Here is a 70,269-nt window from a genome sequence, read left to right on the forward strand (position 1 = left end):
ACATAGATTGTATATGGGTGAAATCGAACCCACGGGATGCCTCAGTTTTCAATGAAGTAAACGGAGCAAGAGACGTGACCGCAAGGAACCGGAATCGAGGCAAGGAGCCCTCGAGTCGGGATCTGGGCAAAACGCCTGCCCTCGGAAGCATCGGGACCACGACCCCAGGTTCGATTCGAATCCCAAAAAACTTCGGAGAGCATTACCAGATAATTGAGCACGACTAACAAAGGACCGTGATATCCGTGACCAGCCGGATGTCACGACGTGAATCTTAACACGTATCGGCAGAAAATCGATGATTAGTAAAATAATTTTTTTTTACCTTTTATGGAATTGTACTTAGGGTAAAACTCCCCTACATATAGAGGGGGTATGATTATTCATTAGCCACATTGTAACACGCATATCAAGGCAATATACTCTTATTTTCTCTGTTATTCAAAGTTCTTACTTTTTGTTCATCATTAACGTGAGCCCGGGATCGAAGGCAGTCATTTCATTAAAGCTGTTACTGAGTCCGGGATCACTTCTCTTAATTGATTTGACAATTTATTACGTCCTTTATCCGTTTAATCTAACGCAATTAATCATTTGTATTGAATAAATTCGCGTATCCTAAAAATTATTTATAAATTTATTTGTTATCCGTTTTTAGGATAAACATATAAAACCTAATTCCAGTAAATTTGGCACTAAAAAGGTAGGAATGTATTACATGCAGACGAGGACAGATAAGCGCGGAGTTGGGATGGAAAGCAAAGTTAGAATAAATATATTCGCACTCGAAATTTATGCTAAATCATTAATTTGATCTTAATAGTTAAAAATTACAGTAAGAATATAGATATGTAAACATATATTTTACATTTATGAATTCAGTAAGGGGAGTTATAATCCGGTCAAAAGTAATTACATCCGCTATACTGATTATGTATAAAAGCGACTATACTATGAAGTGTTTCCTAATTCAATAACCATCGAGTACAGTGGCGGATCCACCCCTTTAAGAAGGGGTGACATGACACCCGCTAAGATGATAAATTTTTTGTATACTTATGTTTAAATTTTCTTAAACTAGGTTAAATATCTGATTCTGTGACCCACAACCGTAAACTAGACAAAGGTGTCATGACTGGTAGATCTTTTTGAAAGATTATCTCGTGTGTAAAATTCAAGTTGGAATTTATCTTGAACCTTGTCCGACTTTCCCGTTTCATTATGCTTTTTATTTTCTTTTGCCCAGTGATTTTCCTCTTCGGTTATTCCCCCAAATTTTATATTTGTCGTTTTATTATTTTTTATATTTTTTTCTCCATTCTATTATTTTATATGTAGTTTCTAACAAGAACACTCAAAAAAGAGATTCCAAAACTTTAAAATTATTAAATAAGCATTCCTCTTAATGTTAAATTTATGAGTTTTCTTCTTTCAAATCCGAAAAACTTGAATTTTAATGGGAATTTTGAATTGAGATAATTTTTTTTAATCCTTTTTATTATATCATAAAGATTTGTGTTATTCTATGGTTATTAAATAAAATAAAAATCTCTTAACTATTAAATTATGACAAAAATTTCGTAAGCATTGCTTAAAAAAATATGAGATTTGTGTTATTGATTTTTGGGGACTTGTAGTTAATTTAATTTTATACTCATGGGGTATAATTAATCTATTGAAGATACTTTTAAATTTTCTTATTCTGATTGATGTTATTCCCTTATTGAAGATGTTATCTTACTTGTGTAAATTTATTTTTAATATACAGAAAAAGATATGATTTCCTAGTAAAAATATTAATTTTACTTATGTTGTTATAATAAAGGTGTGATTCCTTATTTAAAATGCTAATTATGTTTGTTTTTTTATATCCGATATGCAATTTTTATATTTACAAATAAAAAATACCTATTAGGTTGACCCAAATAAACTATATATAAAAAAAGAATAAATATTCCTAACAAATTACATATTAATCATTATAAGGTATACATTAAAGAAAATTATGACACCTGCCATTTTCAAATCCTAAATTCGCCTCTAATCGAGTACTAGTACATTTTTATCGGAGCTTGGTGGCTTTCCTAGGTTAGTTAAATCCTAAAATAAGTGTTTTTTTTTTTTTTTTTTTAAATAAGCATTTTGATCTTTGGCCAAACAGGCTATTTCAGGAATTTTGGCACTAAAAGATTAGATATGGATTACATGCAGGGGGGGACAGGTAAGCAATGATGTGAAGTTGTAAAGACAGGGAATCACAGATTATGGTCCCATTAGAGGAGTTACTTACTCCCTGGGATTTCCTAACAAATCAGCAAATTAATTGCGCAACGGAAATTCAAGGTGCAAAATGACGAAAATAGACACATGATACGTTTTATTCCTCCTTTCAACAAAAAATTTGGTCGAATCAATCAAACCGGACGATCCACGTCACAGTCCCCCCCCCCCCTCCTTGCTCCCCACGCGGCGTTCCCTCCTCTTCTTCAAGCCGTCAACCCAAAACTCAACACTTTTACCAGTACTGTTCATCTGTTTGAACATTTCTCAGTTAGAGCGAGAAAGTTTTCTCTCTAGAGAGAGAGAGAGAGAGAGAGAGAAAGAGTTCGCTTTGATTTCAATCATTTCTTCTTTTTCTATCACATTGACGATTGTGTTTTAGTTGATACCTGAGGTTTTACGGCGTGATCTTATGCGAATGTGAATGTGAATGTCCGCTGATTTGTTTGCTGTTTTAATTGATGAGAATTGAGAAATTCAGGACTTTAATTTGCTCGAGTTGTGTTTCTGGTGAATCAGCGTGAAGCATTTGATTTGGAGGAGGTCACGACATGAGCAACCAACGGCAGGCGGTGACGGTTCGGGACCTCATCGAAGAAGCTAAAAAGCGGATTGTAATCTTGCTCCTATGTGTCATTGGACTGTCCTATATGATGTCTCGTGAGTGTCCACTTTTTTTTTCCCCAGTTTTCTCTGATGATGATGATGGTGATGAATTTAATTTCGCTCCTACTTGTTTTGATTAGCTCTAAATTAAAGGTTTGTGATGTGCTTTTTGCTGCACGGAATGTATTTTTATTGAGACGTTGATTGAATTTAATAGTAGGTAACAACCATCCCTAGTTCACGAATTTAGCATTTTAAATAGATATGGTTCAGGAATAAATCCAAGAGGAGCACAAGGCTTCCCGTGGTTTATCACTTGTTGTGACCAATGGTGGAGGTAGGAATTTCATCAAGGGGGTAAGGTATGTGTACACACTACCCTCCTCATACCCCACTTATGGGATTATAGTGGGTTTGTTGTTGTTGTTGTATTCAAAAAACTACTCTCTCGTGTTTAGGATTGTTGTGACCAATGGCGGAGGTAGGAATTTCATCAAGGGGGTAAGGTATGCGTACACACTACCTCCTCATACCCCACTTATGGGATTATAGTGGGTTTGTTGTTGTTGTTCTATTCAAAAAACTACTCTCTCGTGTTTAGGATTAACAAAATATAGCGCATAAAAAGGTTATTCACCTATATCCTACAATTCTCCAGCGAAGGAGATTCAGTTGAATCCCCGTCAATAAACATGGTTCTGCCACTGGTTGTGACATTGGTGAACATTTGTCGGGATGGTAATAGACGTCGAGTATGTTACTGCTTACTCTCTGTATGTTGAACCATGCCTCATGTGTTGCTAACAAGTTCTTTCCTTTGCATTCAACCAATTTCTCTGATTCAAGCCACCAAAGGTGCTGCAGGACTTTGAATTCACTTCTGCCTGTCAAGGGTGGTGGTGGGGGTCATATAAGATGTTCAACCTGAGTTCCTTAAGTAGTATCTCTCTACTTTTAAAGAAGCATGTTACGCGTGTGCATAGTTGAAGTCATCTGGCGCTATGAGGTTTCTCAACATACTAGATTCCCAAAATATTTTTTTTCCATTTGACAGTGTTTAGGAATGTGGTTGTTTGCTAGGTGACTCATTGAAAATCACCAAGTGTATGTAAGTATGTACAAGTTGAATGTGAGTGGGATTTGCTGCCTGCATATCATAGATATTTATTCATCTAAAATATCATTCATCTTTCCATATCTATTAATACTAGGAAAACGCCAAAATAAATGCAAGAGGTTCCATATGTTTAACGGTTCTGCCAGAGGATTAAAGTACTTGAGCAGAAGGTTAGGTCCCATATGTAATTCCCTTATAAATTAACTATAATGTCGGAGCTTGAATAGTTATGCGTTTATGATGCAAGGAGGTATCATAGTATCTACATGAATGGAAGCAAGTTTTGACTTTATTTCTCTGCTTCTCTCCCTCTTGTGCTGTGTTTCTCCACTGATAATATTTGAGGTCATTTGGGGAATATGTTCATTGAACAAAACATTCACTTAGAATATAGGTTGTTCGTAGAGAGGAAATTTGCTTCTCTCTCTCTCTCTCTCTCATACGTGTTTCTTTCTTGTCTTGCGCTAGAATCACATAGGTGCTGTGGTTATCATCATATCTTCTTTGTTCAGTACTCCTACCATGAAATTTATTTCCTCTTTGGTGAGAAAGCAGAGATTGAGGGGGAAAAGGATTCAGTAGGACAGGGGAGTGCTTTTGTCGAGACTATGTCAAATGATTATGAATAATATGAACCATATTTCCTTTAAATATTCACTTGAATTCTTGGAGATGCTAGATATTGACTTGTCACTTGATAAAGTAGTGAAACAATTGAAGACATAACAAATATAATAGGTAACCAGTTTGGTTTTATCAGTACTTTCTACCTGTATGGCTCGTAACTTTGAGTTCTTATGTCCATGTCGAAAATTTAGACATAACACAATTAGATTGCCAAATGTTAGTTTGCAAACCCTTGGAATAACTTAAAGCAATGTTGTCCAGTCATTACTTATCAAAAAAAAGAAAATAGAGATGAAGCAAAGTTGTCCAGTCAGGATTTGACTTGAATGAAGTGGATAATTATTTTGGAGAATTGCAAAAAAGATTTAGCAAGGAAGACTAACTATTCAAGTTCTGATCGCATGTGAAAGTGTGTCGTAAGCTACTATTCCAAACTTTAGAAGCTCATTTAGTTACTGAAACCGCTCTCAAACAAACGCGCAAGAAGCTTTAAACTACAGGAGACCTGTGCAAGAATTTAGAAACTTAATGTTGGACTGTTGTTTCCTCTCCATGTATAACCAAGATTAATGAGTTTGAGGGAAAATGAACTCTCCTTGCATTTTTCACATTATTCAATATGCCACTTTATGATGAAGCTCTCCAGAAGTGATCATCAGCATAAGAGGCTGGAGATAGAGGGGGTGAAAGTTCACGAAGTCGGACCACAATGAAAATAGCTTCCGTAGCTTGTTCTAGACAAAAATCCACATGGGCAAACAAAAGAAGTGGAGACAATTACACTATCAGGAACAAATTCCTAATGACTGGAAATTAATTGCATGAGTGACGTTATTCGATGATGCATACGTACTTTTTGTTCTTGTTTTTCCTTTTAGTTTGCATGGTTGGTTACCAGTGGATTTGAAATCTTAAAATTTTGTTACAAACGGAACCAGTAGAGAAGTCAGATGTTTGCCGAGACTACATAAAAAATTATCTTCATGGCGTTTTGAGAAACAATTCTTAAAGAGATCCAAGTTGAGAATTATGTGCATGGAACTGAAAGAGATGAAAAGAAAGTGCAATTTTCTTCATCGATTTGTGAGTTACAATAAATTACTTGATAACATCTCTTTCTACACCATGTAACTTACATATGTGTCACCGATATGGATTTCCTTGTCCTCATGAACTGTGTGCCCCATTTGGAAGCAATCTATTTCAATGGAAATTTAATCAAAGGCTATTATGGGAGGTTTATAAATGGAATGATCCTTTTAAATGCAACCAGAGAAACTATAATCTTTTACTGTTGCTCAAGCATTTCAGTTGACATGTTAGAGGGGATAGGAGGACCTTGACGATGATCTTCTTCTAAATGGTGCTGTTGAATGGTTATTAATACAACTTCCATAAGTATATGCTTGAGTTTCACATAAGGTTGTAGCCGTCGATAAAGTTGTAATAAAGATCTTGAGATATCAAGGTTTGAATCCACAACTACTAAAAAGTTACTTAATTGATTTCGCTTTGGTTGGAGTCCCACATCGGTTGTGGGATGGGTAATTGGTCTTCTTACATGGTCTTGGATAATACTCTCCTCATCAGCTAGCTTTGGGGTTGAGTTAGGCCCAAGGTCCATTTTTTCACATCATCTGCTTAAGTCTTGCTGGACAAAGTTACCAGACTTATAGTGGTGAGAATACCAATACCTGGTAGAATAATTGAAATGTGTGCAAGTTGTCCAAGCACCAGTATTAAAAATAGCATGAGCCTGTAATATTGCTAGACCTGATTCAAGTCGGGCTAATGCAAGAACTGTATATAAACGTCCAAGATTCCCTACGAAATATAAAGGTTCATATATTGCATAGCAAAGCCCCATTATTAAATTTCGCGATTCTTATTAGTTATGTCAATGTTTGCTTTCTTAGAAGCTTCCAGCTTTATCTAAGAGTTAAGTCTTACAGCCTTCCTTTTGCATGCCTATCATGACAAACCTTATTTTATTTTAGAAAGCACAAAACTTTTTGGTTTTGCACAAATCTTTGTTAATGAGTACCTGATAAAAAAAAGAACATCTTATTAATGAGTCTTGCATGTATCTCGACGGAGATTCTCTGTTCAGAATTTATTCTTACAAGAGTTCTCAGCTTCACTGGGAGCCTGGTTTTTGTAGTTTCTGTTGAGTGTCATTTTCTCATTAATTACATGTTAACTTTATTGTCTTTGACATTTCCGCTTACGGCTTACTATATATCTTGGCCGATGTCTATATGCCATTTTCTGTTTCCTTTCTCACCTTTGACATTTTTCAATGTACTTTCCACTTGCAGTAACAAGCTCTTCAGTTTTTGTCAACTTGCCTGCTGCTGCTCTCCTAATTGTTATCCTTCGCTATCTATCGCTGGACTTTGATGCACGAATAAAAGCTGTTACATACAAAAGCAAGTCATCCTCATCAAATGGTACTATTCAGAAGAAACAATTAGAGGATCCAAAAGCAGTTAATGAGACTTCTGATTGGAGGAAGAAAGTAGATTCACCTATTGTGGAAGATGCAATAGACCATTTCACCAGACATATAGTCTCTGAGTGGGTGACAGATCTCTGGTACTCCCGGATAACTTCCGATAGACAGGGTCCAGAGGAACTTGTGCAGATCATTAATGGCGTCCTAGGGGAAATTTCATATAGGATGAGATCTATTAATCTTATAGATCTTTTAACAAGGTTTCAAAGTTGTACTTACAGGATGCTACTGACATATTTCCTCTTTAGCTTATGTTATTCTATTTCTTCAAGGAAGTCATTCATTTGGATCATGCAGGGATGTTGTCAATCTGATATGCACTCATTTGGAACTGTTCCGTACAAGCAAAATTAGGATTGAGAAAAAACATTCAAGATCATTGACTATAGAAGAGCGAGATCTGGAACTTAAACTGGTGCTGGCTGCAGATGACAAGTTACATCCGGCTTTGTTTTCTCCAGAAGCTGAACACAAGGTAATCTCATTCTTCGTTCTTATAAGGTAATATCATTCTTTTTCCTGATAAAAACCAATAATCAATTGTTCCATTGGAGAACTATTAATTTAGGATGGCTTTATTTCACGTACACCATTTTCTTCTCTATCTGCAGGTTCTCCAACATCTCATGGATGGTCTCATTTCATTCACGTTTAAGTCAGAGGACTTGCAATGCTCTTTATTCCGCTACATTGTGAGGGAGCTTCTTGCTTGTGTTGTGATACGGCCAGTACTGAATTTAGCTAACCCTAGGTAACTATTCCTTGGGTCTTGCTTCCTGTAGCCATATGACTCTTGCTGCTGTTCTTTATTTTATCACCCAAATTTTCTCAGGTTCATTAATGAGAGGATTGAATCTCTAGTTATTTCATTAAAAAAGGCTGATAAAGGACCTACGGCAGCGGAAACAGAACACCAATCAAGTCCGAGTGCATCTGCAAAGGTATCCGCAGATCATTTTTCTCGGGTGTTGGATCCTTCTGCGAAGGGTGTTGAACTTGTTCAGTTAAAAAGGGACCAAACTAACGATACCAAGGATAATCATGCGATGGACAACGGGAATGGAACTGATTTGTCAAAGGATCCTTTGCTCTCGATTGATACACGGTCTACTCGTTCTTGGAGTTCTTTGCCATCACAAACCAACGCAGATGATGGGGGAGGTATCCAGAGACACCGTTCTGGAGGAGAGTGGGGTGAAATGCTAGATTTGGTGTCACGTCGAAAGACTGAAACCCTGGCCCCAGAAAACTTAGACAACATGTGGACAAAGGGAAGAAACTATAAAAGGAAAGAAGAGGCCAATCTAGCATCAGATTTACTCCAACAGAGTTCCTTGGTAGGGGCACCTAAATCACAGAAAGAGATTGAGAGAGAAAACAAGGTTAACGTGAGCCTATTTTTGAAGGCTAATACTCAACCTTTTCAATATCAAGAGGAAGATGAGCAAAACTTGGATGAGGTCGAATCAGAGAGCACTAGTTCTTACACTACTGAAGATGAGGAACCTAGCAGTGTGACAGGTCTTCACTCTCCTGGTATTTTAGTGTGGGATGCAAAAAATAGAAGGAACGTCAATCACATTCATCATCCACTTGAAAGTAATGCTGGTCATAAGACAAGAAAGGGAAAATCTAGCAAAGGGCATGTTCGCTCTAAGCACTTAAATAAAGTGCCATCTGCGAGGAAAAAATCTAGAGTGAATAGCCAAACAGAGCATGTATGGCAAGAGATACAAAGATCCAGCTTCTTACTAGGGGATGGAAATGATATATTAAACTCTAAAGATAACGAGAAAACAGAAGGTCCGAGTGATGACTCTGATACAGAAATATCTGGTAGAATTTCAAATGGCACGAATGCATCATCATCATCTTTGTCAACCAGCATTCTCGAAAACCACAAAATGGGTGCTAATTCTGCGAAAGGTTCTATAATTGCTGATTCCTTTTTGAAGTTAACATGCGAGGTACAGCAGTGATTGCCATTCTTGTTTTACATGTAACTTCACTTTATGAATTACTTTCACAGAGTTGGACATCCACAGATGCTATCCTTTCTTCTGTTGCAGGTCTTGAGTGCCAATATCGTAAAATGTGGCTCAAAAACTTTTGCTGTTTATTCCTTATCTGTTACAGATGTAAACAATCATAGTTGGTCTATCAAAAGAAGGTCTCTTGATGTAACTTTCTGCTTTTATCGTTATTGTGAATATCAAACACCTCTTTATCCAGAATATATCTCAACAGTATCCAGTGTCTTAATTTGTTCTGTTTGCTGCTTCTGACAGGTTTCGTCATTTTGAGGAGCTCCACAGACGTCTTAAGGAGTATCATGACTACAATCTTCATTTGCCACCCAAGCATTTCCTCTCCACAGGTCTGGATGTTCCAGTCATTCGAGAACGATGCAAATTCCTTAACACATATCTGAAGGTGGTGCTCTAACAGATAGCATCTAGAAGTGTTTTTCAACTAGTACTTTGTGATCTATACCACAGTAATTTCATGTTATAAGAGTTTGCTTTGATGTCACAAAAATGTGCTTAAGTTCTTATCTCATACTGTTTTCCTTCTCATTATCGTATATTTTATCTTCTCTAAAAAAAAAAAATCACAGCAGTTTATCTTAGTCTTAATCCTATAATTGTTATTGACTCCGTGATTTGCTGCGAAGTTTCTTCTCGCTTCCTGAAGTTGATCAAGTATAACTAGTTCTGGTGATATAGGGATTTCATGGGCAGCTTCGACTAGAAAAACATTTCATGAAACTGATTTTTATATATTCCTCTAAACTATCTTGTTCACTTTTTCTCTGCAGTTCAATTTATTTATTTATATTTTTTCTGATGTCACCTTTAATTTTTATTTGACTCTTTCTTTTTTTGTCACAGAAACTGCTGCAGCTCCCAACCGTTTCCAACTCCATTGAGGTTTGGGACTTCCTCAGTATTGATTCACAGGTTAAAAGATTGCTGATTTTTTATTTTTTGAGCTTAGATGCATCTTTTGAACAAAGAGCGTTGATCTTGTACATTGTTTTTGCAGACATACAGCTTTTCAAATTCCTTGTCCATAATCGAAACATTACCAGGTGAGTAACTGACTTGGCATGGCTAAGGGGCAGAAGGTTGGGTTTCGATTTTTATGTTAATCGTAAATGGTTCTTGTTATTCTTTCAGTTGACCTGGATGATAGCGTATGCCGCGTAAGTAAAGAACCTCTGCCCAGGATTGGCCAAAGAACTGATATCATATCCTCCACGGGAGAGCATTATGCTGAAAGAAAGGAGCGAATCATGATGCATCAACCTGTGGTGGATAAATCAAGATTTGGGAAAAAATATGTCGCACTGTCCCCTCCAAAAAGACCCATCAAAGAAACTTTTGAGGATTCAAGTAGTGACTCCGACAATGTGGTACAAACAAATAAAGTTTCAATCCCAACCATGGAAACGACGCTAAAATCAGTTGAAACTAATCCACGTGTCTCACATGCATCATCCGAATCCTTTATTGATGCTCCTGTTGATTCCTCCCTTCCCGTAGAGGTAGCTGCTACCAACTTGTCTTAAGTTTTAGGCTAATAGGTTCTTTTGCCATTGGACACCTGGGAAGAAATAGATTCGCAATGATCAGCTTGAGTTAGTGAGGTTAAAAGATATGCAAGTTACCTTTTTTTTTCTTATGATGCTTTCATTTGGTTTTCTCTTAAGAAATTACATGTAGCTTTAGCCTTTCAATGAACTAAGATGGTTACGAACCTTATTTATTTTATTTTATTGGTTTCACTGTAGTGGGTGCCTCCGAATGTAAGTGCACCTGTTCTAGACCTGGTTGACGTCATTTTTCAGCTCCAAGATGGTGGGTGGATCAGGTATCATTATTTTCCAACTGTTTTGCTCTTGGACCTGATTGATTACTCATTTCTGTTATAAACTTCTTCGGATGCCTTCCAGGAGAAAGGCATTCTGGGTGGCGAAACAGGTTTTGCAACTGGGAATGGGTGATGCATTTGATGACTGGCTAATTGAGAAAATCCAGCGTCTGCGCAGGGGTTCAGTAGTTGCTGCAGGCATAAGACGTGTTGAGCAGGCAAGTGTCGCAATTTAGTTGTTTTTTCTTATCACGGTGATAACAACAATTCAATTTGCATTTGATGACAAGAGGGGTTGCTCTGATGGTAAGCAACCTCCACTTCCAACCAAGAGGTTGTGAGTTCGAGTCACCCCAAGAGCAAGGTGGGGAGTTCTTGGAGGGAAGGATGCCGAGTTTCTATTGGAAACAGCCTCTCTACTTTATGGTAGGGGTAAGGTCTGCGTACACACTACCCTCCCCATACCCCACTAGTGGGATTATACTGGGTTGTTGTTGTTGTAATTTGCATTCCTAATTGTTGTGATTTAATCTGTTAATACGTCCTATATTATAGTACTGTTTTCCAAGATTTGTTGGTTCAAACAATGCTCTGTCCTCTTGTTATTTTTTGGTTCTTATGTATGCTTTCCTTTTTTGTGAGTGGGAATTGGGTAAAAACTACCCTCGTTAGCTTGCTTTAAGAGAAAAAGTTATAGTAGTAAGTATTGTTGTGTCTTATATATGTGCATTTAGATGACAGAGGTGTATGTTTTTTCTTAAAAGGCTGAAATGTAGCTTCAGATGACTGATGGTACCCAAGATTCTGTCATTAACATTTTATTGATATTGGATCAAGTGTTCTCATTCTTTGTGCTCCATGTAGATTCTATGGCCTGACGGAATATTCATAACAAAGCATCCAAGACGACAACGCCCTACCCCATCTACCAGTCCATCTCTTAATTCTCCTCACAACCAACCCCCCACTCCTTCATCATCACCAACGGTAGAGGATATCCAGAAACTGGATGAGATGCAGCAGAAGGAAGCAGAACAACGTGCAAACCTTGTATATGAGCTAATGATTGGTAGGGCACCCGAGAAACATGCGCCCCTGGTTATTGACCATTTCAACATTCATGAAAATCCATAATACTTTTTCCTAGTTTGCCATAATTTACTCTGATAACTTTTTACAGAAAAAGCACCTGCTGCTGTTGTTGGACTTGTTGGTCGCAAGGAATATGAACAATGTGCAAAGGATCTTTATTACTTCATCCAGGTAATATAGTCAGGGTCTTTAGAATCTGCTTTAAATATGATAATATTTCGTATCTTCATCTTGTATTGGTTTGTTCTAGACAGACACCTTTCCTGAAGAATTACTGACTGAGGCGCTGTTCCTTTTACAGTCATCTGTGTGTCTAAAACAGTTAGTCCTTGATCTTGTTGAGCTGATACTGTTGTCCGCTTTTCCGGAGCTGGATTGCGTGTTCAGTACATTGCATAAGGAGAAGTCGAAGTTCGGAGAGCTCTAAATAGATTAGTGCGTCTGTTTTTCAGACAATTTGTCCATCTTTTAAAGGAAATTATATCAACTTCCGTTTTAGTATTTTTCTCTACCTTGGCCTTCTTGAGAAAATCAATTTTTGCTTACGTGGCTTGTGCGCTCACTTGTGCGCAAAATTTTGTTCTGGATAATTTTTCTTAGACAACACAAATGTTAAAAGCTAGAATCAACTCCCCGGAGAACATGTAAATTAGATTATTTTTTTTTTGAAATATTTTTGTGGGAAGACTTGTGTAAACTACATTTGACCAACATTGGAGATACCCTTGTAAATCTTTGAGGTGGGTATAAATATACAAGATATTTATCAGTAAAGTTGATATGCAATTACTCCACAACACAGTATTTTACTGTTTGATTGTTCTGCCTCACAATCAGTGTCCAAGTTCATTGCGAACTTTACTCCTATAGAAGATCAATGTTTTCAAATATGTAGTATTTAAACGACTGGCCATTAATTCATAATACGCTCATTCCTATTCTCCAAGGTTATCAATCAGAGCAGAAGCACGGTAACCAGCAATTGAACACCACTGGGCACTGAGAATGGATAAACGACTGCGTTAAATGCCAAAGCTCCTAAACAACGAATATTCCTAATAGTAAATCGGCAAGCAAAGCCCCAAACAAACTGAGTGTTCCTACTAATAAATCGGCAAGCATGGCCCAAATAAAACTTTCAGAAAACCTACAGAAGGCCACTCCCGTTCATTGATTTGCCAGAATACAACAGCATTCTGTTGGATACAGTGGAATCCAACACCAGCTAGCGCAACAATTACACCAAGTACTTGTTACCTTCAACTAGCATAAACGCAGCCGAACTACTAAATCTTGTACCAGTAGCTTTGTCTACCAAAGATTAAGCAACCAAAGTAATTTTTATCTCCTATGTGATTTGAAGTTGACTCGCATGATTTCACTAACTTCATTAGTAATCACTTCATTGACCACAATCTGAAGTCAACAAGGAAGCATTTTATTTCCTTAGTAAACCATTAAATTCAAGGCTTCGCCAACTTTTACTTCCATTAGAAATGACATCTACCTACTATATGAATATGCACATCGCATATGCATTCGCCAACCAAATGATGAATAATCCATCATAAAACTGTCCTACTAGCAAACGCAGGTCAGTTAAGACTACATGAACAAGTCAGAAAGATTTTCATCGCATTTGGTTTAAAAGCAACAAGCAATAAAAGATACGAATACCGGGGGCATAGGTGGGGTAAACAAAACCTCAAACTTCAAATTCAAAAAAACTTAAGACATGGAAAGGGAGTTCAGACTTCGGAGCAACCAAAAATTGAAAACGGCCTATAAAATCCCTTAATGCCAAAATGCCAATTTCAACAACACATTTCCAAAATTTAAGCACTTCTAACTTTGATTGGGCATCAAATCCCGAAAATAACCAAAATGATGCTAATGTTATAAAAAGTACCCTCCCTCAATAACCCTCTCAAAGGGCCTCAAGCAGAAACTGCTGCAGCCTTCTTCCTTGGTGCAGCTTCAGTCCCTGGACAAACATTGCATACTTATTAATACAGGTGATTCAGAGCCTTAACTGCACAAATTATTAGATACTATTGGTACTTTCAGCAAAAACAATTGGGCGCGGAGAGCATAATATATCTAGCTCAATTAGCAAACTCTAACCTAAAAGCTCTAAAACTATAATTGATACGTCGATCACGGAAAATGCAGAAACTCAGATCAGAAACAATGGCAAGCCATAAAACGTCGTGTACCTTCTCTGAAACCGGTCTTGAATCTGCGAGGAACATTGCGAAGGTACCTCATGCGTCCAGTACCAGTTGTCTTTCTGCGGAGTGCCTTCTCGCTCCAGTTATCTATATATCAAACCTAGTATAAGGATTTCATTGCGTTTTATGCAATACAAATGATGGGGAAATAGGCGAAGAAAAAGAGCAATTACATTTCCTCAAACGGGCAGCAGGATAAGCACAAGCAGAACAACGGCTCTTCTGGAGATGGAAACTGCGGCGACCGCACCTCACACATAGTGTGTGAGTCTTGTTCCTCCTCTTACCGAAACTCCCTGTTCCCTTCCCCTATTATAATACAAAATCCACATTCAATTTCGCATCGTCACCCTTTGCACGCGTAATATGTAATAGAGGGGAAGAAAAGAAATGGATTTTCACTTACCATTGCAGTGCAGTTGCAGAAACCCTAGCGTCCTCCTCCTGATCGACTAAGAAAGATGAAGTGCGGCGATAATTGCAGTGTTTATACTTGGTGGTTGAGATAGGGCTTTAGGGTTCTTCAAATGGGCCGAAAAGGTTTTGGGCTAAAATTAATCTTATGTAGCCCACTCGACCTCTTCTATTATTGGCCTGGGAAACTTAGTAACACGTAATCATTATGATATCCATTTTTTAAAAAAGAATTTAGGATTAATGACAAACACGTTTAACTAATGAGATATGCATTCATTAGTTTACATAAATTATAGTATATTTTTCGTTTCAATCTTATCTTTGGTAGTTTTATCATAAATTTTACATTTTATCATAATCATTATTGTAAATTTTATAGTGTTTTTCTGGTAAAAATAGCACGGGCTAGCCAGTTTTCGGCCTGGTAATTCAAAAATAGCTAGCGTTTGCAAAGTTATTGAAAAATAGTCATTATTTTGCTGCAGCACGTACCGGTCCAGCATAATATACTGGAGATTGGTGCACTTGTGTATGAACTTCCAGCATATTATGTTGGAACTCCGATACGTAGAAAGTTCCAACATAATATACTGGAGATTGGAGCACTTGTGTATGAACTTCTAGCATATTATGCTAGACCGGTATATTATACTGAACTCCATTATATTATGCTGGAATATTTTTCGGATTTTGAACCGTGTTTTCGTTCAAATTTATCTTTACATGAAAAGTGACTAAATTTCGATTACTTTTGATACTGTGGCTATTTTTCAATTATCACTTGTAAATTTGGCTATTTTTGAATTTATTTTCTTTCCCCAATCAGTGTTTAATATTTCTTTAAGGCCCGACTAATTCAGGTTCCGTTATAAACACTCTACCAGAGGCACACATTTTTTTTTTTTCTTCTTCTTTTGTTCTTGTTGTATCACACGTCAATTACCTAACTCGTGAATAATGTGAAAGTTTTAGGTAGTTTTATAGTGACTAGATGAGTATGAGAATTCAAATACAATGATGAAGATCCTTCAATCCTTCCAAAAGAACTAAAAGCTGTTATATTTATTCAAAGGAATGAAAGAAAACCTAAAATGACCTAAACTTCTATTTTTAGTCTTCTAAAAATTCTGAAAAAAATGCCCCTAGTATCTATGCATTAATATCTCCTGCTGTTTATTGGCTTTTTGATTCAGTTGCGCTATAGTAATATTTATGCCATCGACTTTGTGATTCAACCTGTGCCCTTCGCCGGAAAATTATACTATTTTGCTAGATATTTTATTTTATTTTATGTATGTTTACTATATGTTGACTCCCTTAACTTTTCGGTATATCTAATTATTTATATTTTGATACCCCTTGATGAAAATTCTGAATCCGGTCACTGAATTCAACTAGGTGCAGTTTGGATCTGCTAGGCGTTGGTCTGATATAAAACTGCTTATTGAGAGTTGATTGTTTGGTATAAAGTAAGAGCAGATTATAGGAATTTATTATTGAAATCGACAATACTAGTGGTAGCATGTTGAAGTGTTAACTGTAGGAAAGAGACTGAAGCATTGAGGTTGAGCATCATCTCGTCACCCACTTCAATCATCTCTGCTGTTTGCCCCTTATCCTCTTCAACCAACAGTGTATCAATCTTTTAATGATTGGGGTCCAAAACAGCTCTTACCAAATCTACCGCATTAGAGGTTAATTAAGGCCTCCCTTATTATTACTTGAGGTCCCAGTGGTGGGAAACTTCACAAAAAATTTAGGTGTACTGTTTAGTTATGTATGTATTAATCACATCAAGCACATTCACCCAACTCACTGTTCAACCTTTTATTTATAAATGAGTCTTTTCCGAGCAGACAGTCGAATAATGATCATTATTGAGATTTCATTTCCTAATTCCGCCATTCAATTATTCCTACGAATGCAGCTCAAGCTTTTAATGAAACCGAACCTAAGTTCTGTCCCTAGGAATTCAGCCTACGCTTAAATTCCTTCCCTCTTAAGGGTGGACAGAACAAGCAATTCTAATTCCAGGAAACTTTCTCATTCTACCTCCTTGAAAATAAGCTTTCAGCTTTTCTCCTCATTCTACCTCCTCCTTGCAAATTTTCTGTGCAGAGGGTAGGGTCAGAAAATTCAAGATATCAGAAACACAAAAAACATATCTGAAAAAACAACTAAAGCATGGAAGTCAAACAAAAAAAGTGAGGAATGTCCCTATGTGTTTCATAGCCTTTTAGCCTTTTGTCTTCAGCTAACAAGGAGCAAATCAGGTGTGTCCGTACCCTATATTTTTCATTTATTTGTACGTGTTACAAAATACAAACTACTTTATAGTTTAACTTCTTCAAAGAAGCCAAACAAGTTGCAGTATCTCTTGCTGCGCAGATAGAAAAATCAGATGGAAGAGTTGTACAATAAGATAGAGCCACAAATGCTGCTTAAGAAAACCATCCAGAAGACCAAAAATTTCCTCCACAAAACTCCCCGTAATCTCAAGTCGTTTCTCTTTGGAGGTCACCACAAGCTACCTAAAGCTGCTCGTCACTTCAATCCTTTTTTCTCCGGTAGCAAACGAATCTCAAAGTCTAGCATTCCAGAGTTGGATGACTTTTACCGGAACTACTATCAACAAAGGCATCAGCTTGATCACAATGACATTCTAGATAGAAAGAATTCTGGCAAAAATACAAAGAAATCTCAAGGGATTGCTGAAGTAGAATGTAGCGAAAGCCAGAGGAAAATTGCAGTGCGGTTTGGTATGAAAGACATAGAAAGAGAAAGCAGAAAGGAAGAGGAGAAGAAAGGGCGAGAGATCTTGACCCGAAGCACAAGTAAAGGGAGTCTTAGGTTGCTGCAGAAGATGGAGGAATTAGAAATGATGGATAGGGAAGACGTGGATCATGAGCTAGATATAGAAGAAGTGCTCCACTACTACTCTTTGCTAAACAGCCCAGTTTACGTTGACATTGTTGACAGATTTTTCTTGGACATGTACACCGAGTTCTCAATTCCAAAACCATCAGGCAGTCTCAACAATTCAATGCGAACACTTGGTCCTCTCAAGCTCTAAAACAAACAAGTATACCTTTGTGTGTGCCTCTGAGATTGTGAGTGGTGATGCAATTTCCTATCGTTTACTTGTCTTCCTGTTTGCTAATTGTTATTCACTTCATATCAATTAAAAGATCCAGGAATGTGTGTGTTTCTTTACTATTTTGTTGGTGTAATATGATATTCAAAGTATAACTCTGGTCAATAGATATTTTTACTGGAATGTGCTTTCTTAAGAGACAACCTGACCTACTGATTGACCATAATGAGATCTCGAATATGCCATTAAGAGAAGTGACCAAGCTAATACTGACAGATTTGTGTCTTTTAAGCCTGTCCAATTCGTACAAACAAAACCAGTACGCTTAACTACTATGCACTATGATATGACAGAAATTTCAAGAAACGAGTAAGTGGAACTGAGAAGAGGCAGTTCAATGATAGAGGGACCAAAAACCAAAATTGCAATAGGCTAAACAAGTGACCAAACCATTGATCTTTTTCAGGAAACTTTCCGGCAATCTTTGCGCACCTGTCCCATTGGTGCAGTGAGGACTCCCAAGTTGGAAAGCTTCATCATTACCAAACCGAAATCTTTGTGAAACAAAGACACATCTGAAGCATAAGCTTGGACCCAAGTTTTAGTTTCTTCCCCTGCAGTCAGCTGCTGATCCACATAGAGTATTCCCCTGCCTTGTAGAAGACTGCGGAAATATAGTGTACCAAAATTTGCTCCTGGTCCTTCGTAGTCCATCTTCATTGCTGGCTCCTCAACCAGTGCAGATGCTAATTCATCGATAATAGATGATGGTGAAGGCGATGATGAAACTAGTTGGGATGGCGATTGTGATTTTGATGCAGGCGACATCAAAGAGGCTTGATTTGTGTTGCATTTGGACCTCAAGAGACTGACAAACTCCGAGTTCATAGTAGGGTCGGAGCTATTAGTCCCGCTGAAGTTGTAGAGCCTGTTGATGAAGAATTTGCAGTGGATCACTCCAGTGCTGTGAGCACCTGTTGCAAATAACTCTAAGCAAACACTACCTAAATAAACACCAGATTTCATCTGTGTAAGTACACAGAACTTAAGATTCCTACGAGTAGTAAAAATACAATACCTAAGAGGCTTACTGCCTCCCTTTCGTCGAAACCTTTGGATGAGAATGACTCAATCATCTTGGAAAGATCATCCTGAGGACTAGGAAGCTCAAAAGTTGCAATTTCTCCGAAGGAAGCCACACTGTCTCTCCTTCCTGTTTTCAGCGGGTAGAAAGGGCCACCAGTCTGAAATTAATGAAGTTTCTTCATTTGTGAGTTGTGTTACACACACACACACACACACAAAAAAAAAAATAAAAAAAAAATAACAGAGAGATAGAGCGATTACCAAAATAACACTTTCTCTAGCAGCCAAAACAACAGCATCAGCGCAAGAAACAACTCCTGGACAAGCTTCTTCAAGCTCTGATTTAATGATATCTATTGCGTCGAAGCCCTTCAATGATTCGTTGGGAGGAGATTCTTTCTCGCTATGAAATCCTTCAGCAGGGTCCAGTAAAACTGATGCATCACACCCCTATTATTTCGCATTGATTGATTAGAAAACAATGAGTCATCACAACTGAGTTTGACTTCACAAGCACAATAAGAATTTGTCCCCAAGATAACATGTTCCAAGTTCATGCTTCGCCCTTAGACATTCACTATACTATTTGAGTTGGAAAGGAGAAAACAAAATCTCTCACGATAAAGAGCTCATTTGTAAGCACAATCAGTAACAAATAAACATGCGAGAAGAAGAGTTCACGCTGAGAACTTAAAAAATAGTTGCGCAGAATTAGTAAGTCACGTTAACCACTAAACCAAAGAATTGAGTCACATCACACACACAAAAAAAAAAAAAAAAAAAAAGGTAGAAACCTCTGATAACGCCTCTGTTTTATCATTGATCGGAAAGCATTCCAAATCATAATAAGAGAATTATCAAAGCTCAATTTAATAAACTTCCTCGATAAAAATCAAACAGAATTACCAGAACTAATTAAAAATACTTCAAACTCACGCTTCGCCATTGGCCATTAACCCTAACTTTAAGTTAAATTAAATTGCATAACCAAAAATGAAAAAATGCACTGATGTATAAAACAAAAGCAGAAACAAGAGATTATAGAAGACAAGTAGTTTAGGAAAATGACCTCAACAATCAAAGTACTTCAAACACCGTTAAGTTGAAATAGCATAATTAGTCAAAAACGAAAAAAATGCACTGATGTATAACGACACAAGCAGAACAAGATACTATATACAAGTAGTCTTAGGAAACTGAAGGAAAATGACCTCAACAAAGCAGTCGTGGAAAGCAAGTCTCAACAAAGCAGGAGCAATCTGTGGTCGCTTTTTGAAAAGATCTCGAACACTTGATCGGATGATTCGCTCAGCTTGAGGACAAGTTTGATGATAGTAATCGTATTTCAGGGATTCCCGAGCCCCTGTTTGTTGTTGGAGCTTCCTCTCCACATGAGAAGTAGTAGCAAACATAGGAAGAGGCGGAAACGAGTCAATATCGAAGATATACTGAGATTCATCATCAGATAAGGAGCAATATTTGTCGTCATGAGAAGAAAAATTGTTATTTGTATCAATGTCGTCTTGGTTCTGCAAAGAGATGAGAATACACAACAGAAACACTAGAAAGCTCAATTTCCGTGTAAAATCCATGGCAAATTGAAACTTGCGAGATTTTTTTGATAGCTTTGAGAAGAAGGCGGTTTTGAGCATGAAACGAAGAGCGGGAATGGAATAATTGGTAATGGAAATGTTGTTTGTTACTTGTCAGTGAAGCTGGCTAGCTGCGTACCGTAACTAACTCTCACTGCCTTAATAAGAATGCCCTTTATCTTTCCTCTATTTACATTTCTGCCATCACGCTACTTCACCTGAGAAAGTGGCTAATACGTTCAGTCTCGAAAAGAATGAAATTAGTACCAAAGTAGGAGTGTTATTTAGGGAGCCAATCAAATTTTCATTACAATTTGCCAGAATACTTTAACAATGAAATTGTTATTGAAAGTACTAGTTTCTACTGTCTTGCATTGGCGGACCCGAAATTTTATGCAAGCGGATTCAATTTAAAACGACGTTAACCAATACGATGGTTGTAATAAGCGTAATTTGTCCCCACTTTTTTTTTTGGGTTCACAAAGGTATCTTAAAATGAATAATTAAATAATAATAAAAGGAGGTCCGAATTCTGTTCTTCTTTCAAAAAAAATAGGGCATGAAACTTAAAACGTTTAACAAAAACTAATTACTTTAACTAAAAATGTTAACAGTTACTTAGTTTTACATTTTTATTTAAACTTAAAAAAATATTCTATTTACCCAATTTATATTTTAGAGTTTTATTAAACTCTAAAAAAAATAAAGTTATTAATTTACAAAAATAATAGGACAACAAAAAATAAAGAGTTATAACTTAAAATAAACTAGTACAAACTATAAAAGAAGATAGCTTATAAAGTGAACTAACAATTTAATTGTAACAAAAATAAACAATTTAGGATAACCTAGTTTAATATGAACTAACACATTACAAATAATTTTAAGATATGCACTTGCATATTTTAGCAAAAAATATTGTAAGATTTCATCTACTGAAGTTAAATAAACTGTAGATTAATTCTTATTGGATTTCATTAGGAGATCAAATATAAAATAAAATAGATATAAATTAGAAAATAGAGATAAAAGAAAATAAAAACAAACTAAAGGAATAAACTAGTGCACTTAAGGATGCACACAGGAATAAAACTAAAAGAGTGCCAATCCCGCTTCGAACTCAGGACTGCTAAGTTAACTTGAACTCGCTAGACCACTTCCTCCACCGGATGAAGTTGTATAAAGTAGGTTAAATTATCTGATATATTCTCATTTTACAGAATTTAACTTACGCAAAATATAAAAAATTTCAATGAAGCGGATTGATTTGACCCCGCTTGACCCTATGTGGGTCCGCCCCTATCTCTAAGTATGTAAATATATCAAAAAGTTACATTCTCACGGTCTAAATTACAGTGATAAATTCATTTACCATAACACTAATTTTTTTTCTTTTGTGTGTGTGCGCCTCATTTAATTGTTATTCTGAAACACAAATTCATAGGTGGTGGGAAAAGGGTTCATATCTATTGTGTACGGGACACTACCTCTATTTCAATTTATGTGAATCTATTTTCTTTTTAATCCGTGCCAAAAAGAATTACCCCTTTCCCTATTTGAAAACAATTTAGCTTTATATAATTATTTATTACCACACAAAACATATGTACTTCATTTTACACCACAAGTTCAAAAATATTCTCTTTTCTTAAATTCCGTGCCCAGTCAAATGAATTCGCATAAATTGAAACTTAGGGACTAGTTCCATTAGACTGTAAGTCTAAGTGGTCGAGTTGGGACTTATGACAATGTTGAATAACTGGAAATTCCGGCTATTTGGCTCGAGTTCGGAAGCTCCACGTTAAATAGCAACATACAAAAGTCACAATTCTCAAGTAATTGAGTAGATTCCAAGTGCCCATTTGGCTTATGGAACTAAGCCAAAATGAACTAATATTAGCTGTTGTTGTATACAAAAGTCACAATTCTCAATTACACCAGACTTGGCCAGTCTTCACCAATCGTCAATGATAGGCTGGATCAGATTAAACAAATTTCAGCCCCCAAAACTTAGCAAATGCCTCTTCTGCTCAGCAGATCAATCAACAATTAATAATCTTACAACACAAAGCTGTAAAGCCTTGCAAAAGCATCTATTTTATGTTTCTTTTCAAATGGAAAATGAATAAACAATGACAAGATTAACAGAAGGCTTCAAAAACTCTTCTGAAGAAAATCATCATGTGAATGTTGCTATTCCAAACTTCTGAAAGCCATCTGCTTTCCACATTAACACCTAAGGGTGCATTACTGAACACATTAATGGATCCACAACGGCACCTCATTCCAAAGCAAATATGCATAGCATCTGAATTTTCTATGCATACTGAATTAGAGCTTTCAGTGGCCAGAAGATACAAGAACATTGTGCTCCTTTAGACGTTTTTGAAAATGAGCTAACTGGTTCTGCAACTGCAGGATGCCAGCAGCCTTTTGGGAAAGGATTGCATTTAATCGAGAAATATAATCATCCAGCTGGTTCCCTGGTAGATCTGCCTCAACTAATAGATTCATCTCCTGAAATTGTGAAACCACAGAATTCTCAATCCCCACGAATAACCAGCTAGCAAGCAAAATTCTCTCGTCTACAAGGTGACAAGCAAACGCGCAACCACGGAAACAGGTACTTGCCGGCACCCTTATGGGACTCCAAGATTGACATAAAGTAATTATAGAAACACTTTTCCAACTACGGACTTCAGATATAATCAGTATAATCACCATGAAACCATCAGAATACAAATCCACTTCAACTCCCATAGTGAAGGCCTAAAGCTATTGCTATTACCAAAAAACACCCTTTCAACACATGCAATAAGCAACCAAATTTATGTTCATCACATACCTCTTTAACAATGTCCATTGTTTCCTCCACTTGTTTCCGATGGGCATTCACAAGATCTTCCTCTTCCTGAAAAATTAAACATAAAGCGATCAGAGGCCCACTCAGGCTAAGTGAAACTTCTCAAATTTCCACAAAATTGATCCACCTTTAAGAGAGCATTCAGATCATCGTCCGAGTTTGAATACTTTGCCTCTGTTCTAGGTGGCTCCTTCCACTTTGTCTGAACATTTGTTCTCTTCATTTTATCTTCTGAATTGGAGATGCTGTAACTGTCAAGCTTCTCATTCTTCTTCCACATAGACTTCTCTTGTTCATAGAAATCTTCATCATATTCATCTTTATCAGTTTGTTCAGGCCATGAATCACCTGTATCATCTTCAAATGTTGATGTAGAAGGTACAACTGCAGAAAAAGATAAATTTGTTGACTCCTTCAGATTCAATGTTGAGGATGAGACGTCCTTCTTTGAGTTGTTCCCTTTTGAGAGACTCTTCACCCTGAAATTTAAAGCAAAGTGCAAAGGTAAGACTATATGAATGCAGAAAGTAGTAGCTGGGGGAACAAAATCTAATTCAACAAATAATTACCTGTCGGCATATCTTAATGTATTTAAAGTATGCTCACAAGATCCTGCATTAGGGGAAATGCAAGATATCATAACAGTACGACTATTTCCAACAAAAGAGTCCCTCAGCACTTCAGTTAATTTACTGCCTCTAAAAGGAATGTGGTTTTGGTCATTGTCCAGCGCTCTAATGCATTCCTTCAGTGCCAGCAAACTTTTATTAATCTCTGCTCCTTCGATTCTGCATAACAGAAAACAAGTTAATAGGGTAGAACGAAAAGAATTTAACAGCAAAATTTTCTTAAAGGACAAAAAAGAGGCAGGAATTTATTAGATACACACCTGGTTTGCTTATCATTATCAGTAGTGTCTGCACCACGTTCACTTCCTGCAAGGTCTATGAAGGAGAGCTTTCCAATAACACGAGGAGGTTTCGATTCACTGCCATCAGCTGACCTCTTAACAGAAAGCTGGAGAATAGCATGTGATCTGGAAGATTCCTCATTGGCACCAGTGGTGCCAGTACTTCTAGTTGCATTTCCTCTGTCAATGAGCTCCTTAATCATCTCCACATCTGAGACTCTGTATTCTTGCAATCCAACTATACAAACTTGCTGTTTACCATCCTCTCTCATGCAAAGTTTCCTGCACAGAATTTGTTTCATTTATCCTCAGTCCAAAGCTACAACACTTAAATGTTGGAATATTCAGAACCACTTACTTCCGATCATTAAGGAGATCAAAGAGCTTTCCTCCATATATCTCAAAAAAGCTGAAAAACAATTGAAAGCCCTGGTTCCGGTAAGTATGATGAATGAGCCTCAAAAGATCCCTACATGCCCTCAGAGGTAGTGGTTTCATGGTATACGTTTTGCCACTTCCTAAATAAGCCAAAGACGAAAAGAAATTTAGGGGAAGTTCGTGTTTAGAAAATAGCAAGAAAACCAAGCTTCTTTGTATGATAAATGCAGAAAGTTGACACCAGATTTATTATGAAGAAAAAAAACTTGGAAGCACACTCAAAGACCTCTAGAAGAGGCTGCAAAATCTGCATATGACAAAATAAAAATTGACTAGGCATCGGTTGTTTCTTATACCTTGCACTTGAGATAGTGAACTGATATTGCTTACATGACCCAAAACAGACAGCCACTAACCATATTGAAATTCATGTCAAATGACTGGAAGACAAATTTTGAAGCTAATGCAAGCAGACATTTGAAAACTTAAGGCTATTATTATCAGCAATTGCATCATCAGATGATTAATATTTTCTTATGGTTCTGAAGAAAAGTCGAATTTGCGTGAATGAAACACACTAGAAGACTTGCTATGACCTAGATCCCTGGAGAATGAGCATCTACCATTGCATGTAGGATGGCCCTTTTTCATTTATAAGTTAGGGTTTGCACATTCTGCAGGGCTGTGAGGTTTGAAGCCTCTAATCATGTTAAACTCACAATTATGTTATACCTAAATGACTTGTAACTTGAGAGGAATTGTTACAATAAGAGAATTTGAGTACAAAAACTTCATAGTAACCCAAATCCATCTACTCCCTCAATGTGCACCACTAGATGGTGTTTGACATATCCCGATTAATGTTCATGTGATCTTCAACTAATTGATAAAGGAGTTTGATCATCAAAATAACAAAGAAAAGCCACAAATGATTACACAGGTGTAAAATATTATCACTAGCATCAATCAGTACAGAGGGTCTAAAGGCAACATCATCGAAAGTGTTCATAAGAAACTCACCCCGGATGAAAAGCGCATCTAGAGATTGGAAACCACTGATAATTGAGCAAATTGTTACAAGATCCAAATTCATTCAAACAACTATTCTTCACAGTTAGGCCAATCAACAGGAAAAGGAACTAGATGATATCAACAATGCTTGCACCAAGAGTAATAACGGTGAAAGATGAAAAATACTGATCAAGTGCAGGTTGCTTACCTGTTTGCCCATATGCAAAGCAAGTAGCTTTTGTGCGTTGGAAAATTATCGGGACAATGGGCTCTACTGTTTCATGGTATACCTAAGGAGACATGTGGCAGACCAAAGTTAACAAGGATCTGAATGCACTTAAGAGTTTGGGTCTGATGTAGAATCCTGTATTATATAATCACCTCATCATTTGAAACCTCCTCATTTAGCACAGCATCAAAGACAAACTCATGCTTCTCAACATACTGAGTCAAATCAACCTGTACATGAGTCAGGTGTAAGAACTCTTAATTCATAAAAGGGTTTTAGGGAAAATTTGGGCAAAGTGAAGCAACATGACATGGGAGGGAGATTTACAAAACACAAAGGGAACAATCATCATGGCAAACAATCAGATCTCAACATTCTTAATCTTACTGCATAAGTTTGGCATTCAAGAAAAATGAATTCCATCCGGCAACCATGGTTAACTGTTTGATAATAGTGATTTTCAGATTGCTGGTTACGAAAGTATTTGTTCTTGTCACCAGACTGTAGGTAAAGGGATAGGCATATTTAACTGCTAATACAGGATAAATCATTTGCATTTCCACAAACCTTGAGTTTAGTTTCATGAACTACTAGAGAGTTGAAACGTGTTTCAACGATGTCTTCCTCAGTCTTTGCCAATTCCTTTTTGTTTAGTGGTCGCTTACGCACCTGGAAGTAGATAATCATTAGAACAACAACTAGAACAAGCACTAACAACTTCTTTCACGTGTAATACACATGAAAGAAGGTTGACTCCTGTGCCAGAGAAAAGATACTGAAACCACATAATAAGGATTGTGTATATGCTGTATTCATTAACAAAATAAGTATTCTGCACTCTCTAAACTGAGAATAAAATGTTTAGACTCCAGAACCAGAAGTAATGGAGTTGAGGAAAACATACCACCACTTTGATCTTTGCAACATTGCTGGCCTTTTCTTTATCAACAGCAAAACTCTTAGAAACATTACTCTCTGGTAAGCCCCGAACTCGACCAGTTTGCTTGTTGTTTGCAAGGAATTGCTCCGAGTCATCAAAGCTTTTTGCTCGACCAAAATGATGCATGGAAGGAGCATCATACAAGCCAGCAACAGGCATCTATATATGGGAAGTCAACATACGAGAACTTGAAATCCAAACAAGGAAATACAGAGTTAAAACTACAAAATTTCAATCAAAACTAGTCTAACATTATGTAAATGATCTAATGGAAGGAACAAGGACCAAAATGACATACGTTTTTAACATACATCAAACTGCCGAAATCCAGATATATGTGGTTTAGGGTTTGACCAAAATGATGCTATAATAAAATGTAGCTCAAAGAGCCAAAGTGTGTCAACTTGGAGTTTCTAACGCCCAATTGCCACTGTAGTAACCGAAAATCAACAGGCAAAATGGCAACAACATCGGTGGCGTTGTAAAATAAGAACCTCTAATCATGTAAAACTTATAAAAGTGAACAAGAATTTTGTGGCACTGTAAAATGAGAAGCTCAAATCAAAAGCATATCATATAAAACTTACTAAAGCAGCAAAATAATTGCACATCTTGCACTGACATAACAATGGCGATATCCAATAGCATTATTAGAATAATTAGTTCATCCAATCCCCTTAAAATACGAATACAGAATCTGTAAACCAAACCTCAGGTAGAAGTTCAGTATCCAATGAGTGTAGATCTAAGAGTCCAGGACTGAACTCATTGGGAGATATTTCTTCATCACCGTTCCTCCGCTGGCTTGACTGTCGAGGATTACCCGGCGGCGTCAAAGGCTCCGCAAAGAGATCGCTTCCTCCGCTGTAAGTCCTCTGTGCACCTCTATATGTTCTCGAGCCTTGAGCTCCACCATAGTATCCATAATCCTATAACCGATAACAAAATCAAATGAAGAAAAACACTGGATTCTCAGATCTATGAGCTAGGGCAACAGTGAGCTTGAAAAACAAGGCAAAAAAATAGGAAAACAAAAAATGTAGAAAGTATCGGAAACCTGTGGAGGAGGAATAGAGGTATTTGAAGTTTGAAGATGTTGAAGACCAGCTGATTGAAGCCATCTGCCATTGGATGAGTTCTCCAGGAAGTTATCGGAGTATTGCCGCTGGTGATGCGCCGTCGACGTTCCAGATCTTTGCCGTCCTACTGCATTCATTTTTGTTTTCACTCTCTATTTACCGAACAGAAATCGTAACTCAATCTCCGATTAAAGCCGCTCTCTTCTTTTTCACACCTCCAGAAAATATCAATCAGCAGAAAGCCTCGATCTTTTCTCTATTTTTTTTATAGAAATCAATGGTTCGATAACCGGATTAGTTTCGCATTAAGAATAGAATGTGTGTCTGAGTGGTATCAGACAAATAGGAGGAGCGATTAAAGAGAGGGTTTGAAGTTAGAAGATGAAATGAAAGTTCAACGGTTCTGATTCATTTCACTGTTCAAATCTTTTCACCGTCAAAAGTACAAGTAAATCTGAATACATTTTCAAATATTTCCTCCGTTCCATTTTCATATTTGATTGAATATAAACTTTTTTTAAGAACTTTCTTTTTGAAACTTGTTATGAAATACATACCATAACGTTTTTATAAAAAAATTAAAATTAAATTGTTGTATAATGTTTTTAAAAATAATTAAAAGAAAAGTGTCACATTTTCCAACCAAAAGGGAGACGATTAATTAGAGACGCTCAAAAGAAGATTTTGAATTTTGAAGAGTGAAGTTGGCACGTGTGAGAGCGTCTTTGGGTTTGGGTTGGTTTGTGCAGGTGCATGAGCCGCTTGATGGGGCCCACTGGTTTTTTTGAATTTTGAGGATAACATCATCGCAACACCCACAACCTGCTCACATGGTGGGTTCCGTCGTTTTATGCATTAATTGGTCAGAGAGTTTTGTTTATATGGATTTAATTAATTATGGGTTAATATTTGACCAATTCGACCCGCCTTTGACTTGTATTCAAAATTACGTGCATGTCGGGTGGTGATTAGATTCCGACACATGTAAACGATCGACGGTGCATTTTAAATAAATGGACGTGCGAAATACGAATATCATGGTGGGATTAATTAAATGCAAGAAAGGCTTGGCCGGTGACTGTGTCCAACTTTTAGGATGCGACTATGGAGTGAATGGACCCGTTAGCTACACTTTTAATAGACGTTAGCTGCACTTTGGATTAGTGATGTTTTCATGCTATACTACGTATTGGCGGAAATAGTCTTTTTTGAGACACCTTTTTAAGTTTGCCCTCGTTAATTTAGTGACCTAAATTTATCCACAGAGTAAAAAATTCATGCGAATACTTTTAAAATACTAAATTTAGCCTGAAGGGACAAAATTATAAGAGTCAGCTCAGAAAAGATCATTTGGTAATATGCCAATCATAATGAAGTCCAGGCCATCCTCCTCTTTGCTGAATGCTCAAGTCATTCCTAATAGGAATTAATTTTGGTTAATATGCAAATTCCATTACATCAGTTACAATTTACAGCTTGTTTGGATAGTTGTTACATATAGTTTCATAATGTATCGTATTGTATTATTTGATGATTGCAATGTTTGGATAGATTATACTGTTTGTCGTCGTTTCATAATGTCACGCACCAAAAATATGAAGAATAAACTTGCAATATTACTAAAAAAAATAGGAGACGAAGTTGAATTATGATATAAAAAAATAGGGTAAAGGATAAAATATGTTTATTTAATAATAAAGAAGGGAAAATAAGAAAAATAAATAAGGTTACGACGCCACCACACCAAATCCGTCGTTACATAAAGTGACACTTTTCGTCGTTACGTAACGACTGATTTAATGATACGATACATTAAAATTTAAGTAGCAATCAAAATAAACATTATATTTAAAGTAACAATACGATACAATAGTATAGGTAAGAATCATCCAAACAAGCTGTTAGTATGACAAGTTTTTGAGTTAGAGAGAGTCTATGACACTTATTAAGTACCGTGGTGGTGTACTCAGCCCTCAAGGGCTACTCTTCAGGGCTCCGCTTACTTTACATATTTCAGGATGAGGTATGATACGTGGCACGCGGACATGACTAGGATTAGGGTTGTTTATCGGGAGGATTGTGCGGATATTTACGCTTAACGGTTCGGCTTATTGGTTATCGGTTTGTAAATACACTAATCCGTTACCCATCCGATAAGATATCCGACGGATCCGTATCGGTTTAACAATTATCGGACGGTTTATCGGCTAAATCAAATAGACAATGAGTGCATATACCACTTGACATTAAATCACTAAATTTAAACTTTGAATTCAATCCGTTTATATGACACTATCATGCCCTAAATATTCAAACCGTTTTCAGAAATCACTAATTGCTACTTTGTCAAAACCTTCTAAAGAACTCTTTAGTAATAAAAATAATTGAAGGAGACAACCTTTTTGGTTTCTAAACCATTTGAAAGGAAAGAGGAGAGACTGGCGAGAATGATGTTGCTGAGTGCTAACTGATTGGGAAAATTAGAAATTAGGGATTTAGGGTTTTAAATATTGGAAGAGATATTTAATATACATAGGGATAAAAATATAAATATAAAAATTCTTAACGGGTTAACGGTTTATCCAATAAGAAAATTGAATAATCCGCCCCCAAACCGATAAACCGTTAATTATAAAACTTCAATCCGTTTACCAACCGTTAATACGATAATCCGATACCAATAAGATAATTTTACAGATCGGTTTTTGGTTACGGTTCGATTTTGAACGGCCCTAACTAGGATGACTCTCTTCGTGAGATATATGGTGAGGCACCACTCCTATTTAGTGGTAGTTATTATGTTATTTTCTTAATTTATGTTAGTCGAGCATTAGCCCAAATGTTTAGTTATATTCTTTGGTATAGAGGCTCCATAGATAGTTGTAAAAAGTTATAGCAATGGGGTTGTACACGACATACATGAAAATATATTTATTTTACTTAGTCTCGTTGTTATTGTTTACCTTCAAAATTGGATAACAATTAAATTTGTGAGTGGTTGTAAGGATATGTGGATTAATTTGATACAAAACGATAAATTGAGTTAGAATGGACAAGCAAAGATACGGTAAATTCAAACCATGCGAGGAGGATGATTCCAACCTTAGTGACTTTTTCACCCTCGATCCGGGCTCACAATGAACAATATTGACGAACGAGAGAAAAAGCTTGCAATAACAGCGAAAATAGTAGTATATTACTTTGGAATGTGTGTTAAATTGTGCCTAATGAATTATCAGACCCTCTTTATATAGTAGGGGAATCCTACTCTAAGTAAAACTCTATAAAAGGTAAAAAAATCTCATGTTTAACTGATTGTTAGTTCTTCATCGATATGTGCCGAGATTGACATCGTGATATTCGGTCGGTCGCCGATATTACAACCTTTTGTTGGTCGTGTTGGATCGATCTCGAATCATGACCCCGATATTCTCAAAGGCAGACAGTGTGCCATCGGATTCTGACTCGATGAGACCTTTGCTTCGATTCTGATCCTTCACAATCATATCTCGAGGTCGTTTTACCCTATTGGAGGTCGGAGTGTATCATGGGTTCGGTTTTTACCCGTATACAGATAGTCCTCTCGTTTCTCGGAGAGTAAACTGATGAGAAACGACATGAGCACCCCGATTCCTTCTTCAATACGCTGTGACATAAACAACAAAAAGCCTGAAACGTCTCGTCAGTCATGTCATAATGGCATTAAATGCACGTCAGCCACCGGTTGGCTTTTCCTGGAGGCGAAACGCCGTGGAGCTACTATAAATAACCCCTCTTTTGTTCATTTTTTACTTTACATCAAATTGTCTACCCTCGTACCCTCATGGTTTCACTACTCTTTTTCACATTCTAGCATTTTTACCTCCGTTACTCGAGATTCCTTTGAAATCTTTACTCATCATCCACTCAAGCCAATGCATCCGAGCTTCCAACTTTTAACCTTTCTCTATCTTTTTCAAGGTTTCCCCTATAATAATGGCAAAAACCTCAAAATCTATTCCCCAAAAAGTTGTTTCTACCTCCCAAACGACTGTCGGAACCAACGAAACTACTTTCGATGTGGTCGACAACAGGAGACCCGCTGCTAACGTGGTTACCAATGAACCGGCTCCTGAACCTCCCTTGAAGATGTTCATTCCCGGGTGTTGTTCGATCGCTGACAACCTCAAGGTCAAGAAGCCTTCTTTGGTACAAGGTCGGCGTGAGGATGCCTCGAGATACATTTGCTCAATCACCGAAGAGGACCTCCCCACGGTCCGAAAAGACTGCAACTGGGCCGACAAGGACATCGTGGTCCCCGACTCCGAAGAGTCCATTACCACCCATGTCGAGGGATATCTGAGTGTTTACACTTATCCCTTTACATTGGGCCCGGTGGACTCGGTCATCTTAGACTTTTGTAGGAAGAAACGTATGCCTCGGCCAAATTCACCCTTCACTGTGGAGGATCGTGATCCTCCCCCGATGTTTTGTGAATAAAATCAATTCGTGCATCTTCACCATCGATCATCTGCTCTGTTTATACAATCCCCTAATCTTACGGGGGAGACTGATAAAGTTTGTACATCGGACCAGCAAAGCCCTATTTTCAAGCATCGACGAGGACCGGGATCAAGGTTGGCAGGGTCGTTTTGTCCGGTGAGGACCTCAGATTTTATCCCAGCCGAATTCAGACCATTCCCCGAGAAGTGGAATGCATCACGTAAGTAAAACTTTCCCTCGAATGTTGATTTCGTGTTCATATCTCTTTTTTTTTATTGGTATTCATGGTGGTGCAGCTGTCGCTCGAGTCCCAAATGTTGTCCCTCGACTCAAGGAGTAGGTCGAAGGTATTGTCTCACAGATGCCCTACTTCGAGTGCTCGTGGAGTAAACTCTCGAAGGGCCGTTGGGAGACCCGTTCCCATGGTAAGATTCCTTTCCCGAGTAGGTTGTGTTAGGCTTCTTCTTTTAGCATTACGTTCTTATTATTTTTTCTTTACTTCTCTTTTGTAGGTTTGCCTAAGACCGTCGATCTTAGGCCCCTGGTTGGGGATGAGGACTTACCTACCAATTCTTCCGCTTCGGGACAACCCGGAGCCACGGCAGGGGAGAATAAAAGGAAAAGCGTGCCCCGAGTTCCCCGAGCTCAGAGAAAAAGAAAACGAGAAGGAGGTTGGTTCGTATGCCGAAGGAAACCTACAAATCCCGAGTGCTTGAATCGGAATCACTCTTCCGGCTCAGAGACGAGCCCGAGGAGGATGAAATCTTTGTGGCCCATGAGCCATCTGTCCCCGAGGAATGGGTGGCAGCCGAGGGGGAAACGACGGAGGCTAATCCCCCTCAAATTTGCAAGGCTGAATCCGAAGTAAGGGCTGAGAACTCGTGAGACGCCGGCCCTGCCCCACCCGGCATTATAGATATTTTGAGATCGCCTTCGTTCATAGAATCAATGTTTGATGAAGCCTAAATGACGAAGGGGTGATCCCATAAAGGGGTCCATGGAGTAGATGATCCCCTCCGAGGCTATTTTGATGGTGTAGACTCATCCACCCCGGAGGATTTCACCGGATTGGGTGACTTAGAGGTGCCGAGGAAAAGTCCACCCTTGGAGGCTGGCGGGACGAGCTTGAGCCCGAGATTAATCAATCGATTTCTCGCTCCGAGCACGGATCCTTCTCGGAAGTGGTATGTCCTTATCATCATTCCGGAGGATGCCCGGATCCATTCCGCCCCGCCCCCGTAAGGATAGCTAGTTACCTCCGGTGCCTAGTAACCGAAAAAGACCAGATAAAAATGAACAAGGTAGATCTGCCATGCCTGTTCAATGAAGCACAACAGGCGTTGGACCAGGTAATTCTTGATAATTCTAATGTCTCTTCTAATATTAGAATTAGTTCTTGATGATTCTAATATCTCTTCTCATATTTGCAGGCCTCGGTGCTCCACCATGAAACCTTTCTCTGGTATTGGGATGAGTTGAGTCAGCTCGAGGCCGAAGTCAAAGAGCTTACTAAGAAGAGAGGCATGTATAAGCTTCTGATCGAGAAACGTGAAGGAGAAGTCAAAAAGCCTCTGAGCCGAGTTGGAAACGACTCAGAAAGAACATGCCGACCTGTTGGAATAGGTAAAAATCTTTGAAGTTAGTGACAATGAGCTAGACACGCTGTCTAACGGTCAGAATCCATAGGTTCAACAGAAGGTTGATCATGTCGACCAGCTCCGTACTGAGATGGATAAAGTCAAGGTCATGGCCGAAGAGTAGAAGGGCAAGATGGACCGATTGGCTTCGAAAAATGAGACTGGCCGGGAGTAGCTGGCCTCGGCGGAGGCCCAACTTCGATTGATGAAGGAGAAAGCTGAAACCCGATCCCAAAAAATCGAAGACCTCCAGTCTCAGTTGGGCTCGGCCGTTACCACACGGAATACCCTTGCCAAGGGACTTGAAGCAGCCAAGCCAGTGATAGAATTAACCAGGGCCGACGCTGAAGAGATGGTGGCCCGGTATAAAGTTGATGTTGTGGCAGCTCAGGAATGCCTGAAGGCCATCGTCAAATATGTGAGGTGGCTGTCCCGGAGAGAGGTTCTCGAGGAAGTTCATGCCCGGGAGTTTGATTTATCGGTCGATATTGAAAATGTTAAGAGGCTTGAGGCCGAGGCCAAAAAGTTAGTGTACCCCGAGAAAGAGGAAGATTTTGAGGGTTCGGGCGGATCCGAGGATGGGGAAGACCCCGATGGTTCCGGTGACGAGGCGGGCTCTGGCGAAGATCGAGCTTCCTAGGTGCTTTGTAGATTTTTCTTCGCTTTTGTACTTTTGTATTTTGTTGAGGCCGTTTGGCCTTTGTAAAAATTTATGTATATATACAAGGCTTTTTCCCTTCGACAAATTTCAAGCTTTTTTCTTTTTTCTTTTTTCTTTACGATCGCAAAGATTTGGAATGCCTTAGCACGTAATAATTAGGTCTTGTTCGGAGGTTCGAACAATGCTCGTTCTTGATATTATTTTTCTTAAGACTGGTGGGGGCTTGGTATGACCGGAAGATTTCCCCGAAGTGCTTACTTAGAATTTTTTAGATTATAATTTTGTCGAGGGTAGCCTTTGAACAAGTTTAGAAATTTTGAAGGCCTTATGTTTTGGTTACGGATCTCGGACGTCTCTGAGCCATTCTAGGACGGTCGTAGCCTTTTAAGTTCAGGTGTTTCCCAATGGGCTTATTAACCCGAGCCATCCGGGTTAATAGTTGCATCATTCATTGGTCGTTACCTTCAAGTGTTAGTCCAATCCGTAATATATTTTAAAAAAAGTAATGAAGAGGGTCGTACCTTAGCAGTAGTATCGTTTTAAGTGGGTTGTGTTCCAGTTGTTCGGTAGCCTCTCACCGTTCACCGTTTCGAGTTTGTACGATCCTTTGCCGGTGATCTCAATAATTCGATATGGACCTTCCCAATTCGGTCCCATCTTCCCTTCGTTCGGGTTCCGGGTGCTCAGTGTCACCTTTCTTAACACCAAGTCCCCGACATTGAAGTGTTGAAGGTTTGCTCTCCGATTGTAATATCTTTCGATTCGTTGCTTTGGGGTGGCCAACCGGAAGAGGGCGACCTTGCGCCTTTTGTCTAACAGTTCCAGGTTCGTACTCATGGCCTCGTCATTTGATTCTTCGGTCGCATATCGGAACCTGGGACTCGGTTCTCCTACTTCGATCGGTATAAGAGCTTCGACACCATAGACCAACGAGAACAGGGTGGCCCCGGTACTGGATTTTGAGGTCGTATGATATGCCCATAGAATTTCAGGCAAGATTTCCTTCCATTTCCCTTTGGCGTCGGTCAACCTCTTTTTGAGGTTTTGGAGTATGGTTTTGTTCGTGGACTTTGTTTGCTCGTTTCCACTAGGGTGATAGGGCGTTGATAGGATCTTTTTGATCTTATGGTCCTCAAAAAACTTGCTCACTTTGCTGCCGATGAACTGTTTCGCATTGTCGCACACAATCTCGGTCGGCATTCCAAATCGGCATATTATGTGATCCCATATGAAATCAATAACCTCCTTCTCCCTAGCTTTATCAAATGCCTGGGCTTCCACTTACTTAGAAAAATAATCAGTCATAAATAAGATAAATTGAGCCTTACCAGGCGCCTAAGGCAGGGGACCGACGATGTCCATTTCCCATTTCATGAACGGCTAGGATGACAAGACCGAATACAGCGGTTCCCCGGGCTGATGGATCATCAGAGCATGCCTCTGAGATTCATCGTATTTTTGCACGAACTCCTTTGCATATTTTTCCATCTCGATTCAGTAGTAGCCGGCTCTGATTATCTTCCGAACCAATGACTCGGTGCCCAAATGGTTCCCGTAGGTGCCGTCGTGGACTTCCCTCAAAACATACTCGGTGTCTCTCGGTCCCAGACATATGGCGAGTGGGCCATCGAATGCCCTTCTGAATAGGGTACCGTTTTCGGACAAGCTGAACCGGGCCGCCTTCATACGTAGAGCTCTCGATTCTTTAGGATCCGAGGGACGTTTTTCGGTTTTCAGGTAATCTATGTATTTGTTTCTCTAGTCCTAGGTTAAGCTTGTCGAGTTTATCTCGGCATGGACTTCCTCCACTTTCGATTTCATGAGTTGTACGACCGTTCCCGAGTTGAATTCATCGTCGTCGACCGACGATCCCAAGTTAGCAAGAGCATCGACCTCGCTGTTTTGATCCCGAGGTACATGTTGTAAAGTCCATTCCCTAAATCGATGTAACGTTACCTGTAGCTTATCCAGGTGTCTTCGTATTCGTTTCTCTTTGACTTAGAACGTTCTATTGACTTGGCTCACCACGAGGAGGGGATCGCACTTAGCTTTGACCATCTCGGCCCCCAGGCTTTTATCCAGTTCAAAACCTGCAATCATGGCCTCATACTCGGCCTCGTTGTTAGTCAATTTTACAGTTCTAATAGATTTCCTAACTACATTACCCGTCGGTTGCTTCAACACGATGCCAAGTTCTGACCCCTTTGCATTCGAGGCACCGTCCGTAAAAGAGGGTCCAGATTCCGGAAGAGGTCCCTGAGTTCAACAACAATTCCTTCTCGACCCCAGGAATTAGGGTTGGCGTGAAGTTAGCCACGAAGTCCACCAAAATTTGAGATTTGATAGCGGTTCAGGGTCGATATTGGATATCGTACCCGCTGATCTCCACGACCCATTTGGCCAATCGTCCCGAGATCTAGGGCTTATGCATTAGGTTTCTTAATGGGTAAGTAGTCACAACACACACGGGATGGCATTGAAAATACGGTTTTAGCTTCCTAGAGGCGCTTAGCCAAGCGAGCGCCAATTTTTCTAGGTGAGGATACCTAGTTTCGGCCTCGCCTAGGGTTCTGCTAACATAATAGATAGGAAATTGCGTACCTTCCTCTTCCTGGATCAGGACTCCACTTCCCGCTACCTCGGATACTGCCAAGTACATGTACAACTATTCGTCTGCCTTCAGAGTATGAAGCAAAGGTGGGCTCGAAAGGTACTGCTTGAGTTCCTCCAAGGCTTTTTGGCACTCCGTGGTCCATGAGAAATTATTCTTCTTCTTTAACAGTGAGAATAACCGATAGCTCTTGTTGGAGGACCTCGAGATGAATCAACCCAAAGCGGTTATGCGCCCGGTTAACCTTTGAACGGCCTTGACATTATCCACAATGGTGATGTCCTCGATGGCCTTGATTTTATCGGGATTAATCTCGATTTTCCGGTTTGACACCATGAATCCGAGGAATTTCCCAAAACCGACTCTAAATGCGCATTTATCCGGGTTCAACTTCATATTATTTTTCTTCAATATATCGAAGGTTTCCTACAAATGTTTCAAATGGTCCTCTGCTCGCATGGGACTTAACCAACATATTGTCAATGTAAACCTCGATTGATTTTCCTATTTGCTCTTCGAACATCCGATTTACTAGGCGTCGGTAAGTGGCACATGCATTTTTTAGTCCAAATGGCATTACGTTATAGCATTAGGTACCGTATTTAGTGATGAAGGACGTTCTTTCCTGGTCGTCCGGGTCCATCCAAATTTGGTTGTACCCGGAGTAGGCGTCGAGAAAACTGAGGAACTCGTGGCTGGCTGTGTCATCGATCATGTGATCGATATTTGGCAGAGAGAAAGAGTCCTTGGGGCATGCCTTGTTTAAGTCTTTATAGTCTACACACATTCTCAATTTATTCCCTTTTTAGGGACTACTACTATGTTTGCTAACCAATTCAGGCACTTAACCTACCCGATTTACCCTATTTCAAGGAGCTTAGATACCTCGTCCTTGATGATTGCATGCTTGACTTCGGACTGAGGTCTCCTTTTCTTCTTGACCGGATGGAACTTCGGATCTAGGTTTAGCTTGTGAGTAGTTATCTCCGGCGAAATCCCTGACATATCGAGGTAGGACCAAGCGAAATAATTTATGTTAGCTATAAGGAATTGAATGAGATTTTTCTTGAGCTCGGGACTTAGCCCCGTGCCCAAGTGTACCTTATGAACATGCAAGTGTTCGATCAATATGACTTGTTCCAGTTCTTCGACTATTGATTTGGTGGCGTTGGAATCATCGGGGACTATGAAAGATCTGGGAACTCCGTAGTCATCGTCCTCATCCGTCCCATGCTTCTCCGGTTTGATCGAGGCAGGTATCGATAATTGCTATTTGGTTTCATCTCTGGCCACCAGACCTAGACCCTTCGATGTCAAAGGTGTGGATACCGAGATCACCTCGTTGACCGTGAATATCTTATTTGTGGTCGGTTGTTCTCCGTAAACTATTTTAATCCCTCCTAGTGTCGGGAATTTCAGCACCTGGTGCAACGTCGAGGGTACTGCCCTCATGTTGTGAATCCATGGTCTCCCGAACAGAGCATTATACCTTATATCTCCTTCGATCACGCACAACTTTATTTCCTGAATAGTTTCGGCGGTATTCACCGGTAATGATATCTCCCCTTTAGTGGTCTCACATGCCATGTTGAATCCGTTTAGAACCCTGACTGCAGGCACAATTTGGTCATGTAGACCTAGTTGTTCCACGACCCTTGATCTAATGATATTAGACGAGCTACCTGGATCAATTAACACACGCTTAACTCGAGATTTATTTATGAGTACAGATATTACCAGTGCATCGTTGTGGGGCTTTACGATGCCTTCAGCATCCTCATCGTTGAAAAACAATGTTCCTTTTGGTACGTAATCTCGAGTCCATTTTTCCCTCATGATGGACACTTTGGTGCGCTTTAACATCGGCCCCTGGGGAACGTCGACCCCACCGATGATCATGTTAATGATGTGCTGAGGCTCCTCCTGCTTGATATGCTTACTAGAATCTCTATTCCTGAAATGGTTTTTGGCTCGATCGCTCAGTAACTCCCTGCGATATCTGTTGTTGAATAACCGGGCTACTTCCTCTCTCAATTGTCGGCAATCATCTGTTATGTGGCCGTGAGTGCCATGATATTTACATATTAAGTTGGGATCCCTTTGGGCTGGATAGGACTGTATAGGTCGAGGCCATTTGGTGTCTTTGATGCGTCTGATGGCAAATGACGAGCGCAAAACATGCACTTAAATTATTCTTGCTAGTCAAAGATAGTATAGTATAATATCGTGTCCACAAGGATTGGATTTAAACAATGTTATCGTAGTTTGTAGCTAGATTGCTATCCAGGAGGATCAAAAGTTGAGATTTATATAATTAATAATCTAAAATCTTTAGCTATTGATTAATGACAATCGCAACAAAATTAAGCAAGGAAATTATCAATGGGAGAAAATATGGGTTGATCGGATAGGTGCAAGATAATTGTTCGGGATCTAACTCTAGATAATTCACTTCTAATGTTTAAGTGAGTCTCTCGAATTCACTTAATTATCAGTACAATTGTTTAGTAGAAACTCCTTTCTCGATTAAGTCTCAACCTCACTATATGAACCAATTTAAGCTCGGTGAAGATATGCAAGAATTCTTAATAGATTGGTCTTTAGGAGAACCTCTTTCGATTATCCTCCTAACTAGGTTTAATCAAGGATTCAACTAGCCTCTTTCGATTACTTCGAAGAATCTATGAACTCAACCAACAATATAGTATAAATATATCACAAGTTATGCCTCTCTCGATTACAAGAATAAGTGAACATAGATGCAACAATTTAATCTTCCCAAAACGATTCAAATACATAAAAATAAAGTTATAATCCACAAACAACCATCAATACACCAAATCCATCAAAACCCAAAAGTTTATACTCCATAGACATGGAGAAGTTCTTCACAAATTAAATAAAAGTATAGGAAAACATAAGTACAATCCAAACCCGGATCTTGAGTGAGGAAGAAAGGATGAAATCCTTGTACTCTTGCTTCTCCCTCTTCTCCTTAGCTTCCTTAGGTCTAAGGTATGTCAAAAGTGTGTCAAAAATGGTGTTTTGGGGTATTTAATCCGCCCCAAAACAAATTTCGGACGAAACTACCCTTTTCTTAGCAAAATAGGACTTTTCCCGGACACGACATGCACGGTCGTGCACCTGGAGACCTGCTCACGCACTTGGTCGCGCATTTTGCACATTGTTCTGCCCCAAGTGCACGCCCAGGTGCGCGATCGCGCACTTGGTCGCGCATTTTGCACATTGTTCTACCCCAGGTGCGCGCCCAGGTGCACAATCGCGCACTTGCTCGCGCATCTGGGTGGTATCAGTTAGAAATTTGGGAAAACGTAAAACATGAAAGTTGTATCCCTTTTAAATAGATTTCCAACGATATATTGTGGAGCCCAAATGGATTTATGAGCGAAAATGTATATGCATTTTACTGGACAATACGCAGTATGCCTGCTCGATTCTTCGTTTCGTTCTTAAAGTGCACTATCATCTTTTGATCCCCGAACATGATCCCAACTTAATCCTTGGGATTTTACTCAGACTTCAAAGCTCCAAAATAGCATGAATTCATGTCACAACATCTACATAGCTCGGAACCACTCCTATATGGCACAAAACACACAATAAGTGCAAAACACGTCTAATTAAAGCTCAACATAAGTAAAGTGCAGTGAATTAGAGTGCAATAAGTGACTAAAATACGGGATTATAGCCTACCATCAACACCCCACACTTAAATCATTGCTCGTCCTCGAGCAATCAAATTACACTTTATATAGACATGACCTTTTTAAACAACTCTCCTAACTCATCATACCAAGATTAATAGAACAGATTAAGCACAAGACTGTAACATCCTCGCCTCAAGAGTTGACTCAACAACAACACCCATTTTTCACAACCTGCTCACTTACTCTAACACAAAGGTCAATGACATTACCATTCCTTCATAAATCAAGTGCCCTCACACAAGAATAGAGAGTAGTTCCACAAACAATAAAGTTTAAGAATAATTAGGAACTCAAGATAGGAAGAATTCGCTCACTCTCAGAATAACATTCATGTGCAACAAAAAATGTACCATAAGCTTGTCCGTAGTGTATTACTCTACTAATTGAGCTTATTCAGTCAAGGATTAAGTAGGACTTTATTTGGTTGTAATGTAAGCTGCGGGATGGGTAGGATATATTTGATGTAAACGTGACTACACCTCCCAAAGCACTTTAATACATACAATTTAACCATTAAAACTCAATACTTATGTCAAACCATAACTTCACCTTTATATCAATATACGTCAACTCCCAACTTCTTTAATCATAAATACATCAAGATTTACCACTATCAATGAATATAAACTATTTTTTTTATTCATTTTCTTTTTCCATTCAAGTGGCTTATACTTTTTCACAACAGTGCTCCTTTCTCCTTAGTTCAATAGTTCCACTCAAAAGCCAAACCAACCACCCCACACTTCAACTTTTACAAAGTTCATACAATTTCAAGTACTCACGAGAGGTAAATGTTTCAAATAGATAGCATTTCAAACAAAAGGATAAGGCTTGTATTATGGTTGCCAAAGAAACAAGATTACAGGCTCAACGGGGTTAACTACGATACATAACAACGGGGTTAACTACGATACTGTTACACCTTATGCGTCATAAGGTGATGTAATGAATATGAGACTTGTTAATAATTATTTAAATAATTTTAAATTCATAATATGACTATATATATATTTTATTTGGATAGAAAATATAAAGTTTGGGAAAAATCGGATTTAAGTTGCGAAAAAACCGACTAAGGATTTGCTTTGTAACAGAGATTTTTGAGAAATAAATTGTGTATTCTATATGAGGTATTTTTGGGATATATTATATACCAAATGGAAGGTCTACGAGTCTAGTTTCCAACGCATTAAACTGTTTGTTGATACAACAATGGAGTAGATAGATATCCTCATTTTTGCGAGACTGCGCAAGCAGTTCGGTTGTGACCCACTTGAGACGACCTCCGACCTTATGTTTTTTTAAAGGCGTTTCAGACTCATTTCGGGTCATTTCTCACCCTAATTTCATCTAACAGCTCTCCAAAACCCTACCTAACATATCCCAAGAACCAAACTCAAGGGAAATTAACTCAAATCATCATCGAAGGTGGTAATGACTACAAGAGAATGCTTCTATGATGTTGTGGTGTGATTGAGGGCTATTGTGAGCTAAGTTGAGATAGGGTTTCGAGTTGTAGCTGCTGTCCAAGATATGTATAACATCTTCTTGATTGTGCCTAAGGTTAATCTTGTGTTGGTTGTGTTGTTTGAGTGAGAAACCATAAGATAGCACTTGAAAGAACATGGGATGTAGTTGTCTTTTTGGTTGGACTGTTTTATGGCCAAATAGATGGTTTGTGGTGGCTGAAAATTGTGAGAAATAATTTGATAATGTTGTGGCTGCTGTTGTTAAGATTTTCTAGGTGTTAATTAAGTTGATTGAAGAAGAAGAGATGAAAAACAAGTGATTGACGATAAAAATTAAGGTGCTAGACGTATGAGGTTGTTCTGGAAGGCATTTTGTGGATGTTTTGAACTAGAAATAATATAGTACATATAAGTATGATGTTCTGAAGGTTATAAACTAATTTATGGAATATCAATTTATATCTTGTTGTGAGTAAAAACGAGCTTGCCGCTCAATTTGGTTGTTAAGATAATGAGAGAAACTCATATTGGATTATATTGTTGTTGTTGCTATTGTTGGTTATAGTTGTTGTTGGGATGTTGATGAACCTTAGTGGCCTTTAGTATGTATTAAAAATAGGGTAGTTGCTGTCCGATTTTCCTTAAGCTATACGACTAGCCAAATACGATGGTATGACATTATATGTTAACAGCAATATCATTTCACTTGTTGTAGATGCAAGAAGTTGTGTTGAGCTTGGTTGAGTAATAAGGAAAAGATCATACTGGTATGTTAAAGCTATCCCTTCTTTCCTTTTGGCATGATCCATGTGATGCAATGAATCGAGAAAGCACACAACTTTCACAAATAATTCTGTTCTTAGAAATACTAGGGTTGCCTATGTTCTTGATTCCCCATATGTCCTACTATCATATCGTCTGTTCATGGGTCTTATGATATTCCGAGAGATCTTATAGACTTACTTCCTTATACATTGCATTCATTTATACATGTACATTAAACCATGACTAGATGGCGTTATATACGCATATATTATATGTATATGGGATATGAGGAAAGGTTATGGCGTTATATACGCAACACCACCTGATCAGCTGGTATACATTTATGATTTCGCCTACAGAGGCTGAGATGATATGATGGGATGCCCTTATAGGCTTGATGATGTTATGTACGCATATATCTATACATGATATGACATTTATACACATATGCATGACATTATAAATGTTTCATGATTCACAGATCTATTCAGACTTACAGGTTGAGTCCTTTACTCCATGTTTCTTTCATGTCTGTTATATACTAATTTTTATGCTTTACATACTCGGTACATTATTCGTACTGACGCTCCTATTGCCTGGGGGGGCTGCGTTTCATGCCGCAGGTGCAGGTAGACAGGTTGACGGTCCCCCATCTTAGGATCCTTGCTCAGCGAGAGTTGGTGTGCTCCATTTGATCCGGAGCTGCTATTGAGTTTTGGTATGATACTTTTGTATATATATGGGTATGACGGGTCCCGGTCCCGTCCTCTATACAACTGTACACTCTGTTAGAGGTCTGTAGACAGTCATGTATAGTTGGATAGTATGTGGCCTTACCGGCTTGCCCTACTGTATTCCACATGTATATGTATATATATCTTTTGAGTATGTCTCCTCACGTATGTTATTCACATGATTCAGCAGTTTAGGGGCAGATGTTATGCATGACCTACACTTATTTCATGTTTATATCTTAGACGTATGCTTAAGGGTGTTCGGTAGGTAGAACTCGGGCACTCATCACAGCCCATCGGTTTGGGTCGTGACAGATAAATAATAATTTGGTGGGTAAACTATATAGCTGGCTCAACAAAGAAACGCCTATAACACTTCCAAGACTGAACAAACTATTATTTCGCTTTGCGGACACACAGGAAAAGTTCTAGACATCAAATGCAATGCACAGAATTCACGAAACCTCACACACACATGGCACATAACTCACTCAGGATCGGACTCATCAAGACACTCTAATCAAAGTAGTTAAGCAAAGTTAAGATCGTACAATTTAAGGTGCTTATACAAGAGTCAAAAAATGAGCCTAAGTGTCACAACTAAAGCACTTATTATTATCAAGGCATAATGAAGTCAAGAGATATTGCTTTCATTTAAAATCACAGCACAAGGTTTCCTATTCCTAAAAAATAACTAACTACACCCGGTTCAAACAAAACCCTTGGAAAAGAACCGCGACACAAAGAAAAACCAAGGGGAAATTATTATACTACCTACAGAATTTTATATATATATCTTCGACTTTAAAAATTTCAATTAAAAGAAATAAAAACAAATAATTATTTACATATTTACATCCCCAAACCACACTTTAAATTGTGGCATGTCCCCAAGACACACAAATAAAAAGCAAGAGGTAAAGAAAACTCCCCTGGACTTTTTTCGCTTCCAAGAACTTGTGAACTCCACCCCTAATTCTGAATGCATCTTTCGATTTCTCTCCTCGGGGTTCTTTATGGAGCTCATCAGGCCAAAGTCCTTTAGGGATTTTTGAAAGACCCGCTCTTTTCTTTCTTCTTGGCCTCATTTTGAGCGGATGATTGTTCTTGTATGATTATCCTTAACTTATTTTTGCATTCATTTACAAGATCAATCCCTGCATATTCCTGTAAATCCCCAAAAAACAAAATCCACATGATCAAGGTTATAGTAAGAAAATGAAGAGGAAAGGTCATGTGAGTACTCCTCTAGTAAGTCCAAGACCATTTGTTCCTCATTTTCTTCTACTAAAAATTACAATTGTGGATAGGTGGATGGGGAGTTGAACTCTTCTTGTATTGCTTCATAATCAACCAAAGCCTCATTATCAATCATTTCAGTTGAAACAGAGTCCTCTTGCAGAGTGGACAACTCTCTCTGTAGATGTTCATCATCTCGGGTAGGCTCATTCTCACCGGGTATCTTCTCCATATATTCACCATCACAATGCAATGAGCTTTCTGAAAGTGTACTTATTATTTGACTCACTTGTATTGTTAGGTTTTTAATGGCTTCATCATCTTGTGTAGATCTCTCTTCCACCTTATTTATGAACTTGTACATAAGCTCTTCTAAACTACCATTCTCAGCTTGAGGTGGTTGTCTCACTTCGCTTTCATTCCAGTCATAATAAGGATATTCATCCCAACCAGAGTCAGAATTGAACCCATATGAATCCTCATACTTGTACGGACTAGAGACAAAGTGAGAGTGTTCAAAAGATGAACCATAGGAAGAATACCTATCTGCTTGACAATCAACCAATAGATGATTTCCACCGCATTTAAAACACCTAGCAGACCACTGCCAATGTTCAGCTGTTAACTCTTCAACCATTTTCTTAGGTTGGTTGTACTCCATCTTCACATCATTTAGAATTCAATAACAAGAATATGCTCTTCAAGATTTCTTCAATAGAAAAAAAAATCTTGAAGAGAAGTTAACCAAACAAACTAAAAATAAAAGAAAAAAAATTAAAAGCTAATTCCTGAATTAGCACTACAAACTACTTCAAACACCATTGATTGCCAATCCCCGGCAACTGCACCAAAATTTGACGAGCGCAAAACACACACTTAAATTGTGCTCGCTAGTCAAAGATAATATAGTATAATATCATGTCCACAAGGATTGAATTTAAACAGTGTTCTCGTAGTTTGTAGCTAGATTGCTATCCAGGAGGATCAAAAGTTGAGATTTATATAATTAATAATCTAAAATCTTTAGCTATTGATTAATGACAATCGCAATAAAATTAAGCAAGAAAATTATCAATGGGAGAAAATATGGGTTGATCGGATAGGTGCAAGATAATTGTTCGGGATCTAACTCTAGATAATTCACTTCTAATGTTCAAGTGAGTCTCTCGAATTCACTTAATTATCAGTATAATTGTTTAGTAGAAACTCCTCTCTCGATTAAGTCTCAACCTCACAATATGAATGAATTTAAGCTCGGTGAAGATATGCAAGAATTCTTAATGGATTGGTCTTTAGGAGAACCTCTTTCGATTATAGTCCTAACTAGGTTTAATCAAGGATTCAACTAGCCTCTTTCGATTACTTCAAAAAATCTATGAACTCAACCAACAATATAGCATAAATATATCACAAGTTATGCCTCTCTCGACTACAAGAACAAGTGAACATAGATGCAACAATTTAATCTTCTCAAAACGATTCAAATACATAAAAATAGAGTTATAATCCATAAACAACCATCAATACACCAAATTCATAAAAACCCAAAAGGTTCTACTCCATAGACATGGAGAAGTTCTTCACAAATAAAATAAAAGTATAGGAAAACATAAATATAATCCAAACCCGGATCTTGAGTGAGGAAGGAAGGATAAAATCCTTGTGCTCTTGCTTCTCCCTCTTCTCCTTAGCTTCCTTAGGTCTAAGGTATGTCAAAAGTATGTCAAAAATGGTATTTTGGGGTATTTAATCCGCCCCCAAAATAAATCCCAGATGAAACTAACCTTATCTTAGCGAAATAGGACTTTTTCCGGACAGGACATGTGCGGTCGCGCACTTGGAGACCTGCTCGCGCACTTGGTCGCGCATTTTGCACATTATTCTGCCCCAGGTGCGCGCCCAGGTGCGCGATCGCGCACTTGATTGCGCACCTGGGTGGTATCAGTTGGAAATTTGGGAAATGTAAAACATAAAAGTTGTATACCTTTTAAATATCTTTCCAACGATATATTATGGAGCCCAAATGGATTTATGAGCGAAACATTATGTGCATTTTACTGGACAATGCGGAGTATGCCTGCTCGATTCTTTGTTTCATTCTTAAAGTGCACTATCATCCGTTGATCCTCGAACACGATCCCAACTTAATCCTTGGGCTTTTACTCAGACTTCAAAGCTCCAAAATAGTATGAATTCATACCACAACATCTACATAGCTCGGAATCACTCCTACAGGGCATAAAACAAACAGTAAGTGCAAAACATGCCTAATTAAAGCTTAACATAAGTTAAGTGCAGTGAATTAGAGTGCAATAAACGACTAAAATATGGGATTATAGCCTACCATCCGCAGACACGATAGCAGCGGCATCGATGTTGAAGTTGTACTCCGATAACCTCAGCGCTGTAGAAACCGTTTTTGCTTATGAGTCCCCGATTATTTTGACCGCGATCGCTTCTCCTTTCACTTCTCACAGGTTTTCGTCTAGACCCGTTGTCACGACCCAAAATCTCACCTGTCATGATGGCGCCTATCTCAATACTAGACAACCCGAAAATCTCAATAAAATACCATATCTTTTAAATTTAAAAATAAAATAATTAAATTCAGCAGAAGAAATCTCACAATTTCAAATATAACACTCCCAAAACCCGGTGTCACTGAGTACATGAGCATCTAAATGAATACAAAGTCTGACTGATAAACATCACTGTGTGAAGTATAGAACAGTACAATAACTAAACAGGAAGGGAATCAAGTATACGGTCATCAAGCAGCTACCTTGATACTCTCCAATAGAAATAACTTCGAATTCTAGCAGCCGTCGTATCCGGGAGCACCTGGATCTGCACACGACGTGTAGATTGTAGTATGAGTACAACTAACTCAATAAGTAACAAGACTAACATCTGGGCTGAAAGAAATGATGAGCTCCGCAGGTATAGTCGAGTAAAAATAATGATACATAAATGTAGGCATGCTTTCAAGTTCAACAGTTAAACTCAATACAAGTGAAATAGAGCAATACTGCATGATATGAGGCATATGACATCTCACTAGAAAGACCTCATGTAAATACTGGTCACAAATTATCCGGTCACTTGGTACTGTTTATGGCCAATCCAGCCCAGGGGTGTTCTAACCCGTATATAAATACACATCGACTGACAGTCAGTCACTCAGTACCGTATAAGGCAAATCCAGCCCTGGGATAATTTATCCCCCAAATATAAATAATACGATCAAGATCCATGTCTAGGTAAACTCATTACAATATAAATAAGTAAGGCAAGTCCATGCCCTGGAAAGTCTATCCCGAATATCGATGATCATCTACGCTCACCGGGGGTGTGTACAGACTCCGGAGGGGCTCCTTCAGCCCAAGCGTAATACAAAGCCAATATGGCCTAATGCAGGCGGGTAGTCCTGATCCGTATAATAACAAAGCCTATAAGGCCTGCTGCAGGCGGGCAGCCCCGATCCATAAAATAGTAAAGCCTATAAGGCCTGCTGTAGGCGGGCATCCCCGATCCATATAATAATAACGTATAAAGCCATTATGGCCTGCTGCGTCGCGCAACTCAATCCCATAAATATCCTCACAATGGACAATTATTACTGAGTGTGAAATATATATTTTTGAATAATTAATTCAACAACAACACGACCCCATGGGTCCCAAAATATTGGCATGTAGCCTAAACATGATCTTTAATAGGAGTCTCAGATCAATTTCTCTAACACGTGGAGAATGTTCAGATAATAACATGATTCATTAATCTTACAACTGCACAGGATTTATTCAAGACACAATTTATATGGTGCACGTCCACATGCTCGTCACCTATCGTGTATGTCAACTCCAAACAATTTATATCATACCAAATTCGGGATTCATACCCTCAGAACCAAGTTTAGAAGTGTTACTTACCTCAAACCGTGTAATTCTTTACTCTGATATGCCTTTGCCTCGTGAATTGGCCTCCAAACACCTCGAATCTAGCCACAAATAATTCGTTTCAGTCAATAAAAATGATAGGAATTAATTCCATAAGAAAATATAAATTTTCCATCAAAATCCGAAATTTAAATTGTCGGTGGGACCCACGTCTCGGAACCCGACAAAAGTTACAAAATCCGAAATTCCATTCAACCACGAGTCTAACAATACTAATTTTACCAAAATCCGACCTCAACTCGACCTCCAAATATTCAAATCTTATTTTCAAATCCCTAAGTCCAAACCCCCGATTTATACCTCAAAAACATGTAATCTAGTCGGATTATTCGATGATAATTCAATATTATGGAGTATAAATGATCACAAGTGACTTACCTCAAGTTTCCCTTGAATTCTCTCTCAAAATCGCCCCAAAAATCGTGCTTGAAGGTCCAAAAAAGGCAAAACTCGGAACCCCTAGGTTTTTAACATTCTGTCCAGGATTTTCGCGCCCGCGATGATTTTTTTCGCACCTGCGATCTTCGCATCCGCGGCATAACTCTCGCACCTGCGGTGTCCGCATCTGTGATGGATTTCTTCGCGCCTGCGGTGTCCGCACCTGCGATGGATTTCTTTGTGTCTGTGGCTTCGCACCCGCGGCAAAACTTTTCGCACCCACGGTGCCTAGACATCCCATGCATTTTTCGTTTCAGCGACTAATTCGTCGCATCCGCGAGCTCGCACCTGCGGCCCTTTTTCGCGCAGGTGCGATCACACCAGATGCCCAGCTGCTTCAGCTCCTACTCCAAATCCAAATTCGATCGTTAAGCATCTGAAACTCACCCGAGGCCCTCGGGACCCCGTCCGAACATACCAACAAGTTCCATAATATAACACGGATCTACACAAGGCCTCAAATCATATCAAATAACATCAAAACGACAAATCGCACCTCAAATCAAAATCTATGATCTTTGAACTTTTAAATTCTTTATCTTGTGCCGAAATATATCAAATCAATCTGGAATGACTTTAAATTTTGCACACAAGTCATAAATGACATAAAAAACTATTCCAATTTCCAGAATCAGATTTCGAGCCCGATATCAACTCCCCGGTCAAACTTCCAAACTTAACTTTCTATTTTAGCCATTTCAAGCCAAATTCTACTACAGACTTTCAAATATTTTTTTGGACATGCTCCTAAGTACAAAATCACCATACGGAGCTATTGGAATTATCAGAATTCAATTCCGAGGTCGTTTACTCATAAGTCAATATCTGGTCAACTTTTCCAACTTAAGTTTTTAATTATGAGACTAAGTGTCTCATTTCACTCCAAAATCTTTTCGGACCCGAACCAACTAACCCGATAAGTCATAAATCCACTGTAAGGTATAAATTGAGCAGTAAATTGGGGAACAAGGCTATAATACTCAAAACGATCGACTGGTTCGTTACACCCGTTACCCCTACGATCACCGTTGTACGGTTGATACAGATCTCTACTAGACCTTGGTTCATGATCAATGTCTCTTTTGGATCTGTCACTAGCTCAGACGGGATAAACAGACCCGGAAGGGGCCCCAAGATGATCATCTTCGACCCTAATTTTTGATTGGTATCGGTTATGCACATCGGCCCAAGTTATAACCGGGTATTATACCAAATTTTGCTTCAACTGCTGCGAAGCCAATGAGCTTCGAGTATTGAGTCCTTGGGTGAAGGCCTGAACTGCCCAATCATCTACCACCGGCGGCAGGTCCATCTGTTCCATTTGAAATCTTGACACGAACTCCCTAAGCATCTCGTTATCTCTTTGCTTTACCTTGAAAAGGTCTGACTTCCTGTTTTTGACCTTAATGGCTCCGGCGTGCGCTTTTACAAAAGCATTTACAAGCATAACAAATGAGTCAATAGAATTGGGGGACAAGTTGTGATATCATATCATATCTCCTTTTGACAAGGTCTCTCCGAACTTTTTCAGCAGGACAAATTCGATCTCATCATCTTCCAAGTCGTTCCTCTTGATGGCGCACGTGTACAAAATCACATGTTCATTTGGATCAGTTGTTCCGTTGTACTTAGGAATTTCAGGCATGCAGAACTTCTTCGGGATCGGCTTCGAAGCTGCGCTCGAAGGAAAAAGTTTTTGAACAAACTTTTTGGAGTCTAGGCCTTTCAATATCGGTGGTGCTCCAGGGATTTGGTCGACCCTGGAGTTGTAGGTCTCCACCTTCTTATCGTTGGCTTAGATCTTCTTTTCTCCCGTTTCTACTCGTTTTGTCAATTCTGCGAGCATCTTTATTATCTTAGGGTTGGTCCCGAATTCAGCTTCATTTGGCATATTTGTGGCTGGTTTATTTCTGCGAGTGTTTTCCCGGGACGGTTCGGGATCAACTCTACTGGGAGCGCGACTTTGGTTCTGCAGTTGGGTTATCGCTGCCTGCTGAGCCTGCAATATTTCTAAGTTCACCCGTAAATTGATCCCATCTCCTTCACCGTCACGAGTAATTTGGGCTACCGATCGGACTCCCCCGCGGACGCTGTTCTCAGGATCGGTTGGCAAATTCGTGTTAATGGCCATATGTGAGTTGGCGTCGATCGGGTCCGCGGCCGAAATTCTGTTGGGATCGGCAGGGGGCACCTCGTTACCGGTCACCGTATTATTGTTCTCGTCATGGTTGCCAGACTCAGCACCCGTGTTTAGACGGGCAGATTCGGAGTTCGACATTTTTAACTTTGACCTGAAATCAAAGACATTTCAAGAACAAGTGTGAAGTAGGGTGTGTTATGGAAATTTGTATCAAATTACCACTATTATCCTTAGCCCCATGGTGGGCGCCAAACTGTTTACCCTCAAAATCGGATAACAATTAAATTTATGAGTGATTTTAAGAATATGCGGATTAATTCGATACAAAATGATAAATTGAGTTAGAATGTACAAGTAAAGATACATTAAATTCAAACCATGCAAGGATGATGATTCCAGCCTTAGTGACTTTTTCACCCTCGATCCGGGCTCACAGTGAACAATATTGATGAACGAGAGAAAGAGCTTACAATAACAGTGAAATAGTAGTATATTTGCTTTGGAATGTGTGTTACAATGTGCCTAATGAATTACTGGACCCCCTTTATATAGTAGGGGAATCCTACTATAAGTACAACTCTATAAAAGATAAAAAATCTTCTGTTTAACTGATTGCCGGTTCTTCATCGATACGTGCCGAGATCCACGCTGTGATATTCGACCGGTCGCGGATATTACAGCCTTCTGTTGGTCGTGCTTGATTCCCCGACAATGTCCTCCGAAGTCTTTCAGGATTTGGATCGATCTCGAATCATGACCCCGATATTCTCGAAGGCAGACACGTGTCCCCGGATTTTGACTCGATGAGACCTTTACTTCGATTCCGATCCTTCGCAATCATATCTCGAGCTCGTTTTATCCTATTGGAGGCCGGAGTGTATCATGAGCTCGGTTTTTACCCGTATACAGTTATTAGTATGAAAGACTTCATGTATGATTATGAATTGGAAAACTTTCTATCGTTAACTTGAAAATATATATGTTTTTCAAAGAGTTTGCGCAGTTAAATTGGTTTTCATACATATAGTTTGGGTGCATCATATGGATTGGTTCGCTCGGATCGGGTAGTGTGCCGGGTGTCGGTAACATGGATTTAGATCGTGACACACCATCTCCCCTTCTTCTTATTCTAGTTTGGTCATCACTTCCACCGCCTCCGATCACCATCTCCTTCTGTCTTTCTTATTTCTCGGTCAGATTTAAAAAAAAAATTTGGTTGTTTTGTTTGCTGACATGTAATTTTTTTTTATTGGTCTAGTCTGTCACCTCAAAAGAAGGTGAAGTTAAGTTCACGCAGCAATTTTGGTTTAGAGTTGTCAAAATTGTGTTTAATAGACACATTTTATACAGAGTTAAAGTGCTTAATAGGAACCAATATTAGTTGAAGTGTTTAAACTAAAGTTAGTGCCAAATTTAATGCGCTATCCATGTATTTGGCCTTTTTGAAATAAAAAAAATCTAAGAGACGCAGAATATTTAATATTTGATCTAATAATACAAAATCTAGATGTTTCAACCTTTATATTGGGGTGTCTTGGAACTACCTGAAATTCAAATCACACCAAACCGATTATATGTATAGGGTATAGTAATAGATTTTGTATTTTTATTTAAGCCCTTAATTTTTGAGTTTTTAGTTTTAGAAAACTAAAACGTTAATTTGGCTTTCAAAAATCACAGTAATGTTAGAAATTAGCAATTTTATCTTACAGAGTATTAGCCTGTTTGGCCAAGCTGGAGAAATCAACTTATTTTGAGAAGTGTTTTTTTCAAAAGTGATTTTGAAAAAAGTACTTTTGGAGAGAAGCAGTTTGTATTTGGCTAATCACTCTGAAAAGCACTTTTGGGCAATAATTTGTGTTTGGCCAAGTTTTTCAAAAAGTGCTTTTAAGTATCAAATTACGAATAAAGACATGAATAGATTTACTTAATAGTTAATATTATAAGTAAATAAATAATCTTAAAAATTTGTTATTACATGCAATAATTAAATCTTTTCATTTTATTTAAGTAAAATATGAAAATAAAATTTAAAAGTACTTAATTCTTTTAATATAAGTTAAATATATTAAAAATCATTCAACAAATATAAAAGCATTCACCCCTAAAGTCACTATATATTAGAAAGCTATCCTAAAAATAATAAGAAATATTTATACATTAATATTCTAAATATTAGATTTAACGGTTATTTTGGTATATAGTATATTTTGTTAAGAGTATTAGTAAGAAGAAAAGTCAAAAGTGCTTCTACTTCTACTTTTGGGAAGAAGCTATTTTTTTCTGCTTCTAAGTAACTCTGCTTCTTTCAAAAAAAAAAAATACTTTTGGCCTCTTGAGAAGTTTGACGACAAGCTATATGTCTTCTTTGCTTATAATGCATCCACATGCCGCGATTTGTATCAAAAGAAAATATGACATTTACTTCAGTGAAGATATTCCTTCATTATTATAGCACAGTACCTCAATTCTTTTTAAAATAACACGCCGTCAATCTTTCTTGTTTCTCTCCCTTCTTGCTATACATTTTTGCGTTCGGTTTACAGAGGATATAAGAGAAGAAAGAAACAGGAAGATCAGAAAGGTGTAAAAAGAATGTAGACCTCCTCTTCTTAGAAGTTACATGGTTAGCTTGCACATAGACTTTTACAGTCAAGACTCCACAAAAATCCACAGAAAAGAATTCATTCTTCATTTCTCTATCGTCCCTTCTGTCTTTTCCTCTGACTTAGTTTCGGCGTCAAAATTCTTTCCAAAGCCAAGTTCTGACATATCTTGCTTTGCCATCAAATTCCTGCAACACGCTCATGAAACAATCAATAGCTTGCTGTCTAAATTCCCATACCAGGATGAAGGATTGCTGTTTATAGTACTATATAGCACATACTACATAACACAATGGCCTACAAACAGCACAATTTAGTCAAACCACTTTGTTAGAAGCCATCAACATGTGTTAAAGTGCCACAAAAAGCCTCACGATTTTTCAAAAAAAAGACGGTTAAAAAAGGGAAACTCACATTCCTTCCCTTCAAATTGAGCATCTACTGGCGGTATCAATTAAGACCCACCTAATACATTAGAATACTGCTACTCATGTAAGGCAATAGGTCCAAATTAAACTCTCACATGCAGGGGCTGACTAGCAAGAAATTCAAAATCAACAGGTACCAATATTGGATTGTTCCTTACATTGTAAACATGCTTCTCATAACTCATAAAAACACCAGATAGAAGAAAATTTGAAGTTGCACCATCAGGTAATATGAGAGAAATAAGTCTGATTGTTCCAACTAATCTGCCATCATCCTCTGCTAGGTGCATAATCATATTAATTAACAGTTGAGACACTGCCACTTCAGATAATTGATCATGTTTTAGATTAGGAAAATTTTCCACTTTTGTGCCAGGGGAAAAATAAATTACAGGGATTCTTTCCGATACACTCCGAGGCAAATTTGCACATATTGAAATGTTGAGACGGATTTAAAGCTAAATAGTAGGGGTGTCAATAGATATTTAAAAACCGACTAAATCGACCAAACCGAACCGTACTGAGCCGATTTTTAGGTTTCTTTTAATAAAACCGTAGGTTTTTATATAAATCTATAACCGTATCGATAATTAGGGTAAGTTTTTAATTTTACGAAAATAAACCAAAAATACCGAACCGTACCAAAAAAAGTTACACGTAAAAAATATATTTATATATTAAGTTTAAAAATAATAAAGCATGAAATTTTTCTTTGGGACTTGGAATTATGAAAACGGTTACAAGTCAACAAGTAATTAAAACTCAAAATTCTAATTCCCAAACCTATTATGTTACTCCTATTGAAACTAAATTATTTTCAGCATATTAACTAGCAAGACACAAGGTATTCTAGCGATTATGAGTAGCAAACTACAATGTATCGAATATGTTTTCTTTCGTATGATTCATATTTATCTTTTTGAATATTTAATCTTCTATAAACTTTATTCTTGAGTCCCAACTTGATTAATATCTTTCCACTCGCGTTATTTATATTTTCTGTCTTTACTTAGTTTCTTTTACGCTATTGTAGAATTCCATACTCTTGCTATCTTTCATATTTTCTTAATTCATCACCCTTTAAACAATAAAATTTTCTAGAGATTTTTGCTAAGTCCTATAAAAGTACGTATATTATTGCATTCTACTAATGATTTTTACATGATATTTAAAAAAATACCGAAAATTAACCGAACCGTACAGATACCCGAAGAGAAACTGACATGATTGAGACGGTTTCGAAAAGTCTAATTTTGGTTATACATAATAGAATAACAGAAAAATTGATATAGTATAAATTTTATAAAATAACCGGTCGAACCGAACCATTGACACCCCTACTAAATAGTGTAGTTGGCCTTAAGCAGAAACTTGTTCTAAGAAGTTATACAACTCGACATTGTATAGTGCAATGACCAAAGTGAAAGACCTTTGAGGTGTATATAAGTTGTGTGCTAAGATGTACTTTTATATAGAAGAATTAAATAGTGTAAGAAGTTCTCCAAAACAAACCAACGGACGTACTTCTCCATGCGGCACTCCAGGTACTTTCTGGAGAGGTGTCTACACTGTTCAGATTTATGCCCAGCGGATTTAAGACAATTGAGGTATTCCTTCTTCTCCTAAAATAGACCAAAAAGAACAGAAAATAAGAAAAAGGAATTGAATGTCCCATGGAAAACCTATGTCCATCACGACCAATTTCCATCTTTCATAACAAAAATAGGAAGGAACATGCAGAAGGCATCACCAAAACAAATTAGCTATGAGAGTTCAAAGGGAATTTACCACGTCACATAAATGCATGTGATCCAAAGGGAAAACTCCTTTCTCTGGTGGAACCGGTCTCAGTCCTCTATTTCCACCAAATGCTCCCCCTTCAATGAATTGAAATAAATATTTGAAAGACAAGAGTAAAGAATTAGGAAACAAAAACTCGTACAAATAGGACCGGAAAGCATGCTCCCTTTGGTTTAGGTTGTTGCGCATTACCTGTGGCTTTAAAATAGGCTCAACCTCCTTGTGCTTCCAAAAAAGAAGCTTTTAAACTACCTCTTGATTCGTTTGAATGGCTTATTTAGCTTTGTCCCTCCAGAAATGCCTTGAAATGTCTCAAATGCCTTTGCATTGTATTTTTCATAATAAGGCATTTGAAAAGTCACTTTTTGCTTTCTAGAAAGAAAAATATATAGTGTCTACTAGATTAATTCCAACTTCCTATCAAAATATCATCCTCTTGGTTTCCAATTTTATTACTTAATAATTAAAATGTCGCAAGTTTCACAATGAGGACAAAGAAACATATCGGAGTTGGTGAAATAAAAGCTAGGATTTCTTTTATAACTGTGGTGTCCGGACAATCTTGTACACACCGCGACTAATCACACTATACCGGCTACTTCCCACCAGCACAGGTAACAGGTAACTCTGTCCACCAAAAGCTTAGATAGATGGGAATAAGTCACCTAACTTTTTTACCTTTTACTATGATGTGAACCCTAGTCTTCCATGTACATTCCAGTTTCATTAATCACTAGCCCAAAAGAGAAAAGAGAATTTATTTGATGCACGTGATTCTACGTCTGTTTAATTATAAGAAGCTGATTATCATAAAAACTTCAGACATCAAATAGGTTTGGCAACATATGCAACTTTTGTTTAGAACCTGGATCCAAGAAGGTTCATATTATATCAAGACTGCATAGAGGTAATATGCACCTTCCAAAAACAATAATAAAATATTTGCCGGGTTCATATTATACCCGGCAAATAATAAAATATGATGCTGAAACCAATCCAATCAAGCCATTTACTTTGCAAGCTTCAAGCCTTACTCTAATGACATGGGAGAACGATAAAAAGTTAACTCCTTCGCATAAATGATTGGCAAGCGTATATGGTGAAAACTAAAAATAGTTGTTACAGTCATAGGTTGAGGACCAAACTCAAAATGCTAAATATCAATAATCAAGTAAGAACCACACACACCCATTGATATAACTTTTCCCGGTAAGTTACACAGATAAGATATACCGTAGTATTCATTCTGTCTAATTTAGTTGAGACTAAAAAAAAGAACCCAAGTAAAATTGAAACAGAATTCAATCAAACTTACTCGTGACTTAAGTATGCCATCATAATCCGCTTGACATGAATTTTGTTACATCACTTACTAAGTAGGTGAGTGCAAAATACAGTAAAGCTAATTTTGTGCTTCTTTAAAATATCTTCTCCATGAAAAAAAGAAGAAGATAACTTCTCAATGAAAAATCACATACTCGTGACAAATTCTTATAAAAATGGTGGGCATCTAATGAGAGAAGTAAACATAGAGAGTAAAATCACCTGCACTCATTCCGGAGACGTTGATTGTTGTATCCTGCTGTCGTCACCGTGATTTCTTTCGGAAGTCTGATAACAGACGGAGCAGAGAAGCTTTACCGAGTGGACATCAAAAAACAAAGGAGCAAAGAAGTCTTTTTACTGGGCTTCAATTGGTGGCCCAACTCCTCCGAAAAAAACAAGATGGGCTGGTCTCAATGATGTCGCATATAAATTTTTAGGACCTTTGTTCATATTGAATGGAGTCAAAATTGATAAGGAGTTGTTTAATGATTCTCGAACATACTTATGCCAGAACAGGCCAATCTGATCTTTCACAATAAAGCGATAGATGCAAGTTCAAGTACCGAGAAGATTGATTTGAAGCGGGGATGCCCAAAAAGGGGATAGCGAGCGCGGAACGGGTCCAAGGAATCCAAAAAGTAAAAAATCGGATCTATGTCCAACGGATTACACCTAGCAAGATAAAGTTTTTTTTAACTTCAATTCATTTTTTTTTCTCTCCACCCGGACCAACAGGCTTGGCCAGCTTTTTTCAAACTTGACGGTCAAGTTATTGAATGCGTTGGTAAAGCACAGGATTACGACCGAAAAGCGGAGGTTTCCTGGAAGCACTTTTGTTTTCAACAACAATATGGTAAAGGAAGGCGCCTTGAATATCTGAAATTGTCTAAGTGGAAATAGTTTTTTCAAAGATTCTATATAAATTTATCTATGAAACCGAAGGTCATATTAACCCCAAAAAAAGTGATCCAAAAATGGATTTGACCTAAAGTTTCAGGATATGTCCGGCCAAAGATTTTACCTGCCCTTTAGAGTAAGTCTTTTCTGTTATCAATGAAATCGAAAGAAAAAAAAGGTCCGTCCCTATAGCAAGCTTCCTATTGGCGTGTAAATGTGAGATTCAGGTCTTGAAAAGAAATTCTGAATGTTGGAAATTGAATTTCAAGGTTTATGGGGCTAAGATTGAAGTAATAATTTTCAATTATGTTGTGTTGTCATGCCTATATAATTTACACAGAATAGGGTGACGTGGGATCAACCCCGGGTACGTGCGTGGTAAGATAGAATAGTGATTTAAAGGCTTAGGAACAACTCTTGGCACGTTCGAGGACGAGCGTATGTTTAAGTGGGGGAGATTGTAACGACCCGACCGATCGTTTTGAGAATTTATGCTCCTTTTAACTATTTGAAGTCTTGAATAACTTCCTACGAGGTATTATGACTTGGGTGAATTGTCGGTTTTGGTTTTAAGGTATTTCGGAGTTAGCTTGGAAGAATGAATTTCATGTTGGAAGTTTAAGTTGAAATAGTTGACCGGATGTGGACTTATGTCTAAACGACATCGGATTCGAATTCTGATAATTCCAATAGCTCCGTTAGGTGATTTTGGACTTATGAGTACGTCCGGAATGTGATTGGGAGGTCCGTAGTGGAATTAGGCTTGAATTGGCGAAAGTTAAAATTTTGACGATTTTTGGTCGGCAGTGAAAAATTTGATATCGGAGTCGGAATAGATTTTCGGAAATTGGAGTAGGTTCGTGGTGTCATTTGTGACGTGTGTGTAAAATTTGAGGTCATTCAGACGTGGTTTGGTAGGTTTCGGCATCGTTGGTGGAATTTGAAAATTTAGAAGTTCTTAGGCTTGAATCCGAGGGTAATTTGGTGTTTTGATATTGTTTTGAGTGATTCGAAGGCTCGACTAAGTTCGTATGATGTCATGGCGATTTATTGGGATTTTCGGCTTGCCTAGTATTGAGATAGGCACCATCACGACATGTGAGATTTTTGGGTCGTGACAAGTTGGTTTCACTACATATAAAACTTCATTACCCTTCCTAGTTAAGTTTTAACTTAATTACATGGCCATATATAATTTATCAATTATATACAAATTAGTTTTAAATATGTATCCCTTTATATTAGGAATTGAATAAGGAATCGATTATTTTTCATCTATGTTCTCTCTCTCCTACGCTCTCTCTCTTTCTCTCTCCGCCTCTCTCTATCTCTCATTCATGTTGCACAATTGATGTTCAAATTGAAATTGTCAATCAAAAACTTAGAAATTTTCTCATTCATGTTGCACAATTGTTGTTCAAATTGAAATTGTCAATCAATAAATTTTGAAGGTGTTTAACTCTCTATTATTGACAACCATTAAAAAACTTTGAAACTTTAAATTTGAATTTGGATTTTTAAAAACCACCATTTATTTAGATTGAGTGCTGTTGCAAATAATTGAGAATATTTTTTGGAGTTTATATCTCAATTTGAGGGTGTTTGGTGAAGATTAGACTTGATTTTGGTTGAATTTCAGATAGAAACTCGAAGAAGAAGAAGAAGAACACATGACATACAATATACTTACGCAATTGTAGTAAAGTTGTATTATAATTATATGTAAATTGTATTATCTTGTAGTTATATTTTTTTTTATTTGAATGTTGTATGAAAGTTGAAAAATAGTTGTATAATGTATGAATCGTTGTATAAAATTTGTATTTAAGTTATCGATACTGTCTTTTTACATAAAGTTATTGATATGTATCAAAATTGTATTAAGAAAGAAAGTTTTGGTTGGAATTTTAGAGAGGAAGAAGCACACACCATATACAAAATATATACAAATCAGATACAAAATATATAAAAAGACATATTATATAAAATTTATATGAAAATTATATTTAAGTTATATGATGTTGTAGATGTATTTTAACCGGTAAAAATAATGTATGAAAGTGGCAGATAAGTTGTAGATTAGTTGTAAATAAGTGTATAATGTATAATTAGTTATATGAAATTTATTTTTAGTATGTATGAAAGTTGTAGATAAGTTATAAATAAGTTATATATATTATATAATTAGTTGTATATAATTTATTTTTAATTTATATGATGTTGTAGATGTATCAAATTTGTACGAAATTTATTTTTTAATTTGTATATTGTTGTACCGTACAAATTTATCATCTCTCTGTTCTACTTACACTTCAACTCCAACTAATCTCGAGATCATTGATATATATATATATATATATATATATATATATATATATATATATATATATATATGTCCTGTTTGCGATATTCACCACGGTAATCCAGGTTAGGTACATGGCTATTGTTGGGTCCTTCCCATTCTTAGAAGAATTGTACCTTTTATGATTAGCTGAACATATATAAGAAACAAACAAACGAAAAAGATTTGTTGAATGAAAATAATGAATCCTTGGCAGATTTATGAGTCCAAAGAGACGCTAATTATGAATAAGTAATATGTCACGATCTTATGCAAAGTGAAACAGAGCTTGGTGAAGCCGGAATTAACTTTTCAAAAGTTGAGAATATTTACAGAAGTTTTGAAAAAGGACATGGAGGATAGCACAATCTGTTCGGAATTAACTTCATATGAAGCGTGGCGTCACTGCCCACGAATTTTGGCTCTCAATTACGGAAATTTTGGGTGGAGAGAGGTAGTAGAGAATAGGGAAATTGAGGGGAGGAGAAAAAAAAAAAGTAAAATGGTATAACTAAATCCCCTAATTTAAGGCACTAGTAATGGATTGTATATAAATGGTAAGAAAAACTTGTTTATATTTTTAACTTTTTATTTGATTCTTTTTTCTTGTAATCCTTAATTCAAGATACTAATATTTTATTTGGCCTCAAGGGGGCTTTGGCCTAACCTTTGTGATCGATATGCTGACTGGGACTGAACTTAGAAGTCCTTAAAATGAGCTAAAAAACTTAAAGAGTTGAAATGTTGTCAAGCTCATTTTGCTAAAACTTAAGTTTGATTTTCACCGCCTTTCCCTGCAAATTCTCCCTACCGGCCAGCTTCCCTCACCCAAAAAGAAACGGAACACTAAATTCTCTCTTTAGTGTCTTCCCAAATTCCAGAACGTTTATCAATATTTCCTAGAAACAAACACACGGGTAAATGACAGCACAAATGCCTAATGGAAAAATTGCAATCAAATTTGACATCATTCTCCATTGTAGTCCTTAGCATTGCATCCAGGAATTTGTAATCAGTTTCATGAAAACAAGAAATGCTCTTGCTGTCTTGCATATAGAGGTTTGCAAGGTCGCATTGCAAACTCTTGCTTGATGTTCTAATTATTGGAAATACATCCCTGCACTTCACGGTCCAGATACTTGAGGAATATTCATTACTTGAATCAGTCAATGTTCCTTTCTTTTCACAGAAACTATAATAGCAGTAACGAAAATAAGGAACTAAGTATAAAGCTGCAAACTAGAGGAACAGTGTGTTTGCACTTTGCAGCAAAGCAAAAGCTTTCTACCACCAAAAATGGATATACCTGAAGCAGGCAATACCCAGGGAACAATGCACAGTTTACAGCCGAAAACTTCTGAGGTTTCCTCAGAAGAAATGTGTACAAGGATTTACAGAAAATACTGGTCGTAATACTGCTCCTATAGTTGATGGATATTGATCTGCCACATCCGAAAGCTTGCTTCTGTTCCGATTGGCAACAATTGAATAATATACATCTGCAGCATAAGTAGCTAAGCTACTCTATGAGAATGAGTGTCAAGTGGTGTCAACCTACACATATGGGGGTGCTGAACTACCACTAAAACTGAACTTTTTAAGCTTCCTTTCTTGGATGAAGTTGGCTGCAAGATAGAATTTGATTTAGTACAGAATACGGATATCAAATATAACCAGCTGAACCAAAATAATGACAAATATCAAGAACTATTCTGCCAAGAAATATATATGAAGGAAATTGGCTTGTTGACACTGAAGAAACTCGAATCAAGTTCTAATTGGGAGTCAATTAATAACATTATTACAAAGAAGTTCTGGAGCCTGATGTGGGGTAGGGGAAACTTGAGAACAATTCTAGCCTATAGGCAAATGAATACTCACCACCCCTATGTGCCATCCATGACTACTAAAGTCTCTAAAAGTAGTTGCATCCATTTCCTGCAGTAACACAACTAAAGATCAGAGATTTGGGGAATCATACAGCTGTATGTGTGTAAGTAGATACTATGAGATATACACCTTAATCCAGCTACTAGACAAGCCATATGTCTATGTTGAAGTCTCATTAACTCATGTCCCGAGTTACGTAAAGTTAAATAGCAAAACACAAGCTATGGAAACTACAAAAAGAAGGCTGCACACGAGACATTCCAAATAAAAATTTGCACTGAAAATGGAAAGAGGAACTAAGGCAACAGTCATTTATTCTATATGCAGTTACTCCTTGCTGGCGGTAGTCGGCAGGGGTATGTTCGAGATAAGGATATGGCAAAGGTCTTGCAAATATGTGGGAGAAGGGGCGAGGAATCAGGAAAGAGAAAGGAGCACTGAGAAATCATTATGTACTGATCAATTTTCTCATTTATGCTCTTGTTAATATTTGGTATCTCCATCAAACAAGGAGATCATGATCTTCTCATTCCATTTCCGTTTTCCTTGCTAATATCAAACCTCAGACAAAAGATAGACAACATTCATCAAGATGAGTCAACTCCAAGAAGGCAATTAGAATCTGGTATCAAGGGAGACTTACAATGCTATAGATGGGAGGCACCATTCTCTCTCCAATAGACTTTATTACAGGCATAACAGAAAAGCGTGGTGCCAAGTCTTTTGATCTGAAGGTCCACCTGAGATATACAAAAATTTAATGTATTCTCTCAGGATACAAGTTGAGAAGGAAGCCTTCCTACTAAAATAACCAGAAATTGGCTCAATTTTTCACTTACCCAATGTAAGAGAGTATAGAGAACTGTGCCCATTCTCGAACCAACAATCGGAGCCAGTAGTTATGTATTGAATTGTCCACATTTATCAGAATCTGGCAATTAAGATACCTGATTATCACAAGTTTTTAGAGTAGAAAATGACTACTAGAACATTAAAGGTGGGTGTCCATACCGCCAGTTCTGCCACTGCCATCATAAACATTGCATTTTGAAATTTTCTGTACAATCACACAGATAGAAAATTAAAGCTCAATAATTCATGAAACACTGAATCCAGCAATGTAGGGTACCATATGAAACTTAGCGAATGTTGCATACTTGAGCATTATGTACTTTGTGTAGATTGCTTCATGCATTGCAGGGATTTCCTCATCTTCTATAAAGGTCAATTGTTCTTGCAGAACTACTAAGTTCTGTGATATGTGGTTGAATATTACATAAAATGAAATGAAATAGCTAAGTGTGAGAAGTACCTGTATTATACACAGTTATAGAACATTAATATCAGGTGTGAACAATAATGAAATGAAAAAAAAAACAATAATGCAGTAGGCGATGCTGCACACTCTTTCAAGTGGTAACAACCTAGTGAGAACTCACAGAGAAATAGGGTACAGAAGCTCTGTAGCCGACAAGAGTCAAGTAGAAAATAGATCCGAGAGCAGCTGTCATGCGGCGCTCTTGTATTGAAAGACGCTCACACGTTATGCAGTATCCATAAGAAATGAGCAGGAATGAAACAAAAGTTACTGTTTGGAAGAGAACTCCGGTAACATAGACACCAAATGATATCCACAGAGAGCATACGTGATTATAAAAGCATGAATACCTGCAAGACAACATCAAATAGAAAAACGATAAGAAAAAAAAGAACATCCAATGAGCAAGTTTAACTTCAGAATGAATATACATACAGCTGTTTTATTCATGAAATAGCTAGAGAATATAAACTAAGGTGTTGAATCTAAAAACTTTTAATATGTTAGGAAATTCTACCATACTACCCTTAAGAGACCTTAGCAGGCCATGATTAAGTAGTTAAAATGCAGTTCCTAATAGTAGACATCGGATTGAATACTTGTTTCATAAATTTGCATCAAACTGTCAAATTTGGCGAAAGGCTTTATTTATCCCAAATATTAGAAAAATGGCAAAAAGGCCTTACCAGAAGAGGAAAGATAGGGTAAGCTGCAGAGTTTTGATCAGTGGAACAGAAGCCAGCGTCCATTGCAATCTGTTCGTCTGTTCTAGTGCACATAAACAACAAGATTATAGAAACAAATTCCATAGCTCGACACCAAAAGATAAATAAAACTGATAAATTTTTCAGAAAAAAAAAACTGCCAAACGCATAACTCAGAGAAATTGATTAACTTTAAACGGATAAACCTCGACAAATCATATAGGCAACAAATCCTTTCGAGGAGCTTAATCATTTATTAAGAACGAACAAATTCATGACTGCCGAAATATTGTACTCACCGAATATTGTAACAGCAAAAATTAAACTACCACAACACAAGCATAAGAAACTAATTCAAAAGTGAGACTGGAAAGAAAGAACAGAAATAGAAAAGGAAATTGACCTGAAAATGGCGGTTTTTGCAAGTATTGAAAGTCCAGGAACAGACGGAGACGAACCAAATTAACGTCAAAATGAAATAAAGAGGAGGAAGCGTCTGGTACTCTTCGTCTATTTTGCTGGAATCATGTAAATTTTCCATAATTCCCCTACTTCCAAAAGTCCAAACACCCACCTTCTGCTTATTTTCATTCTCAACACCAGGCCATTTTGCCCTTTCTATTTATACCCACGCACCACGCACCACGCACCACGCACGTTCTCCTTTTTTGCTTTTCCTCCTTTTCCCTTTTCTTTTTGTTGTTTTTCTTCTTCCTATATTTTTTCCCAATCTTTTTGCCTTTTGGTTTCGAATTTCCCTTTGGGTAGAGGTTTCAGACCCCACTTGTAAAATTTTTTATTGTTGGTTTCGAATTTCAACTACTACTACTTTACAGTTAAAATTAATTTCCTGTTATAATTTTATTAACTTTTTCCTATTCCACTCTTCTATTCCCTCCTTCACCATGAATCAATTTTTGTATATGTAAGGAAAGAGTTTTTTTTTAATTAATATGCACATACTAAATTCTCGTAATGATGAAAAAAATTGATCATTTGGATGTTAAATATAGGATTTTGGTATATAAATCAGTCTTGTAATTGGTTTGCTATTGATTCATTTTTATTTATTTCTTAAATCGTATAATCTAGTGTTCAATATGGATATCAGTTTTGTAAAAATTATAGTTTACATGCCCATATCTTTTCAAAATATTATCGAACGTGATTAACAATCAAAGTGCATTTACTCAACACTGGAAATGAACATATATAAAACCATTTAACAAGTCACTTAATCTTTACTTAATTGGATATGATATATAGTTATTAATATCAAGTTATAATTACTTAACTTGGGGTTCAAGGACTAATGCACATGTCCAATTGATCAAAGAAGTTAAGAATGTAAGATTCCGTAGAAACGACTAAAGCTAAAGTTGAGTATTATCGCTCTTATAGAGAATTCGAGTTGGTATTCATGAGTATTAATTACATGTTTTACTAGTATTACAATGTAATATAAGACTAGTAGTTAATATGGCCTTATGCAAAGTAATGAATTGTTACGCGGGATTTATATATGAGTATTAGAGATTGATTTATTCAAGTCATAGTTCAATATGGCGTGTTAATTAACCATTGCCCATTGGTGATCTCTTCTAATTAATCTTAACAAATTCCTTTTGCCCCCAATAGTACGTCATTACAAATGTTATTTTAATTATACAGTCAAACCTCTCTATAACAACCTCATTTGTTCTGAATATTTTTGGATTTTATACCGAAGTACTGTTATAGAGAACATATATTAAAACATAACATAAAAATTGGTTCCAAAAAAACTTGACTTTTATAGTGAAGTGTTGTTATATAAGGATGCTATTATAGAGATGTCTGATTGTATACATTTTTTATAAGAATTTTTTTAAGAGTATAGTATACATGAGATCGGGAAATAAAATAAAGAAGATTTTTGTAGGGACATTTTGTTACATTCAAATTTTAAATGAATATAAGAAATCAATTTTTTTATTAAAAAAAACCTTCGTATTGAAAAGTATAACTCTTGAATGCTAGGGTTAGGACTTAGGATTAACTTTATTTGGATGCTTGAGCACATTAAAATGCAGTAACATAAATCAAATTGAGCGCACTTGTTCTAGGCCAACTTGACAGTTTTATCAATTTTATGACTTATACTTTACATTATACTTCTCCAAATCCATATTAACTCTCTTTATATACCTTTTAAAAGGCATGCAATAGCCTTAGTATTTGTCTAGATTTATTCTTTATCTCTTTTTAACATTCTACTAATTGAAATAACAATGATAAATTAACTGGAAAATAAATTAATAAACAATTTCTAAAACATCAAATATTTTAACATAAATGCTCCTAAATTATAATATTTGGGATGTAATATCTTTTTTTAATGTTGGTCAAAATATGCAAAACCCATGAGCTACATAATAAGTTAGAGAAAATGGGTGGAATAAAGTTGTTGAAAGTGCATAATGATGTTGTGATGCAACAAAACCATTTCTCCCCTTGTAGACGTGCTTAGCTGCAAAAACTTCGTGCTATTAATCTAACTGAACCATTCAAACAGAATATGTGACACGCATTCATAAGACCAAAATAATAAAATATTGATCAACTACTATAACCATGTTTAATATTTTCCTATTTTTTAACATCTATGTTTATGTAACGCTTATTAAAATTAAAATTATATCATTGGATTTTAAAAGAATAAACATTATGGGCAGAGAATTTAGGGGATATGGATAAGGAGGAAGATATCAATTTGATGAACAACTTTGCAAACTTTTGGGCAAATTAAGGGGCGACTGATGGCTGACCTTTGAAGTTGATATCTTTCAAAGCAAAGCCCTCAAATATAATTTAAGGTTTTACTTACGTATTTGCGCATAATTATCTCAACTATATTAGTTGAACAAACTCACTTGCAAAATTCAGTTTCTTTCATCCCACTCCATTAACACATGCCCATTTCTCAGGTAAATGAAAACAAGAATTAATAATAATAAAAAATTAAAAGAAACTTCCACTGCCTTTAACTAAAATAATGCTGCATGATATTGGTCCTATAATAAGAAAAAGGATGTCAAATTCAGAATAATTCATGCATTCACTTGATTATTCTCCGTCGAAAGTCGAAACTAATAAAACAGATAGGTTTTCTTATTATTATACTGGATTTTTTTTCTTTTAAATAAAAGTATTTCTCGTCCAAATAAATTATTAGCTTAAATTTCAGTAACTCTAATGCCTTTTTGGGATCAGAAAACAGTAGTACTACTTTTTCACCTTGAGTGAGACTGATAACCCTCCTTGAGCTAAAAATTATCACTAAAAATTTCAAAAGGTCATAAGAACTCCCCCACATTTTGAGAAATGACAAGTTTTCTTTCAACAATGAAAAAGTTAGTATAATAAGGTCCAAAATTTAAACTGGTCCTTTTTCAGAGTTCCAAAATTTAGAATGCATGTAGTTGATTTCTTCTTTTAAAGATGTTGTTTGTAAAACTGTAACTATGAACATTTTACTTTAACTGGTCAATTATGTGTAAAAATTTTAACTTTTTTGTAATTTCATGTCTTTCTCGTTTATTTCTTGATCTAATTATTCCGAAAGATTTCATCACTAGTTAATTGGAAAATGAAAGAATAACAACGACAAACGTGCCAAAAATACATAAAGGCACATGAAAAAACTTCTAAAATGTCAAAAAATTTAGGGATCACGAAAAAAATACTTTATCAGGAGGGTTATTTATTATCACATGTTCACATTCAATAGTTAAAGGGTATAAAAATTTACCCGCATCGGGGCATATACTAAATCATATCAACTTATCGTGATTATGTGATTTAATGAAAAAAATATGTATTAATTAAACATAGTTAAGTGAGAAAAGTCTTTATATAAGTAAATGCATTTATTTGTTTGGTATACTACAACAACAACATATGCAGTATAATCCCATAGGGTATGAGGAAGGTAGTGTGTACGCAGAACTTACCCCACATGAGAAGGTGTAAACAAAGTAAATTTTTACCATAATTAAAGTAAGTATTTTCTTTTTTAATCCTAGGAGGTTAGAGTAATCCAGGCATTAGAGAATGAAGATACGAAAAGTTACCTTCTGATTCGCTCTCCAAATTACTAACTACTTAGCAAAGAACATTCGTGAGTCATAACTCATAACATAGAATAGAAGTAATAATTAAACTAAACGATATGTATATTGAAATATTTAATGCAAATTTCTGTTCCCTAATATTACTCTTATGTTATCCTTTTTTCCTTTTAAAGTATGCACAATATTTAAATTAAGAGTTCAACTTATATATACTGATCCAATTAAAAAATTTACTTATCATGTTACTTTTATATGTTTATTTTCAAGATTATAAATCCTAATTTTTATTGAAGTTACCTGTAAATATTTTTTGAATGTGTGAAAATCAGGGGCGAATGTAGCCTAAAGGCTACGGATTCAACTAAAGTGTTAACTTTTGACTCGACGCATAAATTTATAGGTAAAAATCTACTAAATCTTAACACATATTAGATCAAAACCCATAATAGTGAAAAATTTAAAAATTAAACTCATTAAATTTAAATTTTGGATTCGCCTATGAACTGATAATATAAAAAACTTCATTATAGAGTCAATCTATATAAGTTAATGTCAAATTATAATGATCTCAAAAGCAAATATATATGCTACTACGACGATGTAACTTTACAGTTTGCACCGGAAACTATGGACAACGTTTGAAATTGCATTCAAAAATTCTACAAAGACAATAAAGACCATAATAAATCAATGCACGCTTCCATCAAGTTCTTATTTACGCAAAGTAGGCTCTAAACATTAAATTTTAAAAAAGAAGAAGAAGAAACTGTGACTAAAGTCGAAAAGAACATCTTGCCCTAGTACGTATGCACCCTATCAAACAACAATATGTTTTTCTAACTTTGTCTAGGAAAGCAATCCGATTCATCAAAAAATAACCAATACTGATCGAGATCATTCAAAACACGATTCTGATAAATAAATGCACGTTTTCTTGAAGTTTGAAACATGAAAACATCCATAGAATTGTTACCACCGTTCTGCAACATAGCACAGTGAAGAACCAAGCTTTCAAATTCATCAATCTTCTCTACGTATCGAAAA

At 37.2% G+C, this 70,269-nt stretch overlaps 8 protein-coding genes across 10 annotated transcripts; 2 read left to right on the plus strand and 6 right to left on the minus strand.

The window, feature by feature from the left end:
* The first annotated feature begins 2,281 nt into the window (after positions 1-2,281).
* LOC104105221 (uncharacterized) lies at positions 2,282-12,884 on the plus strand. Of its 2 annotated transcripts, XM_009613474.4 has the most exons (15): positions 2,294-2,940; positions 6,949-7,345; positions 7,443-7,620; positions 7,757-7,896; positions 7,978-9,112; positions 9,215-9,315; positions 9,434-9,578; positions 10,037-10,105; positions 10,191-10,236; positions 10,325-10,692; positions 10,939-11,018; positions 11,101-11,236; positions 11,883-12,087; positions 12,199-12,281; positions 12,412-12,884. In XM_009613474.4, the coding sequence occupies exons 1-15, from the start codon at positions 2,832-2,834 to the stop codon at positions 12,535-12,537; spliced, it is 3,318 nt and encodes a 1,105-aa protein (XP_009611769.1). In that variant the 5' UTR covers positions 2,294-2,831; the 3' UTR covers positions 12,538-12,884. The 2 variants fall into 2 exon arrangements, 1 of the variants encoding a protein (XP_009611769.1); XR_004509385.2 differs by lacking the exons at positions 11,101-11,236; positions 11,883-12,087; positions 12,199-12,281; positions 12,412-12,884 and having other exon boundaries at positions 2,282-2,940; positions 10,325-10,794; positions 10,939-11,019.
* A 915-nt stretch (positions 12,885-13,799) lies between these two features.
* Positions 13,800-14,904, minus strand: LOC104105220 (large ribosomal subunit protein eL37x). Its single transcript, XM_009613473.4, has 4 exons — positions 14,748-14,904; positions 14,515-14,650; positions 14,327-14,428; positions 13,800-14,094 (listed from the first exon to the last, which is right to left on the minus strand). The coding sequence occupies exons 1-4, from the start codon at positions 14,748-14,750 to the stop codon at positions 14,048-14,050; spliced, it is 288 nt and encodes a 95-aa protein (XP_009611768.1). The 5' UTR covers positions 14,751-14,904; the 3' UTR covers positions 13,800-14,047.
* Positions 14,905-16,621: 1,717 nt separating this feature from the next.
* Positions 16,622-18,035, plus strand: LOC104105219 (uncharacterized). Of its 2 annotated transcripts, none has more exons than XM_009613472.4 (2): positions 16,622-17,031; positions 17,130-18,035. In XM_009613472.4, exon 2 carries the CDS (start codon positions 17,160-17,162, stop codon positions 17,829-17,831), a length of 672 nt encoding a protein of 223 aa, XP_009611767.1. In that variant the 5' UTR covers positions 16,622-17,031; positions 17,130-17,159; the 3' UTR covers positions 17,832-18,035. The 2 variants fall into 2 exon arrangements, with proteins under 2 accessions (XP_009611767.1, XP_009611766.1); XM_009613471.4 differs by having other exon boundaries at positions 17,147-18,035.
* On the minus strand, positions 17,538-20,640 carry LOC104105218 (putative Peroxidase 48). Its single transcript, XM_009613470.4, has 4 exons — positions 20,150-20,640; positions 19,200-19,388; positions 18,931-19,096; positions 17,538-18,826 (listed from the first exon to the last, which is right to left on the minus strand). Exons 1-4 carry the CDS (start codon positions 20,588-20,590, stop codon positions 18,315-18,317), a joined length of 1,308 nt encoding a protein of 435 aa, XP_009611765.1. The 5' UTR covers positions 20,591-20,640; the 3' UTR covers positions 17,538-18,314.
* A 1,718-nt stretch (positions 20,641-22,358) lies between these two features.
* On the minus strand, positions 22,359-28,316 carry LOC104105217 (kinesin-like protein KIN-13B). Its single transcript, XM_009613469.4, has 12 exons — positions 27,919-28,316; positions 27,572-27,790; positions 26,826-27,020; positions 26,489-26,590; positions 26,074-26,151; positions 25,901-25,982; positions 24,662-24,821; positions 24,283-24,585; positions 23,963-24,181; positions 23,521-23,872; positions 23,376-23,441; positions 22,359-23,047 (listed from the first exon to the last, which is right to left on the minus strand). The coding sequence occupies exons 1-12, from the start codon at positions 28,075-28,077 to the stop codon at positions 22,871-22,873; spliced, it is 2,112 nt and encodes a 703-aa protein (XP_009611764.1). The 5' UTR covers positions 28,078-28,316; the 3' UTR covers positions 22,359-22,870.
* Positions 28,317-38,600: 10,284 nt separating this feature from the next.
* LOC138908623 (uncharacterized) lies at positions 38,601-39,230 on the minus strand. The gene has a single exon (XM_070199302.1). The coding sequence runs from the start codon at positions 39,228-39,230 to the stop codon at positions 38,601-38,603; it is 630 nt and encodes a 209-aa protein (XP_070055403.1).
* Positions 39,231-54,223: 14,993 nt separating this feature from the next.
* Positions 54,224-58,290, minus strand: LOC104088150 (uncharacterized). The gene is made up of 4 exons (XM_009592786.4): positions 58,183-58,290; positions 56,626-56,714; positions 56,362-56,459; positions 54,224-54,597 (listed from the first exon to the last, which is right to left on the minus strand). Exons 1-4 carry the CDS (start codon positions 58,190-58,192, stop codon positions 54,495-54,497), a joined length of 300 nt encoding a protein of 99 aa, XP_009591081.1. The 5' UTR covers positions 58,193-58,290; the 3' UTR covers positions 54,224-54,494.
* Positions 58,291-62,324: 4,034 nt separating this feature from the next.
* On the minus strand, positions 62,325-65,725 carry LOC104088149 (uncharacterized). The gene is made up of 9 exons (XM_009592785.4): positions 65,517-65,725; positions 65,096-65,172; positions 64,531-64,759; positions 64,249-64,403; positions 64,103-64,148; positions 63,931-64,022; positions 63,735-63,831; positions 63,083-63,139; positions 62,325-62,826 (listed from the first exon to the last, which is right to left on the minus strand). Exons 1-9 carry the CDS (start codon positions 65,652-65,654, stop codon positions 62,716-62,718), a joined length of 1,002 nt encoding a protein of 333 aa, XP_009591080.1. The 5' UTR covers positions 65,655-65,725; the 3' UTR covers positions 62,325-62,715.
* Between the last annotated feature and the right edge of the window lie 4,544 nt (positions 65,726-70,269).

Source organism: Nicotiana tomentosiformis, chromosome 3 (assembly GCF_000390325.3).
Source record: "Nicotiana tomentosiformis chromosome 3, ASM39032v3, whole genome shotgun sequence".
Lineage (NCBI taxonomy): Eukaryota > Viridiplantae > Streptophyta > Magnoliopsida > Solanales > Solanaceae > Nicotiana > Nicotiana tomentosiformis.

What these genes read in the sequence shown, in the direction of transcription:
- LOC104105221 (XM_009613474.4), top strand. Translation starts at nt 2,832, where the DNA reads ATGAGCAACCAACGGCAGGCGGTGACGGTTCGGGACCTCATCGAAGAA. An exon ending in AGTTGGTCTATCAAAAGAAG is followed by an intron (nt 9,316 to 9,433) that starts GTCTCTTGATGT and finishes TGCTTCTGACAG; the next exon opens with GTTTCGTCATTTTGAGGAGC. An exon ending in TCCTCAGTATTGATTCACAG is followed by an intron (nt 10,106 to 10,190) that starts GTTAAAAGATTG and finishes TTGTTTTTGCAG; the next exon opens with ACATACAGCTTTTCAAATTC.
- LOC104105220 (XM_009613473.4), bottom strand. An exon ending in TGCTGCCCGTTTGAGGAAAT is followed by an intron (nt 14,429 to 14,514) that starts GTAATTGCTCTT and finishes TTTGATATATAG; the next exon opens with ATAACTGGAGCGAGAAGGCA. An exon ending in CAAGACCGGTTTCAGAGAAG is followed by an intron (nt 14,095 to 14,326) that starts GTACACGACGTT and finishes ATGTTTGTCCAG; the next exon opens with GGACTGAAGCTGCACCAAGG.
- LOC104105219 (XM_009613472.4), top strand. Translation starts at nt 17,160, where the DNA reads ATGGAAGAGTTGTACAATAAGATAGAGCCACAAATGCTGCTTAAGAAA.
- LOC104105218 (XM_009613470.4), bottom strand. Translation starts at nt 20,590, where the DNA reads ATGCTCAAAACCGCCTTCTTCTCAAAGCTATCAAAAAAATCTCGCAAG. An exon ending in CTAGAGAAAGTGTTATTTTG is followed by an intron (nt 19,097 to 19,199) that starts GTAATCGCTCTA and finishes CATTAATTTCAG; the next exon opens with ACTGGTGGCCCTTTCTACCC. An exon ending in GGAGGCAGTAAGCCTCTTAG is followed by an intron (nt 18,827 to 18,930) that starts GTATTGTATTTT and finishes TATTTGCAACAG; the next exon opens with GTGCTCACAGCACTGGAGTG.
- LOC104105217 (XM_009613469.4), bottom strand. Translation starts at nt 28,077, where the DNA reads ATGAATGCAGTAGGACGGCAAAGATCTGGAACGTCGACGGCGCATCAC. An exon ending in CCTCTATTCCTCCTCCACAG is followed by an intron (nt 27,791 to 27,918) that starts GTTTCCGATACT and finishes TATCGGTTATAG; the next exon opens with GATTATGGATACTATGGTGG. An exon ending in GATCTCCTTAATGATCGGAA is followed by an intron (nt 24,586 to 24,661) that starts GTAAGTGGTTCT and finishes AATTCTGTGCAG; the next exon opens with GAAACTTTGCATGAGAGAGG.
- LOC138908623 (XM_070199302.1), bottom strand. Translation starts at nt 39,230, where the DNA reads ATGATCATCGGTGGGGTCGACGTTCCCCAGGGGCCGATGTTAAAGCGC.
- LOC104088150 (XM_009592786.4), bottom strand. An exon ending in ACATGCATTTATGTGACGTG is followed by an intron (nt 56,460 to 56,625) that starts GTAAATTCCCTT and finishes GGTCTATTTTAG; the next exon opens with GAGAAGAAGGAATACCTCAA. An exon ending in CTGGAGTGCCGCATGGAGAA is followed by an intron (nt 54,598 to 56,361) that starts GTACGTCCGTTG and finishes AGCGTGTTGCAG; the next exon opens with GAATTTGATGGCAAAGCAAG.
- LOC104088149 (XM_009592785.4), bottom strand. Translation starts at nt 65,654, where the DNA reads ATGGAAAATTTACATGATTCCAGCAAAATAGACGAAGAGTACCAGACG. An exon ending in GCAAAAACCGCCATTTTCAG is followed by an intron (nt 65,173 to 65,516) that starts GTCAATTTCCTT and finishes GCACTAGAACAG; the next exon opens with ACGAACAGATTGCAATGGAC. An exon ending in TCTATACTCTCTTACATTGG is followed by an intron (nt 63,832 to 63,930) that starts GTAAGTGAAAAA and finishes TGTATATCTCAG; the next exon opens with GTGGACCTTCAGATCAAAAG.